Genomic DNA, 72,089 nt, shown 5'->3' on the forward strand with positions numbered 1-72,089 from the left:
TGAGCACTATATACCACTTGGCCATCTGGGGCCCTTTTGGCAAAAAGAACAGTACAGGAGACTTAACCTAAGTCATTCAAGTGTGAAATATGGGCTTGTGATCTAAATGGGATGGAGACATCTCCATCATTATTTTAGAAGGATTTAGGTAAAACAATATAATCACGTAGGTAATAAACTCAGCCAATCAAATGCAACCGTGTCATAATTATTTATGGATCTTGCTCACGTCTGAAACCATGCAAGATGCCGACGATGCAAGTTTATGTTTAAAGTTGGATCAAATTCATATCAGAATACGATTTCCAGAGGGGCTACAAGCCTAGCGAGTCAAATGCAGATGCAAATCTTGCTCATTATTGTACTTGCTCGAGATTTAACAATACATGTATATATTCCCAATCTGGAAACAAAAAAGTGGATCAGAACATTACCCAAGGCATAACAAGTTCAGTCCAGCTGATGCAGGATCACCCTTTACCAGTGTAGATCTTACTCATTATCTGACTTGTCCATGATCTTGATGGTATAAGCTAATATTCCAAGTTCATTTCGAATCAGATCAGAATTACAGCCTTTCAAGTAGTAACAAGGTCAGCCAATCAGATTTAAGTTTGCTTCATTAGTATGTGTGGATATTGCTCATCATAAAACCCATGCCAGATATTGATATAATCCCACCCTTCAAGTGTAATCAAAATAAGACCAGAAATATAGCCTCCAGAAAAGCAATAAGCATGACAAATCAGATGCATGAGCACACCATTGGTATATGATGTGGATTTTTAATGTAGCTTTAACACTTTTTCAGTCATATCGCTATGATGTCTGCAGTGTTCCAGTTTATAGATGTCTAGCACTGGGGCATCATGCCGCAGACAGACAGCATCATGTCCCACCCGGTCACGTTATCCTGACACCTGGCCAAACAGTCTTAACACTAACCTCTTATGTTCAGCACCTATTGAAACAGCTGTCAGTACTATTTTTTTAAAAAGTCTTGGTATGACTCAGCTGGGGTTTGAACCCGTGTCCTCCTGCAGCTGAGGTGGACGTTCTAACCACTAGGCCGCTGGATCAGTCACACACCATTGGTAGATGTGATCGTACTCATTATCGTACTAGACCAAGATCTTAATGATACAATATATATATATATATATATATATATATATATATATATATATATATATATATATATATATTCCAAATTTGATTAAACTTGTATCAGAATATGGTTTCTGTGTTCGAAAGGCATTCAGTCAATCAGATGCAAAATCACCTCAATACTACGGACGGATTTAGGATCATTATCAAACTTGTCCAAGAGTTTGAGAATACAAACCCATTTTCCATGTTCGTTTTAAATCATCTCAGAAACATGGACTTCAGAGTGGTAAGAAGCAAGTGCTGATGGAAGGAAATACTATAAGCTGACCTGGCATCACGGCCAGGTGAGCTAACAAATGCAACAGGAACAAGTAAAATACTTCAAATATAATCATTTTATGCGGTGTAATTCAATTAAAACCACCAGTATGAAGTCTTTCACCAGTTGTATCTGTCCAATTATTAAAATTGGGAAATACAAGTCATCAACCTACAGACATCAAGATACTCACAAACTTGCACATTAAAAGTCTTATTTGCTTCATTGATCTAATGCAGTTTTAGTATGGTATGGTCAGGAAAGCACAAAGTTATGCCACTTATCTTCATCTGATGTTTTTCTGTGTCAAGTTTATAAGCTTGCACATGTACATACCTCACATAGTTTGAAATGTAAACCTCTCACTCTCCTATGACTGGCCAGGGAATTCAATAAAAAAAGTGAACAACCACGCTGTTTATTTCTTTCATTTATGCAGACATGCCAACATGGGCCATTGATGTTTCATTAGCCTTTCAGATTTTTTCCACTGGACAGATGTTAAAATAGATTAAATAAACGTCTTTTTTGATGTCTCAGATGCACAAATTGTAACTATGAGAGCACTTTTTTTTTTATCTGGCAGCCATGGAGACCTGCCAAACACGTATCATGTTGTCAGTGTAGCCAGCGAACAGAGTTTGTCCATCAGCAGACCATGCAAGACAGATGCACTGTGGTGGTTCAGCTTTACTACTGGTGCGGATAACTTCCTGACGTAGCTCATCAACGACCACCTTGCCTTCCAAGTCCTGAAATATTGATGCACAAGTTAAATGTATGAATTGAGGTAAGGAATTTTAGTGTAGATTTTAGTAGTCAATATTCTTTGCTGTAAGCTGTTTCTCCCAAACAGACTCTTTGACAAGCTAGCAACTGACTGATCATCATGTACCAGGCACTGGACCACATCTAGAGTAAATCATAATACCCAAGCAAAAGTAATGACACCAAAACTTTCTGCTAACTAGTTTGAAGAACATTATTAGAATTGTGTTGTTAAAACATGAAAACTTAGCTTTAAATTGAAAAACACTAAAATGGGATAACTGAGAACAGCAAGCACATCGGACTTGACTTGTTTTAATGATTTAATTTGAGTAATGCTGTATTTCGATGTTATATAGACATCAACACGATACTTTCATCATTATTTAAATGACTTAAGATACCTACTTTCCTCAAAAGTATCTTCTCGAGGTAAGCCTAATGCAAACCTCTCCCATGTTAAATTCACAATGTATTTTTGGGGGACTAGTTTTTATTTAATGTACATAGCATTAGCATTTTTTATTTTTCCTGCCATGGTGTAACACAGCCATACTGGAATCAAGATAACAAAAACTGACTACTGAGAAATACAGTGTTGTTCAGCTGAAGTTAGCATTGACTCCACTTGCTACAAAGTAAAAATGGTATTTTAGCCACTACGACATCCTGCACAGATTATCAAATAGTCTTGAAACGTTACCCAACTCAAGCTGACCACATGATAAACTCGCTTAGTAAACACTGAGCGTTTCTTGCAACAAGCGTAAACTATCAATGCAGAATCAAGTTGTTGCAAAAGGTGGAAAATAAGATATCAGCTTAGAAGGAAAAGCAAAAACAAATCAATGACACAAAAAAGGAGTCCTTTGATTGCTGCTAAGAAATTTGAAGTCAGAAATATTCAATCATCACTTACACAGGTAGAAAAAGATGTGAAAATCAAATTATCAACGGGTAACTAGTATATTTTTGTCTTCTTGTAAATTATTGCAACCTTCTCTAAGACTGCCGTAATTGAACTTGTTTGACAACCTGTGTCGCGTATATAGGTTGTACTAACTGAACAATACTCACCCTCACTCCTGCTAATAATGGAAAGTGTAGCACACATTTAATCCGAGATGAGCAAATAAAAAATTATCAAACAATTTCCTTTTTTCTTTCCCAACATCAAATGAGGCCTCAAACGAACAGCATGTAGCATGCACTCCATTCTTTCAATTTTTATACTCAGTCACAACAACAATTAACAATTTTAACATCACAATATAGTATGGTCATTCATGTAGCAAGGTTACCTCTATATAAACATTTACTTCTACTTCCACCTGCATTGGCGAGAAAGGCAGGTTTGATCATAAATATAAATACTTCAAATATTTATATTAGTTTAATATATCTGTATATTAACATATACATATGTTAGAAAAGCATAAAATATAGTTTACAGTAACCTCATTTTGTTAAAAGGGTGAAGTGGAAAACTATGCATCCAACTGTCACAGAACTGTGCATACAAAAACAGCTTTTGTATTACATCTGAACACAGAAGTAGACTGGATTTCAATGTCACATACAGTGTTAATCTGGGTGTGAGATTTTAGCTTTGCTGCCAATTTTAAAATGAATTCTATTAACGTGGTGTAGCACGACAATGTGCAAGCAGTAGGATGAAAATTTTTCAAAACTTGTGAATCACTGGTTTAATGGCATATCAGCACAGTGCCAACAAAGTTTAAGTATCCCCAAAAAGGCATACAAAATGAAGCTAAAGGCAAAACATGGGAAAAATTCAATAAATATAAGTAAATTATTCAAAAAAATATACCGTACTCTAAAAAACAAGCTCCAAGGCTCTCTCAACTGTGACATCGTTATGGGATGAATTGCATTGTAAAAAGGTTGCCTACATTAGTCACATCTTTTAAGATGTGCAGAAGTGTGCATTGTGCCTGTTCTTTGGCCACAAGACAGGAGGAAGATGTTACAGCCTCATAATTTGGATATATTTTCATGATCAGTCAATAGCTAATACATGTTAATTTTAGTAATCATTGGCTGCAAATAAGACTATAGTAATAAGCCTTAATTATCTTCAAAAATATTATTCTGTATGCCATATAAAAGTTGGAACATTAAACTATTGCAATTTTTTCAGGTATGGCAAGTCTTGGGACCCCCTGGATTTTTTTTTCTCAATTGATTGCTCTGTAATTTACTGATCACAACATTTTTTTTATAAATAAGAAAATCCTTCCTGGCCATTAGGGGGCTATCATTATAATCTGTTAGATGGATTATAATTTGTTGAATGGAGCCGCTACAATTTTGAAAAATCTGTAAATATTTTTAATTTTCATGTTTTAATCTCATTTCTGCTATTACAAAGAGATATATTTTCTGATGATGATGACAAACATTCAACATCAGCACAACATTGTAACCATGCTAATATTAACTTCACCTTTTTTTGCCCTTGTTCACACCAGTCAGCTTATGTATTATTGCATTAAAACTGTCAAAGTCACCAGTAATTACATTTTCTGCCTTAAAGATGAAAATTTTAACTCTTTAAAATGTCATGCCAGTATTAAAAAAAGAAAAGAAAATAGAGTTCATTGCTCGCATTCATAGTAACATTTGCATTATTGCATCATTGCATGTACAATAAAGATTTAAATTGCACTCCCTGTGTGCAAGTAATGTACACTGTGGTACAATCTCCAGTTAAACTCCGAGTGACCCTTGAGTATTACATTTTATTTCATGTTTTAGAAATCAGAAAATAAGCACATGCAAAATAAATAACATAAATACAATCATAGTTGTCTGAAATAGTTTACTGAGATGGTAATTGAACTGGAGCTGGTCAGTGGTGTGACGTACTGTGATTTTGCCTATTCTGTCTTGACAAATTTGTTTTTTACAAGCATTAGGGCATGAAAAATATTTTTTATATGCAGAAAAGTGTTAGGATACAAATAATGATAAATCTCCCTGTCAAAAGACTTACCATCATTAAAGTAACTTTGACTAAATACAAGAACCTTTAAGTCATGTTAATGGAGGGAAAGGGGAGTGCTATTGCCTACAAACATACAATTTCTAAGCAACTCGGCAAAGAAAGTGTTACTATAAATGATCATCATGTCATGCATGATGGTTCACGTTAATTTAATTATGGCCAAATTGTTATGTCATTATGGCCAAATTATGATGTAAGGACCCAATATTCACATGTGACAATTTACTTATCAGAATGGATACTATTCCAAATACCCTTGTCACGAGATAGATTGCATGATCCAGTGCATAAGCAAAACTTTAAACAGATAAGGGTGCGATATGTGCAGGGATTTACAAATCATTTGCCCAACTTCCTTCAGCCCAAACGAGAGAGAGAGAGAGAGAGAGAGAGAGATGAAAGGGACTGTATTCCATTCATAATGCTTTATATTCTGCAAGCTTACACCCTGCTATCTCTCCACAGTACATGTACATGTATTAGCTCTTTTATTTAGTCCTTGATTGTACTGCATTCCTCTGTTACACAACTGGGCCACAGCTTCTTTCATATATCGTTTCCATTTTATAGAAAATGTCAAGTTTAGTCTTGTATTTACTTGCACAGACATGATGTTGCAAGTATTTACTATTTAAAGCAAGTTTTGACAAATCAGGAATAAATATTTTAATTTTAATTCATCAGTTACATTTTAATCACAAAATTTGCACACATCTGGGATTTGCTGACTTTCAGGTCCTGGGCAAGCTGGATTTTATCAAATCTGTTAATCCCAGACATATTTCCAACTAAGCACGCTATGAATTAGTGAAAAATCAACAGTATACTGTTGTAACAACTAAAACAATTGGTTACTTTAATGAATAGTGACATGCTATTGTGTACACATACCCAGATCTTGATGCTAGGTCCTGTGGCAGCACAGAGCCAATATCTGTTGGGGCTGAAGCACAGAGCATTGATAATGTCACCACCATCTAATGTGTAGAGATGCTTAGCCTCATTCAAGTCCCACAGCATAGCCTGTCCATCCTGTAACAAATAAGTAAAACAAGTGTTTAGGAGAACACTCGGTTGTAGTTTTACCTCCTTTACGGCATGTAGGACTTTTCAACTACTACTTTCTATTACAACAGGAAACAAATTACTGTAAAATATAAATGAACACATTTTAATGCAACAAGCGTATACCTGAAATTAATGCAATCTGGGGTTCCTCAGCAAAAACCTCACATCTTATGGGGAAAAATGATACAAAAATATGGCCTGTTATATTTGTATTCATTATTCTTCCCTAATTAACCCACTTTAAACCAGACACCCAAATTTACCTGACAAGTGTAATTATCTAAACTTTGTAATACATTTCCCTCTTAATATGGACATAAAAAACACAAGCACATACAATCATCACCAACTTAAAAATCAGTACTGTGTACAGCAGTCTTGAAACAAACACCTCGTTGTGCAGAAACCATAATTTTATTGGACTTGCCCTGAATGTGACAACTGACATTTTAGATTCCAGAATCTAAAGATTCAATATTAGCATATCTGCAAGCCAGCCACAAAATTTGGTCAAAGAATATACTCTAGTGCAAATGTCAATCAGCAAAACACATTTTCTTCGAAATGCAATGACCTTTCGGACAGCTATATAAATAGCCATTACATATACCTTCAGTGCAAAATCACCACAAACTCTGGTCAAGGTACATGGTCTAAAACTAAGCTATGCATTAGAAGAAAAGAAAAAAAAATACAATTTTTCCTTTAGTGTTCTTGACCAAAGAATGAACAAGTCATTCATCTCTGAGAGAAACTTTGAAAAATCTCAAACATTATCTGTTAGTCAAGATCTCTTTAAATCTGGTTAGAGGTTACTGAAATGTTGAGCTACATTTTCTCAATGTTGGCAAAATTGTACAACATGTACTCCCTTTTTGGTGGGCATGTGCAAATTATATTCTTGTATTATCTATTTAAAATACTCTGGTTTCCAATTCTTTTGTAATCAATCAACTTGTATCAAAAAGAAAACATGACAGCCTCATAATTGCAGGACCTTATCTTTTCATTTCTGAATCAGCTAGTAAATGTGTTGGTCTTTTAATCATTGGCTGCCATAGTTTACTTCAAGAATCCCTTTACGGGGCCATGTCTACTGGCTAAAAAGAATGTCTACGAATAAAAAAATTCACAACTTCTATCATTTTATTACTCTTAACTGCTAGGTATCAAAACTACTTCTGAACATTGTCAGACTCCAACATACCAAATTTGGTACACAAAACTTATTTTTTTAAAAATTGCCCCAATTAACATGTTCACAAGAAACAGGTAGATTTAATAAAATATTCTTTGTCATGGCCTTTAACCCATGAACCTGCCATCTTCATCAATGAACTTGTTTGTCCCAGACAATGTCACAATATACCCATATGCCATGGTCAAATCTATAATATCAATGTTGCATCTAGGAATGTACGAGTAAAGGGGAACCCCTTCAGTCTCCTCTCCCAAACTCGGGGAGAGTGGCAAAACTTATTAGGTGGTGGGGAGGCGAGCCAGTAATTGTAACGCTCATACCAACACCTGTTTTACAGGTAGGCAACTATTTACACTTCTGGGATCTTCCTCTCAACATGAATGGTTGCTCAACTAAATTTGATTGTCACATTGTGACTTGGAAAAAGCATTATGTCATGGTTTGAAAATTGCATCAATTAAGTTTTACAAATGTGCATTTATACAGGCTACCTAGAAAACTTAAAATGACTGACTCCAGTGTGGTTCTTCTTCAGATGATAATTACGTTCGGCAAATACTTGCTGATGATAGTTGTGATGACAATAATTAAAGTTATGACATCTGATTAATGGAGCTGGGAAAGCGTTAATGGAGATACCCGAGGGCGATTTTGAGCCCCAAAATGGAGCTGAATATGAATCTGATGTACGTGCTGAGTGGAAAAAGAGAGACAGCATGCCAGTCAAGCATTCTTTCAGCAAAAGTATAAAAGGCAGACTACCAATCCAAATTAGAATATTGACAATTCAAAAGCAGAATGCAATTTTCATTTCTTTCTCAATTCAGGCCTGCGGTATCATGTGCTACAAAACCATATACTCCTATCAGGATTAAGATAAATAAGAATTTTTAAAAAAATGAAAGGAATAAGATATTTATTTTACCAAAATAGTTCTGTCTGGTGGCAAGTATTTTTGCAATTTTGTCGTTGATTGCATATAAATAGAAGCTAAGTACATGCCTGTCTGTACTCTGCATACTGTAAGTACAACTAGTAAATCATATAAAAGGGCACCATCTACCAATCACATACCTTTTAATGATCGGAAGACCATAAAGCCATATTGATATTTGGCACAAGTGTATCATTTCACCACAACTCAAAACAATCACCACTACACAGCTGCTGGCACAAAAAATGTTGCAGAAAAGCACTTTTAAGGTGAATGGTTGTGTACTGCACAATCAATAAAGAAATCTGGACAAGTGTAGTTAATAAATGCTGAGTAAAGTACTTGATAATAGATGTGGTATACATCTGAAACATCTCCTTTATGCTGTACAAGCCGCTGGGATTAAATAATGCATGTAATTGATGAGATGGGGGGGGGGAGGGAGGTAGGTGTTACGAATCACATCACTTTGTGTTAATTTGTAGCAGGTGAGAATAGCAAGGCAAATGACTAATAATTCTTGACTACTGCTGGAGATTAAAATAACTTGCAAATGGTATCAATTTGTATAGATTATCCACCTCTTGTACTGATATGTGTATTATTACAGCAAAAGTAACAATTCATTGATATATCAATGAATCATTTCACCCCTACATGGTGGACAGTACAATTGGTGGCAGAAGAACCAGGGAAAGTCCACTTAAGAACCACCAACCCACAGGATGCAACCAGCCAACTTCTGACATAATCATAGTGGCCAAGCTGAGACTCGAATCCACATGGACATAGGTGAGTCAGCAGTGATCGGTAAATGTAAGTGCTTTAGACCACTCTGCCACCCAGGGTCCATGTGTCAAATAATATAAAAAATTATTGTGTGTTAAAAAACCTAAGAATATTATTAGAAGGGTTGTCTTTGTACCTTTCAATTATTGCAGAATGATCCGAGACAGATTGTTATTTAAAAAACAGATTGACAATGATAGAAATAAATAGACCTTATTGCAGAAAATGCAATTTTGGCCAGGAGAAAAGCAGAATTCCACTTTTAAAATGGAGGGAGAAAAAAAAATCGGTGACATTAGTGACAGTTGGTTTTGGCAATCTGTCAGCAAAATTACTTACCATTCGATAGTCCTGTATCACCAAGCAAACATATCAATTCATTTTCCAACATGTCAGCACAAAACTAGCAGCAGAGTAGTGTGCAAATTAAAATCCAAGGTCTGAAACTGAGGAGATAATGACCCTCAATCTCCATCTCAAGAAAAAACTCTTTCAAAAAAACATAATCATGTAATACAAAATAAAATGTAAAGATGTTAAAACTTTGTAAAATGTATATAAAAGGTACAAAATAAAAAATCTTTAAAATAAAGGGTGTAAAAGCACCATTTTCATTTTGTAAAAACTAGACACCATGGAAGATATTTTTAGTATTGGCAGTGACAAGATTTTCAAGATCCTGGATGTCTGCACAACACAAATTTTATTTAAGACCCATCAGCCACTGACAATCCTCCCTCAGTAAAGGGATAGTGGCGGTAAAGAACCTTTTAAAACAGATCGGCGGCAGTGAGCTGACAGACAACATACAACACGTTACTAAACAAGTTCCTCTGGACTGACCAGTTGAGCAAATAATATAATGACATAGTACAAATAAATCAGCCTAACCTTTCCACCAGAAGCACAAAGGGAACCATCTGGTGATACGGTGACACAGTTCAAATACCCAGTGTGGCCATAGTGGTTTGTCTTCAGTTTACAGTTGGTCAAATTCCAAACCTGAAATAGACTAAGTAACTTAGAATTTTTCATTGAACAATAAATAAAAAAATGGAAATAAAAATGTAACAATCTAAAGAAATATAGCTGTCATCCACGTACTGCATACACAGTTGAGATGCAATTCTCTTTTTAAGTTGCATGCACAACAACACACTCAACATGAATTTCCCTGCATAAATGTCATGAAACGACTCCAAAATCAAGAAACCAATTGCAGAAAGGACACAATGCCTTGTTCATTAATCCAAAACTGTGACTGGCACATTTCCATCGACGTCTGAAATTGTTTGATGCTGGTTGCATACATTAATTTGAACAGCATTTGTCACTTTATTGTATGTGTAATGCACAGTAAATAGTGCCATTTGCAATACGAGATAGATGAAACCTGGCTGTACTAGGCAGGTATCAAACCTGTGACTACTGCATTATGAGTTTGATAATCTAACAAAAGAGCTACCACAGCCCTTGAATTTGTTATGTAGATGATATCAAAACTACTTTTAATTATGCAATATTTATCTGTCACAATTATTAAGCTTTACCTTTCTGCAAAGAAATAATTCATCTGTTCTAGATGTACCAGCACCTTGTTTAAGGTTTCATTGAATATGTGCATCAACTCAAGTCTGATATACGTCATCAACCGTCTGATCTACATCTTCAACTCCGTCTGATCTGCATCATCAACCCATCAACTCAGTCTGATCTACATCATCAACACATCAACTCAGTCTGATCTACGTCATCAACCCATGTGTTAAAGCATGTCCTCATTCTTTTCAAGGACATATGGCTAATGAAAGGCACAAAAGCAGACTGTGGGCTGGAGAGCATCCAGTTCTAAAATTAGCCTCCCCTACACTACCATGTAATCTAAGCAAGAACTATCGCTATTAAGCTAATTTGTCAGTAAGGACGATGACTTGGGGCTGGAGAGGAATACAATATGAAAAAAATTACCTTGTAACCCTGTCACTGAACTGCTGTTGTGCTGCAATAGTCTGGGTCACTTTAGTGATGGGAATCGGTCAGAAATTCATAATTGATAATCGGTTCCACTTAACCAACTGATAATCAATTATAACTGGTTACTAAGAGCAAATTTTAACTTTTGTTTGTTATTCAGTTATATCTTTGATCAAAAGTTCAAGATGTTAGTAAATGTACAGCAGTAATCTCTTTTAATGACGTATACTTTAACCTGATAATATTACATTTTTGTTTATTGTGTTGTGTGTTATTTTTGTTCTACATCTTTGTTAAATGAATGCAACTTTGTATGGCTGATAAGTCATATGCAACTGAAATACTGCTACAATCCCCCAAAATCCTTTCATTCATATGTGATGTGTCTATAATTTTAAGTGTAGAAGGACATGGTTTTCTTGTTTGTCATTGTTTACAAATACTACAAATAATGTTGCATTTAAAACTGAAACAAATCAACAAAATATGTTTAAATTTATTAACTCAACTATTTAACAACTTGATCCTGTAATAATGGCTATATGTTCCTAATTATGAAATTTTGCACCTATGAAATATATGGTTTTATATTTGTAGTTGTGAAGGGAATTAATAAATTTCAGGTCAACTTCAGTGGCTGGGAGTTTGACTAACCTTTGTGCTTTGCATACAACTAAAAAGCAGCCTCCCTTTACACATAATCGATTATGGAGTTTCACAATCGATTATCTTATTGGTTCGCTCAACCAACTGATGATCGATTATAATCGATAATCGGAACAACACTAGTCACTTTATCTGTGACAACTATAGGAAATGGATGATTACCATATGTTTTGAACAGACTGTAAGCATGATCTTTCCTTAAATGTTACTAGTGTACTCCCTAATGTAGAAGGTTCCAGACTTTCATGCAGAGAAAAGGAGCAGGAATAAAATTGTCGAGGATATTCAACCACTGAGGAGACCATGATGCAATGCCCTTGATGTGCCCTTTTAGGGTGAAGAACACTGCTTTAATTTTTGGTGCGTGTGATTTGGATTTTTAACATAGCTTTAACAATTTTTCAGTCATATTGCTATGATGTCTGCAGTGTGACAATTTATAGTGATGTCTAGCACTGGGGCATCATGCTGCAGACATGAAGCATGATGTCCCCCACAGTCACATTATCCTGACACCAGGCTGACCAGTCCTAACACTAACCTCTAAATGCTGAGCGCCAAGCAAGGCAGCTGTTAGTACCGTTTTTGTAAGTCTTTGGTATGACTCGGCCGGGGATGCTTTAATTTCTGGATTGTTAATATAGAGAAGAGCGTCTTTCTGTTACCAATGACCATGAAGAAGTACTCTTGTCGGTTCTAAATGAGCCTGCCAACCCGAATCAGTGTACAGACTCGAGTCGGATACTGGGGCATGAGAGTAACTCCCTTAAGAAACTTCTTTTTTGACTATATGGTCTTAAACTAAGTAACAAAAAAAGCAAAGCCAACAAATTTTGTAAAATTCAACAAATAATTTATTTCCCAAGAAGAAAAAGTAAAAATTTAAAAGGAACTTAAAGTATTGTTATTAATCCCAAATAGTCCTAAATGTTCTATCAAAAGTCCAAATGTAGTGATGTGCTAGTGAGATGAAGTGATATCCAGTATAACCTCTTATCTCAACTCCTTAGAAGAAATGAGAACAGAGATAAATATAAGGAGTTATTACTTCCAGAACCTCCAGCTCTTAGTCCAGGACTGAACTTTTCAGACAAGTGTGGCCCTGGCTCCCTATATCAAAATCTATCTGTGAGCTAGATGTTTCTATGACATTCACGTTGTTCAAATAAATTGATTATCTGGATAACTTGGTTTTGGATAAATAAGGGTACAGTACATTATAAACCTGATTCTACTTACCTTCACCATTTTGTCCCAGCCACTGGACACTATGATGGGATTCTGTGTATTCGGGGAGAAGCGGACACAGGAGACCCAGTCAGAATGGCCCTCATCCTTGTAGATGGAAAACAAAATACATGTACTCAATACCTGTACTAAAACCTTTCTCTCGTAATTAAGCTCAGACAAGAACAAGACAAGTAATTCGATCAGAGCATACCATGGTTTGTAATCAATCAAGTGATCAAAACTTTAAAAATTAAAACAATTTTAGCAGGCAAAGCATACAAAAAACAACTTTATTAGGTTGCAATACTTTGCAGTTCAAAAATACAGATGGATGCAGACAAAATGTGCAGAGAATAGGCATTCTGAAGAGCATGGCAGGAAAGTGAATGGTTGGGTGCATCCCAATTTCTTTTTTTTTATTCACAGCACTGCCAGAATTCTATCAACTATAAGTACAAGTCATATAGGTCATGTAGACATTAATCAGTAACTGGTGACATTGTGTAGAATTTGATTCTACATACCTTTAAGTGGCTCAAGTATTCACTTTATTTAGATCCTTACACATCCACATTCCTTTGGAAGGTCATTATTTAGACACCTCGAGAAGTGCATATAGCAAAGTCAATGTTAAAGTATATCGACATTTTTGGACAAAAGGAACCTAAAAGTGTGATCCAGTACAATCTGGATTGAATGTCGCACGCTGTGATGTCACAATGAAAGCTACACACTGATAAACAAATTCATACTACCCTATATCGTGATGATTCCACCTAAGTGCTCTTTTCTTGACCCAAGTTTAATACATGGCTACCAATTTAAAAGACCAGAGAGACTGATAATGTTTGTCTGGAAGTTTCTTGATGACAGATAAGATGCGGAGCATTCAATAATCAGGATTGAATAGACTTTGGCTAAAGAAAACTAGTGTTAAATTTTAAAAGAACAATTTATATTTCATATAAAATGAGAAAATGCGCATACATGATCTTTGTGACTTTTACTCTAGTACACAACAGGCCTCTACAAAGATTTTAATACTTTTCCGAAGCCATTAACATTCCTTTAAACAAGTTGAAAAAATAGACTAAAGTGATCTTGGCATATGAAAATGTTACCCTAAATCAAGGCATAAAAAACACAAAATAATAACTTTCTTTCTATTATATCAAAGTAGAAAATAGAGCTGATAAAACCCCGATATTAATTTTTATCTCAGTGTTCTAAAAATCTACTTCAGATGTTGTTGTCGGTATTCCAACCTAGCAAAAAGATTATACTAGTTGAACATCCGAGACCTTGAGTAACAGTCATTATACTAGTATTAAAAAGCAGCTTGTCATTACTTTGATTAGTCACTATAGAAGATGAATTACAGGAAATGCACTTGTCTGCTTCCTACACTCATTCACAGGAACAATACACACTAACCAGCTTAAGGTAACTGATTGCAATATAAAGTAATTATTATGTCAAGTTGAATAACCACTTTCTGGCAAAGTTTTTCTGTTGCTACATATCATGTCTCCTTGGGTTAAATTTGTAGGCTGCGATTCCAGTGAAATATGTTCAATTCTAAATGTTGGTTGTTTATTTCAGTCCTGAGTAAACAACAGTCACCAATCAGAACTTAATGTAGCGTATTTCTTGTGCAATACACAGGAAGTACTGACATCTAATCTCATCCAAGTAGATACAGAGCAACAGAGAAGCTTCACACAAAAGTGTTTATGGAATGGTCTGTAAAGGACTTATTTTGTACACAAAGAAGAAGTTTGGAACGTCTCTCACTGACTGAACACGGCAATAGGGTACAAATTAGCACAGAACTGGTGAGGGGGCCGATTTCAAGCCACAAAAGTCTGTTACCTTATGTAAATTTGTTCATTGTTTATAAATGGAGTTGGTGTTGTCAATAGTTTTTATTTTTGCACTGACAAAATGAGCATCTGTGACTGTGGCAGTTGCTTTACATCTATATGAATTACAATGCGATAGATTCTGTTGATAATTCCTTCCCACTTTCTTCTCCAAGATGTTTTCCTTACAGGAGAAAATAGCACTACTTCTTTTGTCTTAATGTCTTCCAAAGTTTAAGACACAAAATATAAAATGAGATGTTTTAAAGCATTCATGTAGTGCAAAAACAAAGGGTAAACTGGCCAAAACATGTCCTTCATCTGATCAAATTCACCATTTCAGAAATGATCTAAAGAGTTTAATTAAAATCGCTTCTTTTCCACCACTTTGTTGGGTATGGTGATTATACAGTGCTACAAATGATGTGACAGTTACAGGTCACATAAGGTCAGCTTCTGGCTCCAGTTGAAACCCTATGTGTTATGATAGCATTAGCGTAAGAAACTGATGTAGATCTAGAAATTGACAGAATTCTCTACTGCAACTGCAGGCCATACACAAGGTTTGGTAGCTGCATGTGGTGTAGACCTACACATTTTACATAAACCATTTTTCTTCTTTCGCTAATGATAACCATGACCTTTGACCTTTAAATGAATAGGTGTCTTCCTAACCACAAGTACATCCAAAAAAAGATTCATAACTGTGGATGAAGAAGTTAGTTTTTCTGCTTTCAGCGAATATCTATGACCTTTGAATTTTTTTTTAACCAAGAAGTCAACTGGATTCCTCCTTAAGTTCAAACCACCAAAAAAATGTTGTCAAGACCAATAAATCACCCCCACCCCCAATCTGTGTTTAATCTGATGGATGATATGTAGGCCTGCTGTCACCTGTTCATTAAAATGTGCAATTTTGCTGCATGCAAATCATTCTGGAACACTCCTGCGTACCTTTAGACACATACCGGTAACTGGTAACAGCCATATTAATCATGAAATTCAAAATGGACATAAGACAGATGGTTGTGCTATTCTAGGTGAATTTACAAGTCATCAAACATATGATTTATTCTGGAACTATAATGTACATGTCACCAAAAGAACTTTTCTGCCGACGGTAGCTGGAAAGCCACAAGAAATACTGGTAAGTGTATAAAATGTACATCAACGAGTGCAGCCATATTTGGATGCAGATAATTGCCTACCGTACATTGAAAAACTTGAGTTATTCTGGAAAAACAAAAATGGCAACAGACTTGTGAATGGATGGACAACTTCATAACATAAAATGCATCGTAATATGGTGGACATGTAAAACCTGTGGGAGCACAGCTATTTGTCACTAGGATCACCATATTTAACCAGCTTTATGACAATTCATCAATATTGTAACACTAGCTGTGCAAATGAGATTGTGTTCAGGATAGATGGACACAATTCCAATACATCCCCACTCTTATTTAAACCACTTTCTCTATAGAGGCTAAAGTCAAAATGCAGCTACTTCTAGTTATTTTGCGAACCTGGATAGTGTATTTGCATACACCAAGTGTGTTCCACAATTTGATTGACTTGTCCCTGGCACCGGACACAATCTGTCGGTTGTCAGCAGAGAAAGCAACACTCATGACATCTTTGGTGTGGCCCACAAACATCCTAGTTGTCCTTGATCTGAAATGGAAGAATGCACAGCCTTACAACATTAGGATCAGCAATCACCTTACGTGTGTGCACATGTATTTCTGTTAGCTGTACACATTAAAACTCAAAAAATATGCAATAATTTCACTATAATTGAAATTTTTGTACAATAATTTTTCCCTCCCAGGGACCATTGCCATGAAAGCCAGAATGACACTCCCTCTTGCTGATAGGTACCATAGCAACAACACAGCTTCATGAAGTTCTGGTCTACTATGAGATGTTGGAATGGAATGATAAACAGACTATCAGATCCCAAAGCCTGACAATGAAACAGGGTTAAAATCTATTTTTTTCCACAAGCAACATTATACTGCTCAATTAAACAAGAGACCCATCTGGCCCAATATCACTCACTTCCAAACAAAACAGCTGAGCATCTCACTAAGCTGATTCATGTTGTATTTAAAAACCAATACCTATGTCAACTATCTCCACAACTTAATATTGTATCAGTTTTATCTATTTTAATACTTGAGCAAAAATTTGTGTGTGTGATTTGGAATTTTAATGTAGCTTTAACATAGTGTATGTATGCACAATCTCAATCTTATGTATGAAAAGAACAGGTAGGCTTCTGACAGTTTGTAGTTGCACCAGAGAACTTTCAAGACAATGTACATTTAAGTTTCTTTGTACACAAATTTTGACAGTTATTTTTTCCCTGTACAGGGAACATTTTACAGGTAAAAAGCAGTATACACAGATATTTTTACAACTGATAAATTTTCATGGTTTTGTTAACAATAACAATTTATCAAAACTTAAATCTGTGGATTGGGGATTATACAGTCCTTGATATATCACCATCGGGCACTGAAATTTGTGTTTTGTAGCAAAAACTGGCACCACACATCAATTCATAGTAGTACAAAAAATTTCTCCTAAGGTGTTTTCTTATTGCATCATATCTGAAGTATCAATTAAGAGTAATTATTGGAATCCATTACAATTCCAAGAGCCCAACCCAACATCAACAAATTCTAATCCAAAAATAGGGAGATGTGCAACTATCAGATCTGAGAAAATATTGAAATAGATAAAGTGCAAAGTTTTTATCATAACTGGGACATGGTAAATGGTCCGAAAAGAACATTTTGTATACAAACGTGCTAAGATCCCATAGACGCAGGGTTGAATCCCAAGAGCCAGAGAGTGCAAACTGTCCATCAGAAGACATCACAACATCAGACACAAAATGTCCATGGCCCTTCAGTAGCATATGTGCAACACCAAAGTTGGTTTCATCTCGTGTAAGGCGCCACTGAATCAATGTTTTGTCTGAAATAAATAGTAAGAAAAAATTCCGGTTACAGTCTGGTTTTAAAGTGATTATACAATTTCAAGTCTAGTGCCATTTCCGTATCACATTTTCAACAACTGGAGCACCAAGATCTCAACATCTGGTTCACATAAGCACTGACAAACCCAAGGTTGTCAAGTGCAACTGGCCACACTGTTTATGCAATTTTGGCTGAAATGGGGGTGAAAATACATTTATCACTATCCAAGTAAACCAAAAGAATTTCCTTAGGTTTTTTTATATAAACATTATTGTATCATGGCATTGTGTTTTAGGTTGAATGACAGGAATTTCCCCATCATACATAGTGTGACCCCACTATAGCGCACTTGGTTATAACATGAATTTGGATAAAATGTGGTCGTGGTGTGGCTCCAGAAATTTCATATACATGTATTTTTCTTGTACACAAAAAAAATCTTTCTTAAAAGTACAAAAAAACGTAAAAACTTTATTATCATTTTGGAGAAGAGATCTCATATGCATAATACAAGACAATCGTGGCATGGCTCCTGAAATTTTGTTAAAAGTACGAAAAATAACGCAAAGTTTATTCTGTGATCGCATAGGTCTTCGTCAATGTCGCAAATTTGGATTGTTTTTCCTTACTGGCGGCTAAACATACCATGTGGCGATTTTTTTATATTGGCAACGTTGGCTGCTTAAACTTCTATATACAACCATTGGTTTAGAGTGCAGAAATTCAGAGGCCACACGAAAGGAAGCCGCAAACTGGATATAAAATGCACTGAAATTTATATATTGTTACATAAACAAATTCTTTGTCCATACTGATAAACCATCTAAACGTGCATCGTTATATTTTAAAGACATCTAGGAAGAGTTCTGTATGTTGCGAAATATCTTGTTTTTTTGTTGACGACAATTCTGGTAATGGAGATCAACCGGACGAGGTATTATCTTGTAATCTATCTTTCATCAGATTTTCGGCCACTTGCTAGGATTTATTATATTTACAACGATTGACATTTTTATGCGGATGGTAAGTAAAATTCCTTTCATTTCACTCAGAATTAAATCCTCCAGAATATTCATGTTTTCTGTAAAGATCTCTGTCATCAGAACACCTGCGTCTCTAGTCCATTTGACCCTTTGTTAATTTTCAGATGCATGCATGGAAGGCAGCATCACGCTGTTACCACAAATGAAAAAAAATATTAAAAAATACATCTTACTTATTGGTTTATTCAATAGGAAAGGAGGGACAGTAACTATAATAGTCTAAATGACGGCCAATTCCTTTTTAAAAATGTACCCAATTAAAGTAGTTAGCTGAAATTTTAAAGGAAACATTAACTCTGAAGCACCAACTTATGAAAAACGTACTCAGCAAATGGAAAAATACCCGTCTCAATCATGCAATACATTTGATGTTGCTGCCACAATAAGAAATGGGCATTCGTTTGGTTCTTCATGCACCCTTCATCAAAGAAAGCCGACTACAATCTTTCAATAACAGCAATGAACTTTTCGTCAAAGGAAGTCAGTACCAAACTTAATTAAAAGTCATGGAATCTGATGGATTTTTGCATTTTCCAACATGACTGGAACACGGTAACTGTGCTGTGAAAGTTTCCTTTATGTAGGGAAAATGTTTATGTTTACGAACGCTACCAAAGGCGGCTTAAAATGCAAACTAACTTTTACCTACTTGGAACGTACTGAAAAGCAAATGTGCTTCGTCTTTCTTTACGTGACTGTGCTATGTTTTTCCAATGAATTCAGACCAATATGACCTGTTACAAAATTATTGAACATTTTAAAGCTGTGTGAATATTTCTGATGGAATCACTTGTATTGTGGATTCAATGTATATGATGAGGTTCGCAGGTAAGTACATGGTGTTGATAATTCATGCTATACATTAATCTTTTATATATAAACAGGATTCATGTAAATGAACCAATTCATGGTTCTCTAAATAAAGTAAACTATTATATTATGTCTTCTCTGTTTTCACTACAGGTGTATTTCTCATTTAATATGCATAAATTTAAGATGGTAACTGTGCTGATGAAGCACAGATTTTACCATCTGCATTTATTACCTACACCCCCTCCCTGCAATTTTTTTTGAGTACATGCATAATTTTCTTCAGCTAAACGACTTGGTGCTTATAACACGGTTCAGTATATAACGCGGTCGGGTTCTATGGCTCCCAACTACCCTATTATAGCGGGGCTCACACTGTATATATGTCTTCTCCGTTTTCATTACAGGTGTATTTCTCATTAAATATGCATCGATTTAAGATGGTAACTGTGCCCATAAAGCACGTAGTTTACTGCCTGCATCTATTACCTACACCCCTTCCCCGCAATTTCTTTTGGGTACATGCATAATTTTCTTCAGCTAAATGACTTGGTTGCTTATAACACGGTTCGGTCTATAATGTGGTCGGGTTCTATGGCTCCCAACTACCGTGTTATAGCGGGGTCACACTGTACCAGGCTGACTTCTAACACTGCAGTACTTAAAAGATTGGTCTTCAGCAGCTATGAACAACAAAATACAACAGAAATTATAAATGAAGACATGCTTCAGATGCTATTGACCATAAATCTGTTGATCCACTGAGTAATGTCATTGTTAGAGCAATCATGACAAAAGCTGACCTCAGGACCTGAAAGAAAATGTTTTCTCATGATTTTTTTAAATAGATCCTAATAAAGACTCAAGTCAATTTAATATGATTTTGCTTTTATCATTTCAAATCTAAATGTAGCAATCATCACATTTTGTGACAAATACCAATATAAAATAGGGCAATTTCAGACATCTGAAATTTGGAGTCCAGGATTGTGGAATTTAAATCAGGGCTTGTGATTTTTTGCATAGTCGCCAGCTCTGGGCCTTTGTCTAAAAATTTTTTTTTTTTCAGCACTGCACATTATTTATACAACATTCACTCTCCAACCATTTGCAGATCACAAATTCCTTGCACACTTATAACCAATCAATTCGAAACAATACAGGCAGTCACATGAAATTTGTACAAAAGAGACCTTTGAAATGCAGATCTAACAACGAAGGCAGCCATCTTCAATACTATAAAGCAACTTCCAGATGTGCAGTGTTATTAAATAGTAATCAGAAGTATACAAAAAAATCTGGAGTGAAAAGTTACAGAATCAACAACCCTGACTAGAACACCAGAAATCTGCAATAGTACTAAGACCATCAATAAATGTATCATGCCAATCAAAATTGAACAAAAAAATTGGTCGAAAATAATTGTTGATGGTGCAAATGAATTTAAAAAGCCAATGTTCAAGGCCCTGAAAAGTTGCAGAATTAAGAAGGTACAGTGTACTTTGTTCAGTTCTGCTGGATGTTACAATTGTCACTAATCTTGAATGTTAAATTAAGTATAGCGCAATATCCTTAGATGTTGTGTGTGTGTGATTTGGGTTTTAAATGTAGCTTTAACAATTTTTCAGTCATATCACTACGATGTCTGCAGTGATATCTAGCACTGGGGCATCATGCTGCAGACATGTAGCATGATGTCCCACCCAGTCACTTTATCTTGACACCAGGCTGACCAGTCCTAACACCAGATATGATTTTGGTATTCCACAAAAAAAGCTGAAAATCTGAACAGGGGGTTTGGGGGTCCTCCCATAATGGGGTCTTGAGGGCAGCGACTCTTATCCGGGAGTCCAAGGTCGCCCCAACGCCTGAAATGCATTTTACAGCATAAAAAACTGCTCATGGTGCAACTTATGATCATAATATATGACAAAATAATCATCTGAAAAACTAACAAACTTACCAAAAAGTTTCAACTTGATTTGAATAATTTCACAATATTTATTGTGACACAAATTTGTTCTTCAATACTATTGGTGCTTTAGTTATTTCATGTACATGTCAGTGTTCACACTGTAATTAAGTCACAATAATTTCTTAATTTTTGTAGCAAATAAATTATACTTCTCTTTGCATAACAAATCTGTAAAATAAACACCCAAGGACATCAACTATATACAAATAATCCCATACATTCATTGGTCTTTTTCTCCAATAAACACAGCCTGTTGAGATGCCAGTCGAGCTCTTTGTGCGGCTTTGGCAAAGATTTAGGCTTCATTTTTGACACAATGTGCAATTGTTTCTAATCCTTCTCAATGACAGCCTTATTCTTTTCAAGCTGGTGCGTGCATTGGCGACATGCAGGGCACATATTCTGACAGAGCTACATCTGTTCTCTCATGCAAGAAATCTTCTTACAATAATTAAATGCACTTTTTCCAGATGCTTTCTGAGCTTCAATTCTTTCGTATGTAGCTTATTTTGTAGGTGCCATTCCTAACTCTTCTAGCTGCGATTAATGTACAGCAGAGGTCACAAAACACCAGTTATCTAGCGTTCAGTTTTCTTAAAAAAACGGACCAACTAAATTACCGTGGACTTTTGCTCCAGTCATTCCAATACGTTTTTAAAACTTTTATCTAAACTTATCGTTTCATGGTCTCTCTCAACAAATCGGGACGCCATTTTTTGCAAGCATGCTTCTTCTTTCCATTGCCATTAGTTTCTATTACAAGAAGATTCATTGGATGAATTCAAACCTTTGACCAATATGAGTACCCTTTAGGAGAATCGTGGGCTAACTAATATATGGAACGAATACGTTACAAGGGTTGTTGCAGAATGGGACCGAACAGACTGTTTAAAAAAAAAAACTGGATCGGAGATGATAAAAAAAGGACTACATTAAGAAAAAGCATTCAAGTCAGAAGAAAAGCGGAATTTTGCTTTAAAACAGAAAAATCAGGCCTGTAATGCTAATCTCTTAAGGCTGAGTGCCAAGTGAGGCAGCTGTTCATACCATTTTTGTAAGTCTATGATATGACTTGGCCGGGGATCGAACCCACAACCTCCAGCATTCGAGGCATATTCTCTAACCACTTGGCCACCAGAGCGGTATCCTTAGATGTTGACTTTTCTACAAATTAAATTCATTTTGCTATAGATCATTTTCAGATACTATTTTTAGCTGACCAAACCTATACCATAGCCAGATCCGGTACAGTCATGCACATTTGACGTAGGACAACTCGAGTGACCTACACTTCTTACACAAATAGAACATGTCATTATAGATTGCCGCAGATAGTAGTATACAGTAATATGACAGTCCACAAGTACAAGAGTTGAACTGTACGTTTTCATAAAGTATTTTTAGCAATAAATGAGCATCTATTGCTTTATGTTAGTGCATCCTGACTCATTTTACCCCTAACCCCCCCCCCCCATGATTGCATGGTAATGAATGATCCAAAAATAAATAAGTTAACTTGTGTGTGTTTGTGATTTTGAATGTATCGCTACGCACTGGGGCATCATGCCACAGATATGTAGAATGATGTCCCACCCAGTCACATTATCCTGACACCAGGCCGACCAGTCCTAACACTAACCTCTTAATGCTGAGCGCCAAGCGAGGCAGCTGTTGGTACCATTTTTGTAAGTCTTTGGTATGACTCTGCTAGGGATCGAACCCATGACCTTCTGCATCCGAGGCGGATGCTTTAACTGCTAGGCCACAAAGCGGTCAACTTGTCTAATTAGCAGCAAACAATGAACACCAAAGGTGGCACATCATATATTAATCAGATTCCTCAAAGGTTTGCCAGTTAGTAAACTAAATGGAAATGATTGTGAATCCCAAAACTGCCCATGATACATTAGATTGGCTAAGTAATGTACTCTCTATCTCTCTTTAGTTTACCAACTCCTTGAACAAATATGGATAATAATAATGAGTTTACTCATCCTGTGATACATTTGCAACAGTACTACCAGCAATGTGTAACTTGTGTGGCTTCTTGGATTGGGCTTGGGATCTGATTATGCTGGCATGGATAATGCTGTGCTCACCTGTATGCATCAATCCACTATTAAATTTATTATATGCAACAAAGAGATTTTTAAGTCCTCGTGTTTTCGTGAGTATATAATCTTGAAGAGTCATCTAAATACACATAGATTTGTACAAATTGTAATTCTGGTCACAAAGGAAAATCATCCACCCACCACATTCCTTTCAAAAATGGATCAAACTTTGTAATTCACAGGACCGTGGATAGGGTAGGACAAATTACGGGGGACCACAATGGTCAGGGGGTCCACCGTTGTTTTAATTTGTGATTCATTGGGGCCTACTGGATAATTGTTCTTAGGGCCCACAAATCCTGTTCGCTGTTCTGGTCCTCTGATGCTTTTTGTGCTCATATCTACTTTTCTCTTTTAGGCAGATTACACTATTCACTCAAGATTTTTAAAAACACTATTTCTGTGAAGGATGTACAGATGTCAAACCTTTACAAATTTGTTTGAAACTTTCTTCACGAACATACCCTATGTTAATGACAATCGCTTAAAAGTTGCCCTATGTTGATTGCGCATGCATTAAATATTGGAGTGGAAAAACTCAAATTTGACTTCCTAAAAAAGGTCTATAGTCAGACTTTATTTACTGATTTCTTTTTTCTAATAAATTCAAATTCTGACAGAAGCAAATGGATGTGTTTTCAAGTTCTACCGACTTACCTTTCAGTTGGGTGGAATGCCAAAATTGGATTAAGAATATTCTTTAACAAAACGAACACAAATATATTAAGATTGAAGAAAGTGTTTAGTTAGCTGTTTTGTTCAAGCTACTTATTATTCTTTTAACTGATTTCACAACACCATTATTTGGGCAGTAAGATGGCCACCCCACCCCCAAAAACAAACATCAGTCTTACATTGTAGGACAAGAACATGAGCTGCATGTGTGTCACAGCACTTGGTGCCAGTGATGTCGTAAAAACAGGAGCAGTAGCACAAACTGAATGTTTATTCCACATAAATCAAATTGGCCTAAATCAAGCATCACCTTTATTCATATGCATCAGCAGCATTTCATTTTCACTATACTCCATATTGCAGTACACATCAAAGTTCATGGATAAAAAGATATGGAATTTTTAAAACATACAAGTCAGTTATTCTTACACTCACTGCTACATGTTGGAGGATACTTTATTGCAAAAAATGAGACATCACTATTACCATAAGTTGTAGCCATTTCTTTACAATGTTCCATTCCCCATCCACTTTTACTGAATTGTGCATAACTAGTCATGCCCAAGCACGAAAAACAATATGTTATTTCAGTCTTAAATGGATATATATTTCCAAAATCTTCATAAAAGTACGTGCTCATCTTCTTTAATATTAATGTAAACCTCGAAAACAGAAGGGGCTGGTTACAAACCATCACAGCTGACCTAGTAACTACTAGAAAATGACTATCAAACTTATCAAAGTGAACAAAAGAAACAACAAAAAAAGCAAAAAATATAGTATACATAATATACCAAAATTTTAACACAGTGACTGTTATATCACTAGGCCCATTGTGCTGAGAACTGACAAAAACAATCCCAAAAAGCATGGATACCTCTGGAAGCCGACAAAATCATATCCGGATATTGAGGTGTTGTTGCAATCTGTGTCACCCAGCCACCATGTCCCTGTAGAGTGGCCCTTAAAGTCATCTGTTCTGTCGCCATCTTTTCGGTTTTATTTGTTTCAAACAACGATGAATGTGGATTATAGACCGCTAGTAATTTTCAGGCGGCCATCAATATCCGGCACCCACGAAAAAGAGGTAGAGTTGTCACTTCCGGTAATCGAGTTCGATTATGGACTACACGATGGCGCCACAAGCAACTTTTCACCCGGTGAAAAAGAATAAATTATTGGCAATAGAAGCATAGTATATCACATTTTGCATTCTCGCTCATTGTTTCATATCATATATTTTGTTGCGAATATTCTCCTACAATTGTCTTACCTGCAAAAAACAGTATCTGTGTCTTGCTAATTGAAAACAAATTTAGGACTGTAACCTGTATGTACGGATATTTCCGATGACGTCACGTTGCATTTTCTGAATATAGTCGGCCATTTTGTCCGTCAGTCATTTGAACGACGACCTAGTTACTCAGACTTGGTCGTGAAAAACTGATTTCCATCAAAGTTGGCGAAGCAAAAAGGAAAAGCAGAGGTTAATAATCAAGTAAAGAGAAAAATGACTGAAGACAGGGCGGCGGCGAAAGAACTTGACCAATGGATAGAGCAGTTGAATGAATGCAAGCAACTGACAGAAAATCAAGTGAAAACGTTATGCGACAAGGTTTGTAATGGTTTAAAGAATAGTTGATGTATTAACACAGGCATTGAAGAACATGAATTTCGTCATAAGTATATTCATACTATACATATAAAACAAAAGATTGTTGCTAACTTTTGTGTCCACTGCCCCCAAAACGGTGAACACCATTTGGTGCCCCCCCCCCCCTTTCCCAACTTGAGTATCTATCTGTATATAATACTGGATAGCCATAGAAATCGAGAGTCGCATTGTGGGTGGGGTGGGGACTAATGCATTTATTGGTCACTGTGTGGTTTTCAGTTTCTCAAGTGTGCTGGTAGAACACATCTTTCTGGCAGCATGCTCCAAATTTGGATAGTTCTTGGGGGGAAAAAATGAATGGCAGATCATGATAAATTCACTTTTCACTCATATGTCCAGAACCAGTAGGACCCTACACTGCCCAGATCTATATAAGCCAGGACCAGTCCGGCAGCTAAATTTGACGTGCATGATTACTGCAGCTTATCGACAGTAACAGTACCATAGGGTGAAAAAAGAAAAAATGCAAACTGAAAATTCAGTCATCTGCTTTCTTTTATAGTCTGAATATACCTCCCTGTTTGTTTGTACCCCCCTACTGATTTAAAAAACAAAAGCAAGAAGGACATAAAAGATGCACATAACTTAATTTCTTTGTAATTTCAAACCTAATTATGCCCAGGTGGGACCCTAGACAGAAGTTTTCAGTGTAAAAGATGACCCTGTTTGCTAGTCATTTTCAGTTCCTGAACAAGTCCATTTGCCTTTCACATGGGTTTATCAAGGGTTGTAATTTCTATTTACATGTGTGCAAATGGATTGTAATGTCACCCTCTAAAAAAAAAATGGATTTGGCTGGCATTATCTGGGGGGATGACCTCCCTCGATTTTATGGCCCGGTGTGAGTGGATAGATAGAACATCAACAGAGAACTGAGCAAGACTATTGGGAAGAAATAATGCAATATGAGACCCCTTACACAAGAAAAATAACAATATTGGTGTCTAATTTTGGATTTATTTCATCATAATGAGTGTTGTTGTTATAGGGTTTAACACCATTTTTCAGCATAAGATAGCCTATACATTGTGGCCAGTATTAATGGTGGAAGAAGAACCTTGGAAAGAACCACCGTCCCACAAGAAGCTACCGGCAAGCTTTCTCACATATTCACATTGGCCAAGCCAGAGGCTCGAACACACACACAGGTGAGATGGCAGTGATCCGTAACAGTGAGTGCTTTAGAACACCCGGTCACTCTGGGCCCCAATGAGTGGTGAAGAAAAGGAGAGTTCCCATGGCTGATTGCATCACCTTCCCTTCTTGACCGTGTATCACATGTCTATTCTCTCTAGTCTTCCTGATCTGAATGCTCCATCTCTTTTTGGACTTCTACTCTTTTATTCTAAACACGTCATCTCTTTCTGGACTGTCCTGTCTCTCCCAGAAAGCTGTTTCCATAATGCTGTTCTGTTTCAGAAATTGTGTGTCTTAGCTCTAAAACCTGTCTTTTCTTACAAGACAGCCACCTAGTCCCCGTTTCTTGTTTAACGCGGAAATCACAATTCTTTTTAGGCTTCCTCTGAGCCTAACTTCTCTCTCAGGAATTTCAGACTAAAGAATTTTGCCCAAGATCATAACTTAAATTCACATTTCTTCCAAAGTGTACACCTTAATTTACTCTGACCAATTGTATACAGTGGCTCCTACATTTTTTCCCCATGATAATCATTTCTTTTGTTAGATTTTTGGACTGCCTAGAATCTCTGGGCTATGTTGCATCTCAACTTTCCTTTGAAAATGACTATTTGACATGGGTTCCTATCAAGTGGTTATGGTTGACAGCTTAAATGTATCCTTTCTTAGGACAGTGTTGCAATGCCTCGGTCAAATCTCAATGAGTTGTATAGTTTAACACTGACTTCGGGGGTAGAAAAAAAGAAAGGTCAAAGTGGCCCTTCACAAAGACTTTTCTGGCTGAAATGTGATAAAAAATTGTTATGTTCAGTGCATTTAACTTTAAGGTTCAATACTTATTCAGAATTTGACATTTCACATGGATATAACTATCAACATTGGTAATTTACACAATTATCCAGCAGTTGCCAAATAGGATGAGCTGTGTCACAATGTTGTCTGAGGAAATGAACTCGCCCATAGTGTACACAACATGGCCCCATGTTAGTATTGAAAGTCTGTTAAGCATGAAAGGTGCAGAGAATGCCAGTGTTAGGGCCCCTCTAGTCACATTCAGGTTAGAAATTATAAAACAGTGAATAGACTAAGTTCTGTGCACTTTAATCACAATAAAGTTTTCCATCATTGAAGTTGGTAGGGGGGTACAAACAAACGGGTCTATATATTCAGTTGAAATTTAAAAGTAGCATGTAGTAACATATTTCTGATGTTTGGAGATCAGCATTTTTGTGGTCAAAGAAGAGGAATTTCTAAATATGTTAATAAGTTAAACATTTTTTACAGTACCTCTCCTTAATAAGTGTTGCCATATTCCTACATTTCTTCAAGTACATTAGAAAGACAGCAAGAACATGTAACCCCATATTTGCATTACATCATCCCTGATAGTACATAAGTATTCACCTAGCAAATCAAAAGAATAGAAATGTGTTATTACTGTTTCAATTGCATGCATTGTTGTACCTGAAAACTGGTAAATTAAAAGTTAAGACAATATTTAACAATATTCCTGAAGGGGTTAACATGTCTTCACAAACCCAAAAGTTTATTTTTCTTAATCTGGTGATCAGTCCTATTGAAACTAGATATCTTTTGATTGAAAAGTTATGAATTGTTATACAGTGTGTCTTTTAGTACAAAAGTTGACCTACTTTTGCAGTGTAACATCTGAGTCCTTACAATGACATTACTGACTATATGCACTAGTGTTGTTCCAATTATCGATTATAATCGATCATCAGTTGTTTGAGTGAACCAATAAGATAATCAATTGTGAAACTCCATAATTGATTATGTGTGAAGGGAGACTACTTTTTAGTTGTATGCAAAGCACAAAAGTTAGAAAAACTCCCAGCCACTAAAGTTGACCTGAAGTTTATTAATTCCCTTCACCAACTACAAATATAAAACCATGTGATATTTCATAGGTGCACAATTTCATAATTAGGAACATATAGCCATTATTACATGATCAAGTTGTTAAATAGTTGAGTTAATAAATTTAAACACATTTTGATATGTTTCAGTTTTAAATGCAACATTATTTGCAGTATTTGTAAAAAATGACAAGCAAGAAAACCATGTCCTACACTTAACATTATAGACACATCACATATGAATAAAGGGATTTTGGGGGTTTCTAGTAGTATCTTAGTTGCATATGACTTATCAGCCATAAAAAGTTGTGTTCATTTAACAGAGATGTAGAACAAAAATAACACAACACAATAGACAAAAATGTAATATTATTATCAGGTTAAAGTATATATGTCATTAAAAGAGATTACTCCTGTACATTTACTAACATCTTGATCAAAGATATAACTGAATAACAAACAAAAATTAAAATTTCCTCTTAGTAACCGATTATAATCGATTATCAGTTGGTTAAGTGGAACTGATTATCGATTATGAATTTCTGACCAATTCCCATCACTAATATGCACTACTTCTGCCATATTGGTAATGCACCTTATGGTTTGGATTAGTTGCCTGACCCACTGAAGTCAAAACTTAAGTTCTGGCAAGGCGCATTGTTAAAAATATCTTTAAAAGGGTAAACTGTTGCTCTTTCTAAATGTGTATGCATGGAGTTTTTTATTTAGCAAAATAAGAGTATCAAATGCACTTGGAGCATATAGTGTGCCTTTATTGACCATAAAATGCATGCTAAAATTATAAAAAGAAACACTTATAAGTTACTAATGCTCCGTCTTAGCTTAATTGTCAGATAATTGCAAAAAGTACTGCTTGATACGAAATTGCCAAGTTTCCAATTTTTTTCTTGTTTTTATCCCATATTTTTGGACCTGAATAATGGTGTACTATTTTTTGCCCCAAAAAAGCATTTTTTGATTTTTTAAAAAATATATAATTACCTTGCAAATTTCAGTTTAGAATGGGCACTTGGTTCCATTCTGATAGCAGTGTATCACATGTATATAGGCATACAGTTCTACAATATGATTGATTCATTCAAAATCGAAGCTGCCATGCCCGTCTTTATCCACCATATTGTTTTTTGCAAACAGTTACCGCTGTCACTGTATCTCAACCTTCTAATATTCAACTTGTAATCAAGTTGAACAGGAAAGCAGAATATTTAGAATTTTCTCCAGGAAAGACAAGAAAACAGAACTGGAAAGGACAATTGTGCCATCTTGTTTAGATTTGTGAAACCCTCTAGTAAAGGAGAAAGCATTATGTTTTGCAAATTGTATAATGTGATTTCGCTGTTGGGCATGGAGGTGGCTATGAAATACAAGAGCACAAAAAAGCTCGTAAACTTTAGCTTGCTGCTTCATCATACACAACTCAGCCTGAACTTGTGACGTATATAAATACCAGAGAATCTTGATGTAATTAGATCGAAATTTGGTTTATTAAATTTCTTTTAGAAATGAACCTTCTTCTTTCATTTGCTAGTGTTGCTGGCAAATATTTTTCGCACACATTTTCCAGACAGTAAAATTGCAAAGGATTACTTGTATGCTAGAATGAAAACAGTTCAGTAAGAAAATCACACAGAATTGAGATGATCAAAGAAAGTTGGTACATTAGAATTGATAATGATTGAAAAGAAAACAAGGTGTGGAAAAGGCTCCTATAAACAGCCAATATCGGAGTGTGCTGCACTCTTGCACCTTCTGAATGGGCACCCGAATGGAACATGGTGCCCATCCAGAATGTACAAGTGTGCAACGCATGCCTCTTTGACATTAAATAATTATGTAAGGCACTGTCCTACTTTACTGATGGTTGTATATGTTGTAAATGGTTACATATGCATTACAGTTTTAAAAATCATTATTTGTTTCTGAAAATCAGTATTGTTGTCACAAGCAGTCAGAATTTTTGTACTCGGGAGTTGGCAGCTATGTTGATATATTTAATCTGCAGTGCATTACTAACTCATCATGATCAAAGGACATTTTCTTTGTTATTTCTACTGTTAAATACTATTTGTGGGTATCCACTGTAATGTGGAGAACAGAAATAGTATTGTTTTGCATTCATTGATCATGTGTTTCACTTTATCCCCACAAAGTTTATAGTTTTGAATACAGCTGTAGATAATCTTCATTATAAGGTACCCCATCAGGATGTTGAATATTAATAACTTACAGTGTCTATCAAAAACTTCAAATTAAGAATGCCACATTTAGATGGACGAGCAAGGTTTATTTAATAAATTTTAGGTAAAATATTTTTTTGGGTCCGATGGCAACTCAGAATGAAAGATGAATCTGTTTAAAATTTTGCGGGGCATCGTGCTGTTAGATATTTTTGAGCTCTGGTTCCAGACCTTGGACCACCCTAATTTTCAGGCCATGAGTAGCAAGTAATTGGTTTCAAAATGTTGTTTTGATAGGTCCTGGTAAAGTGCCAATTCTGTTTATTTTAATCTTTATTTTGGAGCATGGAATGTGAGATAGGAAAAAATCATCTGGGTTGGTTTGGAAGACAGAAATCACAAGCATAGGTTCATTCCAGGTTAAAAATTCCACAGCAACTCAATCAAACAGTGTACACCACTCCCTCGATAACTCATGCCCTGATCACTTGCGAACACAATTACAGGCATGATTTTTCTCTGTTTTAAAGGCGGATCTCAGATTTTTCTTGATAGAGTCCATTTTTTTTATATAATCTCCAATCCATTTTTTCAAATAAAAATGGTCTGTTTGCTCCCATTCCACAATATTTTAGTTAGCACATGACTCATAAAGAGTATTCTGATTGGTCGAAAGTTTAAATTTATCCAATGAATCTTTGTGTAATGGCAACTGATGGCAATGGAAAGAACAAGCACGCTTGATAAACATGGCATCCCAAGTTTTTGAGAGAAACCATGACAAGAAAAGTTTAGATAAAGGTTAAAAAACATATGGAAATGGGAATGGCTGGAGCAAAAAGTTGACGGAAATTTAGTTGGTCAGTTATAAGAAAATGGAATGCTAGAGGACTGGCATTTTGTGACCTCTGCAATAAAGATATGAATTATGGTAATCGCGGTTGGAAGAGTTTGGAACAGCACCTACAAAAGAAGCTGCATACGGAAAAATTGGAGCTCAGAAGGCATCTGGAAAAAATGCAGTTAATTACTATAAGAAGAAAGATTTCTTGCATGAGAGAACAGAATATGCACATTGCATGTCGCCAAGCACCAGCTTGAAAGGAAAATGGCGCTTATTGAAAAGGAAAAGAAACGATTGTACATTGAGCCAGAAAAGTCAGTGGTGACAAAAGGGAAGGCTAAAGAAATCTTTGCCAAGTCTCAAAAAGAGCTAGACTGGCATATCAACAGGTTGTGTCATTGGAGGAAACACGAGTGAATGTGTGGGATTATTTGTATATGGTTGATTACTTGGGTGTTTATTGTACAGATTTGTTTTGAAAAGAGAGAAGTATAATACATTTGCTGCAAAAAATGAGAAATTATTGTGACTTAATTATGATGTGTACACAGACATGTACATGAAATAAATTCAGCATCAATAGTATTGGAGAACAAATTCATGTCACTATAAATATTGTGAAATTATTGAACTCAAGTTGAACTTTTTTGGTAAGTTTATTAGTTTTTCAGATGATTATTTTGGTTTATTTCATGATCATAAGTTGTACCAGGAGCAGTTTTTTATGAGTGTAAAATACATTTTTTGGACCCCAGATCAGAGCATTGCCCATCAAGACTCCAAAACCCCATTAAAATTTGTTCAGCTTTTTATATGGAAGACCAAAATCATGTCTGCACTTGCAATGCAGGATGAGGCCTGGATCCCAGAAAGAAAAAGGCAAAAATTATTCTTACTTATTGAACTTTAAGAAAACTGCTATCATAATTGGTAATGGAAAATGATATATCATCAATCAAGATTATGAAATATCAACTTTTTTTTAAAAAGTAATAAAATTTGTTACATTTTCTTTCCAACAACATTCTTAGTACACTGTAATTAACAATACTCGAGGATATTTTGATAATGAAAATGTCAAGCCGAGTGGAGGCAGTACTGTGATAATAATTACCAATTAAATAATTTTTCGTATCAATAGAAATTTGCTTTAGTGCTCTCTTTTAGTTCCTTTTAAGTATAATCGTTATAAATGCAATGAGTCCTTTTGTAATTAAACGTAAAATGTGTCAATCTACGGTAATAGCTATGTCTGCGAGTGTTACTGATATTTGACCAGTGGAAACATTTATTGTTGCACTAAATAAAGAGCAGGTCTACTTTTCTCTTATTAAGTTAATTACATCTTTTGAATCAAATAAAGGAGATGGAATAAACAAAACAGTTTAAAGGCATACAAATCTACATGCCTAAGAACCAGTGGCTCTGGTCATATGTCTGGTAACTCATTTTAGCTGGTAAAAACTTTTGTTGCTGTACTGATAATATATGCGATGGTCATTCATCTGTAATCCACAGCAAGAGTTTATTATTGCCATTCTAAACTACTGAGAAGATTGCATCAACATTTTACAGACACATTCATCCCAGTATGACAGCCATTTTGAAAGTCCTGTTATCACTGCAACTGCTCAATGAAAGGGTCATATCATCAAGTGGTTTTCTCAAAAGCCTTCGTAGATGTTGTTGGTTCTAAATGAAAATGATACTCCTGACATCCATTATGGATGCCATGGGGGCCATTTTGAAATTTAGGGGTCACTACTACTTTTGAATGGATGATTGTTTTGACATGGGGTTTCCACTTTTAATGATACGTGTTTGGTAATGAATGAAAATGGTGCCGATCTGACAAACGATATGGCTGCCACAGTCGCTGTATATAAAATCTTGTTATTTTCTCTGTCCAGTATAGGTGGTAATGCTTTATCAACACATATCAACTGTGCAAGAAGCAAGCATGTGCTTATTATTGTCAAGCTATCAATTTGTTTCATGGCTAAAATCATACTGAAAAGCATTGGTCAATTAATTAATTGGAATGTTCATTTGAGCATGTCAGATATGTTACATACAGGTGGTCTCCTATTTTTACAGACAGAAATGCTGTATGTCAATATGTTTGCTGTATGTGCCAAGAAATAAATGCCCACCCCTTTTTTTTTTTTGCTGACGTGCTTTAACCAAGTAAAACTCCATCAACCAAGAGTTCTGAATTTTTGTTATTGCTTGCTTTGCTTCCTAAATCACCTTCAAAAATGAACCACTATTCCCACAACTGAAATAATTGTGCTTTCCCTTTTATATATATGGGGTACAATCCGACTTCACAGAAACATTGCAGCTGTTCACAGACTTGTCAAGAATTAATCACGATGGCTTAAACACTCTCATTCAAGGCAATGACAGGTAATAACTTTTCTCCGCCCACAGCCATCTACCATCTGTTTGATTTATCTATATTGGGTTGTTCCACTTAGTGATCTTTTTGCTTATGCAAAGCGCACACCCACTGCAATCTTATATTCGCATTTCATAAGTGGGATCAAAGCTTTCTCAGGTAAATTAGATTTTTTTGACAAGCTCCTCACTTAGAATACTGGCGGGGCTTGATCAGATTTTTTTTAACACTGCCAGTTTCAACACTTGGCATCAACCAGTAAAGCATCGGTCCTCTCAAAGGACTTCTGTTTAGATTAAGCTCAACACTATTCATTGTTAAAGTTTTAGGCTTGGTTTTCTATTTGTTGTTGTTTTATGTACATCTTTTTATCAAAATAATGGTTGCGCATAAATGAAAGGAGTTTCTTGTGATATCCATTTTTGTTTTAATTGACTATTGTATGGAGTAACTTCTGAAACTTACAATTTCATGATATTTTAAAAATTTATAATAAATCTTGTACCTCTGTTCTTATTTTACTTGACAGGCAAAAGAAATTCTCACAAAAGAATCCAATGTCCAAGAGGTGAAATGTCCTGTTACTGTGTGTGGAGATGTCCATGGTCAGTTTCATGATTTGATGGAGCTATTCAAAATTGGTGGAAAGTCTCCAGATACCAACTACCTTTTCATGGGTGACTATGTAGACAGAGGATACTACTCAGTGGAAACAGTCACTCTTCTAGTTGCTTTAAAGGTTGGTATATACTTAAGACCTTTGCAGAAATTAAAGCTTGTTTTGTATCAATAGTGAGTTATGCATTGTGTCTTGTCTGGGAGTTTTACTAATCGGATTTGTTTGGACATTGGCATATTAATATGTCGCTTTCATATTAGACAACATTTCTGTGATGGAAATCTACACTATATTGGGGCAAGATGACAAATTTACAGCTCAGCAGGGGAGCCCTGTCCTAAGAGGGAGCTCATAACAGCAGGAGCACTGTATTTTACTTATTCTGCTCAGGTCAACAGGAATGATATGTCAATTTGCCCTTTCGGTTAAATATTCTGGAAGGTCATGCGCATAACAAAAATAGATTCTGTTGTTTCTTCATGCTTTATTGGACATTATCTCGTGTGCATCCAGCATACACTATGTAGCTGCTCCAGATGATCAAGATCATCATTGGCAATTAAATTTTTTGTGTTAAAATGAGAAACAAGTAACTTTGTGAGGGGATACATCTTGAGGAATACTATACCCTCATCACAAAAGTAGATCTATATTGTATGCATCACTGAGTTTGGTTAAATTCTGTGTTTTAAGGTCTATTGATAATACACAATTCAGTACAGGTGGGTGGAGGTTGGTACACTTAGTGCAAATAAATGACAAACAAAGAGATGGCCATAATAACTTGTCAGGAAAAAATTCCATACCTATTCGAACACATCGTTTGATGCATTGTACTGCAGTATGGAGTCTGTACATAGTGAAAAACAAATGTCAGTAACATTTGTGAACAATACATTTTGTGGCAAGGATAAATAGATTTGGTATAAAACTAGGAGAAATTGAATATGAGCTGTTTTTCTGCACATAATATTTGCAAATAAAATGCAATTTTGTCCAAATGCTTTGCTGTAAGGATGCACCATAAGCAACATTTTATGATGAAAATAATCACACAATTTTTACGTATTTTGGTGATAATGACACATTTTCAGTGATAAACATTATGATAAATCCCAGAATGAATGGTCTGGAATATATTCATCTTTATGTATATCTATCTATTGTACCATAATTGGTAATTTAGTTTTTTTGTACTGTATTCATTAATGAGTCTTCAGTTTAAACCTCTGATCAAATGTAACATGACAGTTACAGTGCAGTAGCTCAATTCTTTCTCAGTGTCATAGCTACTGTGTGTAAAATTTAAAAGTTATAATTTTCCACTTGTCATGAACTTTGTGTGATATTTAGGTATACCATACCCACCCACCCTATTACCAATAGCTTTCAGGTTTATTTCTCAGTGTTATATTTATCACCATTAGTAACACAACAAGAGTAACTAACCTGTAATTTATTGAATACGGTTATTTGTTTATTTTACTTGTGTCCAATTAGTTATTTTACCACCAGTATACATACCATCATATGTAGGGGCCCCAAGTGGCCGAGTGGTCTAAAGCGCTCTCCGTTACGGATCACTGCCATCTCACCTCTGTCTGCGTGGGTTCGAGTCTCGGATTCGGCTAATGTGGGTATGTGAGAAAGCCTGCCAGTAGCTTCTCGTGGGTCGGTGGTTCTTTCCGGGGTTTTCCCGGGTTCTTCCTCCACCATTAATACTGGCCGCCATGTATAGCCAATCGCGTGCTGAAAAATGGCGTTAAGCCCTGCAACAACAACAACAACCATCATATGTAGAATCTTGCAAATGGGTGAGAGGATGCATCCAGGACTCATCACAAATGTAGGACACTGGCCCTTCCATGGCAATAGGATATTTATTTTACCCATAAATGTTTTTAAAAAAGTCATTGTGACCCTCATTTGATACCTCACTGACTGGTTTGGTCTTGAGCATTGTTTATATGAAGATACTCCGAATAGATGATTGTTTGCATCATTATTATTTCAACACCTTACAACCAAAGATCATAGTGATCTGCATTCACATTTTACTGACATAGATCTAGTTTCATCAATGCAAGCCAGAGACTAATCTGCTACACCGTTACCTGTGCTGATATTTGCTCATTTTTCATGTTTGCATATCAACCAAAATACATCCTCAGCAACACAATGTTACAATCTTCTACACCTGGCAAAAGTACCCATTTTATCGAACGATAAGTTATGTGCTTGGAAGAGAAACTGTTTTTAGCTGCTTAAACAGCATGAAAGATGTTGGATCACAATGGCAGGAAAAAATTGCTTGCATTTGCAGTGATTGCTTTAGTAGTTGTTTGCACATTAATCAGAAATGGGTGCATCACAAGGGTGAAAAGAGTGTAGCAGGTTATTGAACATGGCATGCAGTGATGGTTAACTTTGTGTATTTATATATTCTTTGTTGTACATTGTAAGTGAATTTTGTGTTGAAAATTGAATTTATCACGTGAATAAATACATTGTAATACATTATAACTTTATTTTAATAATCAAAATGGTAGTAAGGATCCGATCAAAATGAGAAATATCTTTTATTATATAATTGTAAAATATAGAGACCTATTGGTAAAAGAATTTTCATATTTTTTTCATTGTGATATTTTCATATGTGAAAAATATGTCCTTGTCTTTTTCACCTGCGAAAATGATTTCCCATCCTGCCATGTGATGCTTGATTGTGTATGCCTACTCAAGTTGTACTGGCAGCAACAAAAAGGAGTACTTTGTGAGCTAGAGCAAATAAATAAAAGCAGCCTCACATTTCTGACATGGAAATTAATCTTTGATTAAAAAAAAAATTGACTATAAACCATTTGCAACTCTAAGAATTTGTTTCCCTCTATTTCCTTGACAGTGATAAACCCACTGTGCATTGCTGAATCAGACTTGCATTATTTTCAATTAGAGTCAAATGGTTTAGAAAATGACAAAAATGTAATTTACTGTAACAGATTAGGTCAACCCAATTCTGCCACTTAAGTCATGTATATTTATATGGCTATGAATGTTAGTTGAACTTAAAAAAGGGGGTGGGATGAGTGTATTGTGCCAAAGAGTGAGCTTAATCTTCTCAACTTTGATTATTTTGGAGCTTGTTTAGTATATACAGTGGAAAACCGCTAAAACGCGATAATTTGGGTCTGAAAAATTGGATCAAGTTAATATCAGGATCATGTTAATGCGGGGTTTTACAGTATTTTACTTTTTCAGAGAACTACTCATTGGCAAAGATGAAGTATGTGTATGGTTCATTATGTTAAAGAGTCTATGAACGGTGTCTGTAAAAGTTTCATATGGCTAAAATTGTCTCATAAGCATTCCGTGTACATTTATCCATTGCAAATTTCCAATAATTAATGCTTGTGTGCCTATTCGTTTGAACAACTACAGCAAGAATAATTAACAATCAACACATGCTTTCAGCATGCATATAACTTTTACTTCAGATTTTGTGAGTATTGAAAGAAATGTGTGAACACTACTATACTAATCATTGCGCAAAGTGCAGAGAATGACTTGCATTTGTGAACTTGCTTTTTCATAATGGTAACATTTTTATTAAAAAAATAGGAAATTAATAATGAGTTCATAAACAAACACCATACACATGTAAAGTCAGAGAACTAAGTGCAGTAGGCCTGCAATGGTCATGAGTCACTTTTTAAAAAAATTTAAAAGCTGAACGTATGTACAATTTCATACCCTTTCAATTTCCAGCTAATAAAGTGGTCATTATTTGCTGGTCATCTGATTGTGTCTAATAACGTTGCCAAGCCCAGCAAACATGTTAGCGCCTTTTTTTTATTTTTATGTTCATTAAACTGAGAATCTTTTATCAACCACCACATTGTCTGCTGCTTGGTTGTGTATGCAGTTAAAGAAGAAACACATGTTGGCTATTGTTTGAGCAATGATTGTACATGTATACAGAATTAATTGAAGACAATCACAAAGATGACTTACTGGCTTTACTCATATCCGATAATGTTTATTTTGGCATGACACTTCAAGAACCTGGTGATATTGTTAAATCTCAGAAGCTACACCACGATTGTATTATATTAAAATTCATACGTGAACATTTCCTCAAAATGATAATAAACGTTGTACACACTATTTCTCATACTAAATTTTTTTCTTCTTCTGGTATGAGAAAAATGCACATACATATATTTAAAATTTCAGGAACCAAGCCACGATCATATTAAAATCGGAACTCATACTCGATCTCTTCCCCATAATGATAACATATTTTTTCGACACTATTTCATTGTTTGCAGTTGGACTCCTAAGCGAGTCTATATGGTACTTTTCCTCTGGCATGTAAAACTGTTCACGTGTAGACACAATTCTATGAGCAGTTTAAATAATTACTGCCATTACACTTCATCAGATGGTGTTAATCCATTTTGAGCACAAGAGGCAATGCCACCTATGATCATAGAAATTAGATAAAGCCCATAAATGACTTGTTTCTGTTAGTGAGGCTCAAAAAGGACAATTCAGAGGATAATACTATTCATCATATATGCTCACAGGCATGTAAAAGCTGTGCTGTCACATTAAGTTCAAATAAATAAAGACATCATATAAATCATATGGAGCACATACACGACTTTCTGTTAGTGAGACGTGAAAAGGGGCATTTTGCAGCTGAGAAATGGGCAGTTAGTTAGAAGGCCCGTTGCGATAAAATCAAAATGGCCAGGCTTGGTAAAACTTGGTCAGAAACAGGAATAAAATATTGTGGCATGACACCATCCTAAAATGGTTTGTGTGAAATACTACTGCAGCTTGTCTTGAAATTTAATGTAAATTATGTGCATCTTAAGTTTGAGTGCACTCTTTCTTAAGAATATATTTCACACAAATTTTTCTGTACTCTCCAGGTTAGATTTAAGGAAAGAATAACAATTCTTAGAGGAAACCATGAAAGTCGACAAATCACACAAGTGTATGGGTTTTATGATGAGTGCTTGAGGAAATATGGAAATGCCAATGTATGGAAATACTTCACAGATCTGTTTGACTATCTTCCCTTAACCGCCCTAGTAGATGGACAGGTAAGGACAGAATTTCTTCTGATTTCTTTTTTTTTATTATCTTACAGTTCACTTTTGATATTCATCTACAAACTCCCAAGTGCAGGTTGTAGGAATGTGTTAGCTCTTACTGTTCTTTGTCTCCAAAAAATCCATTGCACATATATCCACAGTGCTGGCATCACTTATATTCCAACACTTCTGGAGATCATTTTGAAGATATTACGAAATTCTGTGTTTGGCAGTTCATTTGTTTCTCATATTTTCTTATGCATGTTGCAGAATTGCACTAAACATTATTGTTGACTGAGAAATAATATGGTGCAGAACAAATACTTGCATTTTGGTCCTGCCTTGAGGTGTCCTTGAACTTGGGGAAATTGTTTGTTGATTGTTTTACATTAAAGTTACCAACAGATCAGATCTGTTGAGAAATTTAACAGGTATTTGTATACGGAAATAAATTATAAAGTTTCCAAATCAGGGCTGGTCAAATCCCATGGTCCAGAATCCCGAACTATTAATTTTTCAAGTTGGGCAAGTGTTCAAGTCACTAGTCCAGGACAAGTGTTTTTTTTCTATTTAAAAAAGCTGGGCAAATCAGTTTTTCCTTTAATTTTGTCTACTTGTATCTGGTCACTCGTGCCCTCTGGGTATACTGAACACTTGATTTTAGCCTTTTCCATGTATACATTTACGTACTATATCACACCATTTTTCTTTGATAACTGTTCCATGTGTGCATGTTCTATTACCACTTGACTGCATTTTGGGCTAATCCACCAAATTATCTACAACTCACAATATGCCGAACAAAACAAGGCTGCTGTGATTAATTAAGTGTTTTAAGCAGCTTTGTTGTATTATTTTTACTCAAACCATATTACATGTGGCTCATTCTAGTTTTAATCCAGTGAGTCAGTGTAATTAAATTAAAGAAAGAAACTTTACTGACATTAGTGCTGGTTTTCTTTATGAACTGCAGACATGATTTTTCACTGTTTTAAAGCGGATTACACTTTTCTCCTGACTTGAATCCGATTTTATTTGATATGGTCTGGTTGTTTTTTTTATCTGGGTTTTTTAAAAAAACGGTTTGTTCTGTCCCATTCTGCAATGACCCTTGTAACATATTTGTTCCATATATTAGTTAGCCCACGACTCTCATAAAGAATATTCTGATTGGTCAAAAGTTTAAATTCATCCAATGAATCTTCATGTAATGGAAACTGATGGCAATGGAAAGAAAAAGCATGCTTGCAAAAAATGGCATCCTGAGTTGTTGAGAGAGACCATGACACTATAAGTTTAGATAAAGGTTTTAAATAAATGTATGGGAATGGCTGGAGCAAAAGGTCGACAGAAATTTAGTTGGTCAGTTTATAAGAAAACTGAACACTGGAGGACTGGCATTTTGTGACCTCTGCTCTATGGTTGGAAGTGTTTTGAACAGAACTTGCAAAAGAAGCTGCATACGGAAAAATTGAAGCTCAGAAGGCATATGGAAAATGCAATTAATTACTATAAGAAGAAAGATTTCTTGCATGAGAGAACAGATGCATCTCTCTGTCAGAATATGCTCACTGCATGTTGCCAGTACAAACACCAGCTTGAAAGGAAAACGGCTTTCATTGAGAAGGAAAAGATGCGATTGCACATTGAGCCAAAAAAAGGAAGGTTAAAGAAATCTTTGCCAAAGCCGCAAAAAGAGCTTGACTGGCATATCAACAGGTTTTGTCCATTGGAGTAAAACACAAGTGAATGTATGGGATTGTTTGTATATAGTTGATGTTCTTGGGTGTTTATTTTACAGATTTGTTATGAAAAGACGGAAAAAAATTGCTGCAAACATTGAGAAGTTATTATGACTTAATTACGATATGAACACTGACATGCACGTGAAATAACTTAAGCACCAATAGTATTGGAGAACATATTGATGTGACAATAAATATTCAAGTTGAAATTTTTTGGTAAGTTTGTTAGTTTTTCAAATGATTATTTTGTTATATGTTATGATCTTCAGTTGCACCATGAGCAGTTTTTTATGATTGTGAAATGCATTTTTGGTCAGGGGCCTTTGGACCCCCAGAGTGGGGGCATTGCCTCTTGAGACATCACTGAGACCCCAAAATCCCCCTTTCAAATTTTCATCTTTTTTGTGTAATACCAAAATCATGTCTGGAACTGAGTAAATGACAGTAATGATTCTTTAATTTTTAATTGTTTATACCGAAAATTAACTTCCACATGCAATATTGTGTTTGAAGTGAAACAATTGCGGCATGTAATGAGCAGTGTCTTTATATGAAAGACCAGCTGTTATTTACTCTGGATAAAAGGAGGTTTCTAAATTATTTCACAGTGATGGCAATGAGAAAGATAGGGAGAGAGATAATTTATGTGAAAATGGAGGGATAAAATGTGAACTGCAACTGAGCATGAAGTAACTATTTCTCCCAAGAGACATAAGCCAGAATCAGTGGCAGCAAGAAATACCAAATATGACACAATAAAGACAGCAATTTTCAGCTGCATTGGGTTGTTTGTTATTTCTGGCATGATTTTCTTGACTTGGAAAGAAAGATGTTTTGCAGTTATTGTAACTATCCCAAACTGGCACATGTTGGAAATTTCACAATTTTGTCACATGTGAAAATTAGGTGGAACAAATGAATTTTCAGAAAACACCTTTCATGGACAAAGGGTGAAAACAAAACTTGATCAGTACATAGAGGGACAGTCACACTTGCATGTAGAAACAGTGCATGGTACTCCTTAAAAGCTTTTAATCCTGATTTTGTGATTGTTGTTGTTGGTAACTGAAATTTAAATATTGACATGTAAGGTATGTATGACTTAGCAACTATGAAAAGCTATGCTCCAAAAAGAGAATAAAACCATCTTGCAACATAACGGTCCCACTTCAGTTTGATAGGTATGGGGATTTTACCTCTTGTGGCCTTTGGGTAGTCAAGACTGAGGTCATTGTGAGGGGATTAGAACTTAATAATGTGTCTCAAACAAAACATTGCTGTTTAAGTGCTTTTAAGTTGTGTCCTGGGGAAATGTATATTTCAAATCCTAAATGGTAAATGATGATTTAATTCATAGCTGTATATATTTTGAAAACTATATATTTAAAAAATTCTTTCTTTTCTTTTTCAGATATTCTGTTTACATGGTGGGTTATCCCCATCAATAGATACATTAGATCATATCCGAGCTTTAGATAGAATTCAAGAAGTTCCTCATGAGGTGAGTTGTATTGCCAATTATATTTGGACTTTAATGTACTGGATATGACTGAAATTTCTATGAGGAGTTTGAGTACTAAGAAGAAGGTTTATCTTAAGGTTCCAGTACTGAGAGACCCATCAAAAGTCCCAATGCTTTATTGGAGGTGCTGTGTGTCGGTGGTCAGCATGAAATTTGAATCGTATTGTCAGATCAGCGCAGTTTGGGAACAGTGATGTGTCCTTAAGCGGGTCATTGTACTCAATTTGCCTTGACAGTTAATTAACATACATGTTACCCAGGAAGGCAGTTTTAAAATAATATATGCTAGGGTACTTTGATTTCAGAGTTCAGATTAAAATGATAAGAAAATTCTTAATTGCATCTATTGGTGAGTACCCCACATTAAAGAGTGCCTTCCCTTGGTCCCATGTATGTTTTAATGGAACAGTCCAAAATCACTATACTCAATGCAGTTTACATAAGACTTGTAAAGAAATGGAAAGTCCCAATGTGATGAGCACCTTTTCTTGGTTTTCTCTTTGATAGTCCAGGAGAGCTTATGTTATTGTGTTGTCTGTTGTCCGTCTGTCATCTCTTTGCCTGTTAGCACACATTTGTTATTGCTACTCCTTCTAAAGTGCGTGGAGGATTGCCGTGAAACTTTACACTCACAATTAACCCATTGTCTAGTTGGACCTGAAAGAAAAGTGCCACATGGACATCCAGTATGGTTACTACAGTGGCCATCTTGAAAATCTTATCCTTACTTCTCCTAGATGGAAGGTCACATCAACACCATAGACTTCTTTTGCCTATTTGGTCCTAAATGATAATAGTGCTGATCTAACATCTAATATGGTCACCATGGTGGCAGTCTTGAAGATCAATGTGTGTGCACAGGCATGCATGCTCCAGAAAACCACAAAGACCAAGACTTGTTGCATAATGTACCGGCAAATTTGGATCTTTAATCAGTAGAACATATTTTTTGATAGTAGATCAAACTCTGTGTTGATTGTAGTTGTACTCAAACTTACAATAGAGTATATATGATAATACTTCAAATACCACAGTGGCCGAGTGGTCTAATGCACTGTCAGTTACGGATCACTGCCATCTCACCTCTGTCTGTGTGGGTTCGAGAGTCGGATTCAACCAATGTCAGAAAGCTTGCCAGTAGCTTCTCGTGGGTCGGTGGTTCTTTCCGGGGGTTTTCCCGGGTTCTTCCTCCACCATTAATACTGGCCGCCATGTATAGCCTATCGTGTGCTGAAAAATGGCATTAAACCCTACTACAACAACAACATCAACTACCACATAACAAATGATGTAATCCTAATTTTTGTAAATTGGTGACAACTTATAAAAGTACTCACTTCTTACTTTTCCTGTGTGGCGATTCATTTGATTTTAATTTATGGCCTTCAAGGCCTGTTTAGCCATTCATATTGTTTTTATTCTGCCATCTTGCGACACTATGTTAATTAATGATGCTTACATACTATATAGTATGCAGTACAATTTATATGCAAAACATTAATATCAGAAGGAAGCACAAATAACCTTAAGTTTTGAAATAATAATTTTACAGATTTTATGGTGACACTAGTATGTAATGTTTTACGCAGATTTTTTTTCAGTGGCATCTTTATTTATTATTATATTGTCCAGATTGAACAGTACCTTAGGATATAAACTTTGTTTAAATGCAAGTGTTTAATTTCATTTTATGCAGCCAGTTTGCAGAAAGGTCAACATGATTGAATAATTTCTTGTTCTCCAGCTTACCTAGATATGAATTTTGACATAGCAATCACTTTGGCCTCCATTGGTCTCCTTTCATCCATCCATACCCAGATTAACCTCAGTATTTTAGCTTTTGTTTCTTTCATTTCATTGCAGTAGAACTTGATCCCACATTTGTAAGATTTGGAATAAAGTTCAGGGATGGGAACAACATGCAGGCAGTGTCTATCTTCTACTTTTTAGCAGATTGTTGTCTTTGATGGAGTAAATTTTTTTTCATACGATTTCAACTGTCATTTACTTTAACATAAAAACAATTATGAAAATTTTCTCAGATTGCTCTGTATATGATTTTGTTTTCCAGTGCAGAACACCAGTATGGGATAGTTCTATCTTACTTGATACATGACCTCTTTGCTGACTCTCAAACTGTATGACCTACCGCAAGCATAGAAGCAAAACCATTACAATTTCCGTCATCATTGTAATTAAGATAAAGATTCACTAAAACAAGCAGTGGTGAAGTTGAGTGTCCTAAAAACTGTCTGTATCTAAATGATTGACCTAGCCTGCGTTACAGTGTCTTTTGCCAAACTTAAGTAAAAATGACAATTGACATCACACACACACACACACACACATATATATATATATATATATATATATATATATATATATATATATATATATATATATATATATATATATAAAAGTGTGTATTCATGTGTCCTTGTTAATACATCTTCAGGAAAAATACATTATGCATCAAAATTGAATCCAGGACTATTTTAATTATGTTTTTTTTATTATTAATCTTTGGATAAGAATGGACTTCAGTTTTTTTATTCTGTACACCTGAATCATTGCACAAGCTGTATGAAGTACACACATTTCAGATGCTGCATATTCCCATTACCATAGCGATTTCAGCCACAGTCCTTTGAACACTAAAGTATATTTAAACATCAATTAAGCCTCGTGTCTGATGAAGACTTCTGACCTTTGTGTGGAATTTACCTATCGTACAATAATGTACATAAAGAATTGTATGATTAGCTCTATTGTTAATAGAACAAGAGCGTTTGGGATAGTCTTTTGTCTGTCATCCATTTGGTATCACATCTCCTCTTAAACTACTTGGAAGAGTACCTTGAAACACATGCACACTGTCTAGTTGTTCCTAAATGAAAAGGGTGCTGCTCGCACATCCAATATAGGCACCACAGCAACTCTCTTGAAAATCTTCTTACTGCTATTACTCCTGAATGGATGGATGTATTAGCATGGAGTTTTTGCTTAAGGTGGCGCTATACAGTTTCGCATTTTGCATAGGGTTAGGATTTTAAAGAAAAAGAATGTCCCCGGCTTTCCTCACTGGTTATACTGGCTATTTAAAAAAGACCTTGTATATCTTAGGTATAATGCAAAAAACCTTTAATTCCCTTTATTTTGGTGTATGATTGATGGGTGTACTATGGGTTATAGAGTATACAGCTTGGCCTTACTTCAAATGTGCACCTTTCAAAAAAATGCTAGCTCTACTTGGTCATTTTCACTTCCTGAACTTCAGAGGTCACTTGTATAAAAGAGAGCCGATAATTTTTACATTTTATATATTTGGTAATTCATTCATTGCACTTTCAGAAGCTGGTATTGTCTTGTCTGGCAAAATTCATTTTCCCTATTTTAATAGCTGCTATGTATAGTGTACTTTAGACTAATTCAGACTGATTTTTTAACACAAGGGAGCAGTCATTTTAGTTAGCAGTGTGCTTAAATCATGTAAAAGTTCCAAAAGTACAATATCCAAAAGAAATATCATCCACATTACATTAATGTAGCATAGAGGTATGCAAGCATTCTCTCCACTGTGCATGTTTTAAATGCGAACTACTTCACCTTACATACGTCACTCTCTCAAAAGTACATATTATCTGGTGAGTGCCACCTAAACACTTCTTATGATCTCTTTGGTCCTAAATGAATATGGCAGCCATCTTGAAAATCCTGTTATTGCTGCCACTCCTGAATGGATGGTGATATCAACATGGAGTTTGCTAAAAGACTTCTTATGATCTCTATTTGGTCCTAAGTGAAAATGTTTTAGATTTTAAATCCAGTATGTCACCACGTTGGCCATCTTGAAAATCATGCTATTGCTGCCTACCGATTTGGCAAGATACTATTAAGTACCACTACGGGAACCAGACTCATCAAGAAAACATAAAGCAGTGATGTAATACACATATTTTTCGCGTACACGTGATGGTTGTTCAAACCAGTTGGAATGATCTTTCATATGTTGGATATGTTGAGAGAAAAAAATGTTATTTAAACAGAATAATGAACAACTTCATTAGGAAAAGTGCATTATTAAAAATTATTATCGACGTGATTGTAAAATGAGGATTCAGTCATTAAACAGCCCACTTCCGTAACGCCGCTCCCCACCCACCCACCCAACCCTTACGGTTTTCTCGATGTCAGAGCGATTTTTTTTTTCAATTTTTGGAGGTCCCTTGGTAACTCGCGCCTCGCTTATAGTGCGGTCTATGTTTATGGACCCCGTTGTGCGTGAGTTATCGAGGGAGAGGTGTAGTGCCAATCATACATCCAATATTGATGCCACATTTTAAAAATCCTGTTGTTACTAATGCTTCTTGAATGGATAATCGTTATGACATGAGGGTTTTCACAAAAAAACCTCAAAATGATGTCATGGATAAGTAAACTATAAACTATATTAATTTCTCATTTGTGCCAAACAATTTCAAAACGGACTTCATTGATGGTGATCAAATTTGGTATACCTCTGTCTTTAATTTTGAACTTGTGCTTTCCATGCTCTATTCTTCATCTGTGACATGATATTTGATTCCAATTCTTTTTGTTAACTTCAAAATGGCCGATGGAATTGAGCTTAAAATATTGCATATATAAATGCCAGAATTAACTTGGGTCAGTAAAATATTCAGCATTTCTAAAACTATTTTAGAAAACTTTAACTTTTAAATATTTTTTGAGTTTTAGGATTGTACATCTGTCATCTATCAATTAGTGTCATACCTAATATATCATTGTAGTCATTTTTCAAAAGTTGTAATGATTTTTTGTTCACCTGCAGGGTCCAATGTGTGACTTGTTATGGTCAGACCCTGATGACAGAGGAGGCTGGGGCATTTCTCCACGTGGAGCAGGCTACACATTTGGTCAGGACATTTCAGAGACCTTTAACCACAGCAATGGTCTGACACTTGTATCAAGAGCCCATCAGCTGGTCATGGAGGTAGTGCACCAATTTATCTTAATAATCTGGATGGTGGACTGATATTTTAAATATTACCACAAAATTGTGTCATAAAGCTGATGAATGAAATGAAAAGATAAACTGTTTTTGTTGACAAGTTGAGAAAGCGAAACATTTTTATATGTATAATTGGTTTGGTTTGGAAGTATGTGTATGTCTTGTGTGTGACATGCTTAGTGGCTAGTGACATGTTCATTTAGAAAGAAAAAACTCGTTAAAGAAACAGAGGTGCAGCAAAGGGTTACTTCTAATCTCACATATAACAGATAATTAATGATAAATATCTGTTTTTACAGCATTTGTTTAAAAATGACGCTTTTGGGGGAAGTTTTAGTTGTAAAACAACTACAAGACTGAAATTATTAAAGCAGTTTTTCTTGTAGCAAATGAAATTATCTTCTGCTTTCAGGGCTACAATTGGTGTCATGATAGAAATGTAGTGACAATTTTCAGTGCTCCTAATTACTGCTATCGTTGTGGAAACCAAGCAGCCATCATGGAACTGGATGATGCTCTCAAGTACTCATTGTAAGTATTATGTAAACGAAATGTTTTTTTTAATTCTGTTGCTTATGTTATTTAAATAACAAAATGCCTTTCTAATTATTCTTCTTTCTTCAGTATGGCTTGCGCTTTTCTTTGGTATGGTCCTTCATCCATTGTCCATTCAGTTATTCACAACTTCTCAAAAGCTGATTGACCACATGAGTTTTGGGGGATCATTCTAGTATCAGGGCCTTACATATTTTGTGAGATGGATTCCAATCCATCAGTCAATATGGCTTGTTACTAAAAAAAATAAAATAATTTCAGATGACTTCTCAAAAACTGCTAATCAGAATTTGACCAAATCTTAAATGAAGCAGTCGGATGAAGTGAGCTTTCATTTATTTTGCACATGATGCTGGCCCTGCCAACTATATTACTGACACGCTCTATTGCAAAACCATACAATGGATGATAAACAACAGACTCCTTTATTCTGAAAGGATATGTATGTTCCTTGAGTCTACAACTTGTCATTTACCATTTTCAAAATGAAAATTGATTGCACAGAGAAGGGCTGTAATCCAAAAAGTGACTGCTCATTACATGTTGATTTTAGATTTACAAAGAGTATGCATACTGTTGAATACAAAACACAGCTATGTTTAAATAAAGATCAGATATAGTCAGAAAAAGGGTTTAAAATTTTCAGAATTTAAAGGCTTGGCAAGCAGTTCTGCAATCACATTGAATTTATGTCACTGAACTGTGTATCCTGCCAAAATATCATCTAATCTACCAAACCCTGCATATAAGCAGGTACAACTCCAGGTTTAGTGTAGTTGAATTGTTATTATTTAATAAGAACATTTCACTAAGAGCATTCTTAACTGTAGTGTTTATAGATTGCAATGAACACAAACCAGCTTTGAAATGCAAGGAACCATTTGGAGATTGTCTGTTGTTTTCATGTCATTCATGCATTTTACCACTGCTGTTTGGTAGTGCATAATACACAGTAGATACAAGTATTGTGCATCACCTCCTTGGTCCCAATATGATATACATATGCCACCATGTCGGCCAAATCTGCATGTCGGGTAATTCTGTACAGTGATATGTCCTTTCTGTAAACATTGGATCACATACTGTTCTGGGTAAAAAATCCATTTTATGTCAAGAAAGAACGATCATACTTTAAGAAAAGTGATATTCATAGAATGTACAAAATCCCACGTTTTGACTCGAAAGGCATATGAAAATATGATTTCTGAATGTCAGCATGAAGATCCACTCCATAAGCTTCTTAAACCTGTAACCCAGAAAATCCTATTTACTATATATCTCTTAGAATCATACATATAAATACATTATATAAATGATGGAAATGTATACCTTAAAAAATTCTGCATCTTAATCCAAGTTTCCAGTTTTGCAAGTTGTCCCACACATACAATATCATCAGCTACCCAGTGTGTCAACTTGCCGCTAGAACAGTTTTCTCAAGAAATTCCCCGGCATATAGTTTGTTTCTACATTCTTTTGTAATTCTTCCCCATAAACAAGATGTAAACATATCTGTTCATTATTGTTTCTCTTCCACACAGTAGCTTTAAAAAAAAATGTTGAAATTTACTAATTTACTAAGATCGGTTTAGTTTGCTTAATATCTCTTGTCATTTATTGGCATTGTTACGTTGAATTTTGTAGAACTAGCTATAAACCTGACATAGACTGAAATGCTGACAGAAACAGTTGAAAGTAATGTATTTCATTTCTCTAGCCCAATGAATACACATTACATCTTTTCAAAGCAGTGCACAGAATAGGCCAACATATTGCAAGTCATGAAAACACGGGGGGTGGGGGGGTGCAGGGGGGGTATCCTGTGTGGCCAAAATTAATATAATTTTGAACAAAATATTCTGATGACAATTGTCTCTTTTCAAATGGTAAGCATTGCAGTATTTTATTTTCATCAATCAGTTGGATTCCTTAAGCGTTTTGCCTCAGTATGGGAGAGATCGCTCCAGTGGCTTAGTGGTTAGAGCGTCCGTCTCGGATGAGGGAGGTCATGGGTTCGATCCCCGGCCGAGTCATATCAGAGACTTAGAAAAAGGGTACTTACAGCTACCTCACTTGGTGCTCACATTAAGAGGTTAGTGTTAAGACTGGTCAGCTTGGTGTCAGGATAATGTGACTGGGTGGGATGTCATGCTACATGTCTGGGCATGATGCCCCAGTGCTAGACATCACTATAAACTGCCACACTGCAGACATCATAGCAGTATGACTAAAAACATTTAAAGCTACATTAAAAATCTAAATCACACACACACACTTAATATGGGAGATGTAAAACTTATGTGCACAGAAATGCCAGACAGCATTGTATTTGTGTGTGTGTGTGTGTGTATATATATATATATATATATATATATATATAAATAATGTGAATGAGATGCTTGATTGCAGACAATATTCATGCCACAGGAGTGAACAAAATAAACATAAACATACAAATGACCTGATTAGATTCCATGCCATTACATCAGCTTTTTAATATTTACTGAAAGGCACAAAGTACAAAAGGTAGAAAAATAAAATTTAGGTGACATATTGGTATTCAAAAATAAATGATCTGATTAGATTTTCAGTCTATGGGCATTGTATTTTCAAGTGCTATCTTTATTTCTTCATTAAATCCCTCCTGTATTCATTTTCCCTTTCTTAACTTGCTGACCTTCACTTTAAGGAAGAAAGAAGTCAATTAATTTTAGGGTAAGACAGATAAAGGTTAAGGGCACTGATTAAAAGAAAAAGTTTTTGCATAAAAATGTTTTTGACCTTGAAATATGACCCTGACCTTTTTTTAAATTGAAAATAGCAACATTGTTCTTGAGATAATCTTTCAAGTAATAAAAAAAATTAAGACGTAAAATTTAAGCTTGGGTCAAAGTTTTTGCACACTAATTAGGTCATTTCTTACCAGAGCATTGCAATCTCTTATCCACATAGAGCTGCTAAAGTGATAATATTGGAAATGAGAGGGTAAGGTTTAAATGCAAAGAAATCCCCCCCCCCCCCCCGAAGTAATTGCAGTGTTGTGTGGTATTTTGATACCATTGAATTAACAGATAAATTTGAATATCTAATAGATAAAATTTTAATACCTCTTTATTGCAGTTTTGCAACATTTAAATTGCACACAAATCTGAAATAAATTGATACTTTTTGAACCAAGCATAAATCATAGAGTTTGAGTCAAATGAGAAATCACTGAATTTGGGGCTGTCACCAGAGATCTACAGTTATCATTAATCTCCTTTGCCACTTGAAGAAAAAAAGTATGGTTCCTCTAACCTCATTATATTTTCATTTACAGCTTACAGTTTGATCCTGCACCCAGAAGAGGAGAGCCTCATGTGACAAGACGAACACCAGACTATTTCCTATAAAGAACTAGAAATGTAGGAATTGCATCCATCTTGTCATATGGAATCAATCCAAATGATATAGTTATATCAATCTTTTAATGGACACAATGGAAATACAATTTATTATCTTCATTTTTACTTTATCTTTGCAATACAAACATAATTATGCCAAGACAATGGAGATGAAACTTCCACGGAGTGATACATGTTTTTATGTGAAACCAGTTAAATCAGTACTTGTCACATCTTTGATAAATTGTCTGTAACCTGTTGAACATTTTGTCATGATTTTGTTACCATTATATCCTAAACTAATGTACACTTGTGCACTATATTTTTTTGAAAGGATGTCAAACATAACTATATTTACCGTTTACTATTTCACTGTCTAATGAATAAATAGTACATGAAAAAATTCACTTGTAATATCTACCAAAGAGAAAAATATTTTTTGTATGTTATGCTGATTGTAAATTAATGCTAATTTTTCTTTTTCTACCACTGAGACATGAACAAAAAAATACATCATATTTCTTGAATCAGCATACCATTAAGTGAATTCATTTTGTTTACTAGTGTTAGACCGACTTGTCCCTTGCCAGAGGTAATGAATCATTTACAGATGTGAACTTTAGTAAAAGATGTTAATAAGTAATGCTGTGTAATTTTCAGACAAATTGTATGACAGTCCTGTTTATATTTACAATGGTTTTCGAGTCTGAAAAGTAGCCTGCCTTAACAATGCTAGTTAAGAATTAAAGCATGTCTGAACAGTAAGCCTGATTTCATATTCGTGTTTTCCCTGCTTAGGAACTGTACTTTGAGTTGTGATATATGACAGATCTATTGAGATCAATTATTTTGATTTGGTGTGTTATGGCACAGCAATATAGTGAAGATTATATCTAACATGGCAAGTGGAGTAAAGAGCCTTGCCCAAGGTGACACCATGACAGCAAATACAGGGCTGTTCTATTGGTTGGAATCATACATAGCCCCTTATGAGTTTGATCCTATAACTACTGAGCCACCACAACACCTCCTTGATATTGTAGATAAGGGTAGGGATTTCATGTAAAATCTTTCAAGTGCTGCAACTCTAGTACTAGTAGCTATATTTAAAGCCCATTCACTTTTTGTTCGTGCTGTCACTTACCACAAAGAGTAGGAAAAAATCATTTTCTCCATATTGATTTTTTCAGTTACAGTGTACAGTTTCTTTTTTTATTTCTTTTTTTTAATTGTTAATTTAAAGCAGATTAGACCCAATCTACTGTTTAATAAATTATAAGATCTTGATTTTCAAATTGTCACTATCTGGGGTTTTGATGCTGTGTACAAAGTGTATGTATTGTGCAAATTGTTTGGAAGGTCAGGTGTTAATTATTTTATTACATACCCATTTAATGTTACTTGGTTGATCTGGCAGTTGATACAAATGTTCAATCCGTAGTTATGTATTGCAGACTCAGATTGCAACTGTTTAGGTGCATGGATAGTTTTTGACACACCAAATGGAACTTTAATAAATCACAATTTGTTTTGTATTGGATTCACACTGTTAAGCAGAAGGGGTGTTAAGTGTGAAAGAGGGGTTATGTATTAAATGTAAAACAACATTTTTGTTCATGGTCACAGAAAGAATTAATTTGATATTGATTGCCAATATGTATGGATATACCCTAGAGCATATCAGATTAATTCTTTCAATCAGCTCTGAACAAACCACATAATGTAGTTTTGTTTGTTAACAATTTAGTGCCCCCAAAAAACTTAATGTAGAATATTGAATAGCATGTTTTGGTTTCATGTGGCTGCTCACTGAACATGCATGCCACTTTTCAACATTTTTCCCTATAGCAAGTTTTGTTTATTAGTATTTATTTTAAATGTCTCGTGTAAAGGTTCAAGGAGGAATTGTAGATTTCTCCTTTTCTTATTTCATATGAATATATCTGGCCAATCAGAAAACTTTCATCATCTTAATACTTGTGTTGGTATATTTAAATTATGAAAGTTTGGATTTAGATACGTTTTTAGGGGTGGGGGGGTGGCAGTATGTCAACAGATCAAGGTAAGTGGTGTATATACTTGTTAATATCGAGGAAAGAACGTGAAACATGACATGAAGATGAGGATAAATATTTTTGATGGCAGAAATATACAGATTTCTAAGCAATAATATACAGCCCTGGATACTTGATTTCATGCAATTCTGTCATTGACGAAAGGGTTTAATGATCTATTGCTGATGAGAGGATGTCAGTGATCAAAGTTTTAAAAAAAATGGCATTCATAAGCTCTCCTATTTTGTAACTAACAACAGTATAAAATATTATAGTTTTGTGGCCATATAAATACATGCCCAACTTAGTAGAGGAGATGGAAAGGGTTTAATTTATCATACACACAAGTTCAACTCTTAAGAACTTCTACATTCTAAGTCCAGATTTCATAAAATGTTCACCATATACTTAGGAGTCTTATTTCAATAGAAAACTTTTAAAATGAAAAATGCCAATTCTAAAGGTATATATTTACAAATGAACAGCAAGGCAGGAACTTTTTACCAAGGTCTCATTTGTTAACAACACATTTAAAAGTGTATATCTGCTGGGTATTCATGTAAGCAGATCAATCCTGATTATATCTAATGATTATTCTACTTTTGTACATGTATGTTCTTCAAGGCTTAGAAACTTGAAAAAGCACGAATCAGTTCACTTGTATTTCTTCTAAGCACATGCCATATTGCATATCCATCGAAGGAAATCTCCAACAATGGTGGGACTTTTCCACTTAGATATTGCTTTGGATAATATATTCTTCCATTGTGGAGGGTCTGGGCATATGATAAAGCTTTATATGGTATGGCGGGGTTTGATAAGGCAGAGTGTAATTAGTATAGCATATGATTCAAGAGGAATACTTTTAGAGACATTAATAAATTTTGTGATAAAGCATCTGTCTTCTCTCGTTTGTACACCTGCCTTTTTGTGGAGTGTTATATGCTATAGTCCTGTCTATTCATCTGTTCATTAAAGTTGTTTCCACACAACTACCTAATTTCCATTGGACACACCTTTGCCAAACTTTGTGGATGGCTTATATTTAGGTTAAGAAATAAACCACTTTTTTTTTTTTGCTGTAGTGGTCAAGGTCAGTGGAATAGAACTGTTTAAAATTTCTGCAAATTGACATTAGGTCTACATTACAGACCTGGACAGAGCTTTATGGATAGATTCCATCTAGGTTAATGAAAAGTGTTGATTTGCATATAAAAGGTTCAAGGTCAAGGAAACTGACAAAAATAGTTTCTGCACAGTAACTTTGGTTGTTCATCTCAGATCTGATCAAACTTTATGGATACAGTATCATGTATCTGTGGTAAGAATGAAGCCTTTCAATTTGGGGGTCTAAGGTATTTGCTATTTAAAGGAGAAAAATGATTTCTTTTTGCACAAATTCCAGTTCGATAATGTTATCTTCACCAAAGTGTGTGAATGACTTGCACAGTGGGTAAGAAAGAAATATTGATTTGGGGATTTAAAGGTCAAGGCCACTGAAAGAAGAAAAGTGGATTTTGTATAATAACTTTTGTTCTAGACCACATACCTTAACCAAAATTTCTAGAGAGCATACCCTCCCCCCTGTCAATAGTCACTTGTTATCATTCTTTCAATCAAAGTTATTGGATGTTGTGCAAATTACAATACAGAAAATGCATGTTGCATGATTATATTTTAAAGCCTGCTACCCTTATCTTGGGTTGGAATCTAATTTTCTGTGAAGCTTCTTTACAGCAAGATATGAGATGATCATCAGACTTTGGCCATTTTTATTATTATTAGCCATTAAGAATAATGAATAAACATTCTTAGGATATTTATTAACTTGAATTATAAGGAGAATCATAAAAAAAAGTTACGATTTGCTGGTGTATCTCAAGCATGAAAGTTTCATTGTAGACCTTTTTCATTTCTGCAGTTACTATTTCAGTTTATCTCAGAAATTGCCAGACCAGTTTCAGTCAAACATATCACAGGGCATCTTTGGGTAAAGGCCTTCCGAGTTATGCAGTTGATTCAGATCCATCACCAATACATAAAAATAGGAACACCATCAAATAACATCTCAAAAACTGCTGCAAAGTAATTGAGGAAACATTCTCAGAATTTATTTTGTACTTGAAGACGTTTTACAAAATCTGACTGGTCCCAACTAAATATGTTGTACATCAGACATCCAGTGTCCTCCAAGTGGTCCACATGAAAATCCTTTCATTACTACACCTGCTTAATACATTCATATCGACATGGGGTTTTCACTGAAAGAGATCTGTTTGGTACTGAATGAAAATGATACAGATCTGACCTTCAACATGGTCACCAAATCTTCTTATCACTACTTTTGATGAAGTGATGACCACAGCTAGATGGGGATGGAGTTAATTATGTTATCTTGTTGCTCCTGAATGACAATGGTGCTGATCTGACCTCAGATTTGACTGCCACAATGAATAATATTGACAATATTTTCACTGACTCTTCAAAATGATGGTCATGGCAACATGAGGTTTCACCAAGATTTAAAGGTATTTACTCATAAAAGAAAAATTATGCCTATCTTGCATCTGTTTGGTTGCCACAAAGAGTTAGTTTGAAGATTGATTGTTACAAAAATATTGTTTCAACACTCAGCAGTCTGAAAGACGTGGTCTTCTTGAAATACTGGAAAGTCATTTTGGACAGTTGTGACACTTTCTTTGAGTGAGCCTTGTTTGTACTTCACTGTGTTTTGGAGCACATTTATATGTACATGTACGAATAGCCGAAAAGTTCTGATATATATATTTTAAACATTTAATCTAAAACATAATTTTATCAAAGTGTTTATGACCTGTGCATCCATAATTATCTGTGAATCAATCATGAACGGCGTTTGTGGGTGGCAAGTGGGGCGACCGCCCCAGGCCCCGCTCTTGCGGGGGCCCCGCGCTTCAGGCCTAAGGTCGTCCTTATGAGTTTGTCAAGCTATATTCTCCGGTAAATTAGAAACGCTGATACAGGCCGCACGTAATGCATGCAAACTATTGTTCTTAATTCGTGTCTTCGTGTTATTTGAAAAATGACAATAATAATCAGTTTATTAGGCCAAAGACATTGTCGTCATATTATTTCGATTAAAAAACCCGTTGTCCACAAACGGGATTTTTTTAAATGAATAATTAAAAAAGTACATTCGTGCGCCGAATCGCAAAAGTTGATCTAGTCTAGACATAATCAGTGTTTGCAGTAGCATACCAATCGAGATACCGATACTCTGTCCCCGCGTGGTCATGGTCGGCCCTAGGCCCCGCGTACTTCTAACGCCGCCTCTGGAATCAATATAAAAAGCAAATCCTCAGTATAAAAAACAAGCATAGATACTACCTTTAAATAACGCAGTGATATCTAATAGCCTAGGTACTATCTCGTAATAACACAATGCTATCCAATAGCCTAGGTACTCGTAATAACACAATGTTATCTAACCTAGGTACTCTCTCATAATAACGCAGTGTTATCTAATAATCTAAGTACTATCTCGTAATAACACAATGTTATCTAATAGCCTAGGTACTATTTTGCAACATGTCTATTAATTAAGAGTGAAAAATCGTGTCTTATATGGACTCATCCACTACCCTATGGTCTGAGCAAGACTACATTTTAATCGCATGCATCAATTTTGACAAACACTCGATCATTTAAGCAAAAATGTAATTCAAAATTAAATTCATTTTCGTTTATATATTGGACCATTTAAAAAAGCACACATGCACTTAAAACGTCACAAAAATGACATTTTAATTTTGATTTAAAATAGTTTAAATTTCATTTTGTATACGATAGACGGGGTATTGTTGCTTTTGAAGTAATGGTACTGACAACGTATCAGTATTTAAAGAAAATCTTAAATGTTCATGAACTAACTTTTAAGCACAACCATTGATTTGCCAGTATATCCATGTAATTTACGAGTATCTCTCTCTCTCTCTCTCTCTCTCTCTCTCTCTCTATATATATATATATATATATATATATATATATAAAGAAAGAGAGAGAGAGAGAGACACGCACGCGAGAAGAAAAAAATGACAGTCATCTAGGAGATCTCCATCGTACATCATGGCTGACATTTCCTTAACTGTAATTAGTTAGTGTTAAGTGGACCAAATATTGAACTTAAATATAGAACTGGTATCTCAGCTTGCGTCACGTGCTATTGGGGAAATTCAAATGTCAATGAACATAAACTAGAGCTTGCAGATTTTGTAAGTTCTTTGATGTAATTCCAGTCGTTTTTGCATCCATTTTGAATTTTAAAACGTTTTGCCGGACAGTATTGAAATCAGAGAGTTTAGTTTAAGGTAGTCGTATTTCTTTTTATTGTTCAAGTTAGGTAAATAATTGATGCATAGAGTGCCAAATTTTTGTTACTGTTTAAGACAAGGATCTATTTTGCATGCGTTGTGCACCGGTGTCCACGATTCATACGGACACGGTTATTTAGCCATGTTCATATACTTCGTGATTAACTTATAGATTACATGATCTTGTCCCACAAATGTAAATTTAAATTGAATTGTACATTTCATGTACTTGTTTGAAATGCGGGTTTGCTAAGTGTATTACATCAAAACATGCCATAAACAAGTGTATGCAACATGTAATTGTCAGCAATGCAGACATTAGTTAAGTGTCTTGCATCAAAACATACTTTATATATTTATATGAATCATGTACTTGTTTTTAACGTAGGTATTTGTTAGAACCTTGTATAAAAATACCTTCAATGATAATATACACCAGTTAAACCCTCATTTATTTCCCGATGCATAATTAGCATTCTTTATTTGAAGTTCTGCTATGTTGAGAAATTGTATGTTTTATATCCAATAATCACGAACATTACTCTAGAAATCAATATTATTAATTATTAGTAGAATGCTTGAACAGAAGGAATTGAAGAAACCTTGATCAAGTATAAATATATCTCCTAGGAAGAATTCGGTACCAGCAGAGATGCTGTAGAAACACGATCAAAGGCAGTCATAAACGGTTAAAAAGAACGATGCAGTGCACTCACTGTAAAGTGTTAAAAATGGGCAAGTGACTACAGATCCAGATCTTGCGTTTGGGGCAGCTGTTTTAGAAGTGAATAATCTTTTAATCCGTAATCCTCGTGTCTATAATGTAAACCATTATAAACTATTCGGTAGATCTTGCATCTAGCAAACAATGAAAATGTTGCACAGCAACACAGTTCAATTAATAAACTTGTTCCAGCATCTTGTGACCAGAGTTTGACATCCCGTAGTACGCATCAGCCTGTGAAACCTAACCCTGATAATTTTATTGTAGCTTTGTATGAAGGTAAAGGAGAAAAAAAACAAAGACTGTCAAGGTTATAGAAACGGAAGAAGAAAGAAACAAAAAAGAGATGACGAAGTCTTTATTTCTTTCATGGAAGATCGTGGAAAGGTTAATGGAAAAATTAAATAACTTCAAAGATCAGATTAGCCATGGGTGTCGACGGAAGATATAATTTGCTCTATTGCAGAGCATCAATCCACTGGAAAATCGAAAAGGATGTACAAATTGTCGGAGGTGACATTAGAAACCATCAAGTTCAAACTTGAGCGTAAATTGGTGGACCCATTTTACGGGACAATAACAAAGTTACAATAGTTAAGTGAACTGCACTGGGAAGAAATGTTTCTTTTTAAGTTTCTGTTGTTTTACTTTTGGTACATTAATGAATGAAAAAGTAAATGCAAACAATATTTATTTTTCTGTTGATTTACTTTTAATGATAAAGCATTTGTTGGCTGCAAGAGTAATTTATCAGTTCATCTGCTGATTCGCACAAAATTATTCTATCCAGTAGTAATTTACGAGTTCTTGAAAATCAGTCCTATCCTGACAGTGCAGAGTGTTACTTAAGTCTATAAAACATTTTTGAGAAAAAAAATCATGAATGATTCTTTTCCTTATGTTATATTGCATTTGCAGAAATTATAAACTAAACATTTAAATATTTTTCTAAATAAAAAGAGGCAAAGTAAGAAATACCAGATGAAAACAACGAAATCAATTGAATTCGATGCAGAGTTTGAATTTATCAGCTTAATAGGTTATCTTTTAACAAAGAAGCCGTATTTGTATACAATTTAATGATTAAGACTATTTGTGTATTACAATATCTTATTAAAATGAATTTCTCATAAATTATAAGTTACCTTTTCATACATTTAATGATTCTACCATTAACAAAACACACTACTGTCTGAAGCTGGCCAAATTTTACCCGTGTTATCTTCAAATAATAAAACATAAAAATAAGTTTAAATGTATAGCTTTAAGTCAGTTTTCTGAAGCTGAAATTTCGCAGCTAACGGAGAATGAGCCAGTAACGCGATGTTACCTCCTAATAAGGCAATATTATCTTGTAATAACTGAATGGTATCTAAAATAAAAACATCTTAATTTTTAATTTGGCTCCAACGGGTCTATATGCTATCATGATCTCAGAAATAGGATATTTTTTGTTAACTAGTGAATGAAAGAAGCCAATGTGGCTCAGAGGTTATGGTTCCGGACTCAAGACCGAAAGAGTGCGGGTTCGAATTTAATCATCGGACCAGCCTGGGACAGCTACCGTGGTGTGTCCTTGGGAAAAGCAGTTACTCCAATTGCCTCGGCACTAAATAACCTTCTTGTGTTGCTGTGACGTAAAACACCAAACCTAACCTAATCATTAGTGAATGTATTTCTGCTAGCGCTCCAGTGACTGTAAATTGCTGTTTGACACGTAGATTATGAAATTAACCGCATTTACATAGATCTGCGGGCGCATTTATAGTTTCTTAATGTAACTGTTTTCTCTACATTAATATGCATTGAGGTTAACATTTTAGTTCACTTTTTGTCAGCCGAGTAAAGGTCACGATATTACAAGAAACATAATAAAACATTTTATATGCATCAGTCTTACGCTCGACAGAAAAAGTTGCCAATTTTTTGCATGTCCCTAATCAATTTAAGAAGTTGGTTGACACATTTTATAATTGTCGAATGCAAAGTGTGCGCCACTCATATCACTATTACCCACTCCACCTACCTGCCCCTATTTTCATGTTTAGCGCCATGTAAATGCCAGTGTACATGAACTATACAATCATCATCGAGTGTAAACTCTTCAAACATGCGTTTCAATGGTACGCGTATTTCCTTTCCTACATGTTGGAAGCCCCACCCCACCCCCAAAAACAATAACAAAAATAAAAAAAAAAAACACAAATACTCGTGACATTCAAAACAAGCAAATTTATTTTTTTTAGATCAGTTTCCAACGTATGAACATTGCCATGGTACAGATGCATATGATATGACAAACATACATTCTCGGAAGCTCATTGGCGAAAGCAGACATACAGTCATAACTCTGTCTGAGCACAAAATTTAAAACTCTTGTATTAAAAATCTAACTTTTCAGTTACTCAGTCTTCTAGACGCTTTAGACATACAGCGATACAAGCAATTATGTAATTACGAAATGTTCCTAATTCCAAGTTTCTCAGAGCGAAGCGATAAAGATTGCACGTTTTTAAGTTGATCATGAATTAAAATCTGGAAATTCTGTGCTCAGTTTGGTTATTACAGGGCATTGGAATCGTGAGCTCAAAAATGGCTGTAAACCACGTGGAAGGACGAGCATAATAAAGTTTTTTAAATTTTTTATAGGGTACTTGAACAAAAAAAGTTAAATTAAAACATTATATGATAGATCAAGCTTAAAATTCTGACGCCGGATTGGTTAATGACAAAGTACATACTAGTCTGTCTCTTATATGATAAACATTTGGTTTCGAAACAATATCATTCCAAAACTAAATCGGTACTTTCGGATCGGGTTCAGCTTTTGGTTCTATTGGACTCGCGGTACTAATGACACGGAAGAATGGGAACCAGTCTATAAATGAGTGATATAATATATCATATATGGATTTTGGCCGGCCAGAACTGGTTGATAATGAAAGTAAGATTTTAGTAGAAAGACTCTTTCGAGACTTTATCTTAGTTATACCTGTAACAAACAGACACTATTTTATTAATGGAATTTCAGTACTTTTACATATCTGAATTAGGAAAACTAACACCCGTCTCTTTGGTGCGGAATTGAAAACACATGTTTAAACATATGTAGATCCAGAAAGTGTTGCGGATCATATATTTTTTTCTACATCAAGAATATGTACATACTGATACATATATGTTTGATCACCAGCAATCAGAAATTTAAAGTTATTGCATTTTTAATATTATGTTGTTTGCTTAGGTTTACTTCGAGAGTTTAATTAGTACCTCGAGTTCTATAGTGTCGCTGCCATCGTACCTTATACTGTCGTCCGAGTTTACTCTGACCCTTCCCACCATACTTTTATAATTATGTTAGAGTCTAAGGTCAGAGTAATTACTTATCGAAAAGTTGGAATTCGCCGACACAATGCGGTGGCGGCATAGGGTAGCCGCTTACCAGTGGGACTAGCAAATTCAGAGTCGAGTTATATCTGCATGAAATCGACAGGATAAGTGTTTATTTTCTGAGACAATGCGAATATTCTACGCGTTATGTCTTTAATCCGCTGACAAACGAGACGAAATTACAGCATTTATTAAACTGTACCTGGTACTCGCCATTTGCATGCCAGTCAAATGACTGCACACATTTCGCAACCTACTTTTCCATGACATCAAAGGTCCAATATTTACCTAATCTAAACAATAAATACCTATTCAATGTTGTTATACAAAAATTCGAAAGTATTAAACGAAAGTCACATACTGTAGGTAAAAGAACGAAAGGACACACAATTCTCAACAACGAATCGATCCGGTAGCCTAGCGCTTAGAGTGTCCGCAACGGATGTGGGAGGTCGCTAGCTACGATGTCGTAGCCTCAACTTGATATTGTTGTGGTTGAGGCTACGAACTGATCCCATATCATGTAATGGAGCAAAAAATATCATCACTAAAGTCAGAAAAACAAACAGTGTAGAAATCAACTACATAAGTATAATCATGTTGTGAAAGAAGTTTGGCTTATTTTGAATTTATTAAGCCCTTACACGATAAAATAAATTGGCATGGTTACTCTAACCTTATACTGTCCGCCATGACAGATAACGCGAGACTCTCACCGTGACCCCTTTTCTACGTAAGGCTTGCCAGATCATATTTTGGATATTCTACGCTATATTATTATCAATCAAGTGCGAATAATCGCTTCTTGGTGAATTTCAAAGTTGCCGATAAACCGTATTTATTTTTAATGCGCAGAATTTCTTACCCAAACGGCGCCGAATTTTTACTACGATTTGTTTACATTTCCAAATAAGGCGTCAATGTCCTTATATGGCACACAAACAAACGAGGCTGAGAACGGAAGTAATCATTATTGAAATAATATGGCGGACGATCTAAAAGAAAATATCGGCTAGAAAAGGTAAACGAGATTTTACAACTATTTCTACAATGATTTTCGATACTTCCGGTATTAAATAAGAGGACTACTCAATTGATTGGATTATATGCAAGGAATATGTTTAAAGTGTTATTATTAGGCTAAAAGAGCGCCGGGTGTGAATCACACCCGGCTTGCTCCATTAATACGTATATGCTCATGTTAGTACCCTGTCCACGAGGTACGAGTAAGGGTACTAATATTAGTACTAGGAGGTCGCGGGTTCGAACCCCGAACGAGTCATACAAAAGACTTACAAAATGGTACAAACAGCTGCCTCACTAGGCGCTCAGCATTAAGAGGTTAGTGTTAGGACTGGTCGGCCTGGTATCAGTATAATGTAACTGGGTGGAACATGATGCTTTATGTCTGCGGCATGATGCTCCAGTGTTAGACATCACTATAAACTGCCGTACTGCAGACATCGTAGCGACATGAATGATTTTTTTTAAAACGGTACGTTAAAAATCTGAATCACATAGGTGGCGCTCTACAGTTTCGTATTTTGCATAGGTTAGAATTTTAAGGAAAAAGAATTTCCCCTGATTTCTTCACTGGTTATACTGGCTATATAATAAAGACTTTGTATATCTTAGGTGCTGTTAAAGGAACTTTTAATTCCCTTTATTTTGATATATGATTGATGGGTGTACTATGGGTTCTAGAGTATACAGCTTGGGCTCACTTAAGATGTGTTCGTTTAAAAAAACTGCTAGCTCCAGTCATTTTCACTTCCTGGACTTCAGAGGTAAATTGTAGAAAAAAGAGCCGATAACATTTTTTACTTTTCAGATATTTTGTACTTGATTCATTGCACTTTCAGTAAATGCTATTGTCTACTTCAGCAAAATTCGTTTTCCCTATTTTAATAATTGCTAAAGTTAGTGTACTTTTGATTAATTCTGGTTAATTTGTCAAGCACAGGGGAGCATCCATTTTGTTGTACCGTGTGCTTAGATCATGTACAATTTCCACAAGTACAGTATCCAAAGAAATGTCAGCCACATTACATAAAAGTAAGATAGAGGTATGCCAACATTATCTACATTGTGCATCTTACAAATGCAAACAACTTCACCTTACCTATGTCACTCTCTCAAAAGTTCAAATTAATTGGTGAGCGCCACCATACACACTCAGCTACGATAAGAAACATGTCGCTGTAGCGACAACTTGGCGAAAGTCAGACTCATCAAGAACAGAAGTAGTAAAGGGGGACGATATACGGACAATGTGAAAATACATTACAACCCCCCACCCCCACCCCGACGATATACGGACAAAAACATTTTGGGACTATATACAGACAAAAGTATTGGGACTGTATAAGGACAAGATGAATGGAACAGGGAAGGTGACGTCACGGTACTAACGATTAGCAACAATGTTGCAAGGAGGTGACCTCAATTGACCAAACAGCGGGGAATAAAAACCTAGAACGCTTGGCGGGAACGGAACTGGCGAGACAGAGACAGGGTTAACACAGACAACAGACGATAGACAACAGACAAACAACTAGACAACTAACTTTAAAAAAATTGAGGCAAGAAAGCAAATCTTTTCGAGGCATATGAGTGGCCCTGAAAAGGGCCTTTGGGTTTATCTTAACATCATTCCGTTAGCATGGAGGGCAACGCACAGGTCTTCTTCTCTTCCTCAAACTTCTTACTTCTGGGCCGTAGATGAAAGCTCTCAATATAATTCTTCTTTTCCAAACGCTCGTATCAGTGATCTTTATAATTGTTCATGATGATTTCACATATATGGGCAAGTCCGTACGGAACAGCATTGGCGATACGAGAGTAGATGATTCTACTATGTTGTCACCTCTTAGTCTCATCCCAACACATTTAATTGGTTAATACTTAGAAGTGACACCCTGGTTTTCTAATGATGTTTTATGTTTTGTGTATCCCTGTCCACCCATAAGGTGTTATACGTTTGTTTGTCTCCAAGAAGAATAAAGATAAAAATGTAGTCAGGGTTAGTCTAAGTTTTGTTCATCATATGATAGAGTTTAAATTATCCCATTAAAGTTTGGTCGGTTGTACTCCCTTCCCTATGCCTGAGTTGACATTTGGCCTGGTTTCTATCCTTTCTTACTTGGAACCTAGGGGAGTACTATCCACCCTGGGGACTATTTAAGTCCCAGGGTAGTTTTTCTTCCCATTCCCCTGTTGTTTTAATACTGAGTAGTGACTCTGCTAGAGTCATTTTAGTCCAATGTGTTTTGTGCTTATATGTGTTCTGTTGTATTGTGTCCCTTTTTTCGTCTCTATCCAGGTCAAATCTTCTATGGTTTGTTTTCTTATCTAATCCTGTCTGTGTATACTTTTGAATCTTATACAAAAATATGTGTTGAAAGCAATAAAGTGTATATATGCCTAGTATCTTTGTACCATGAGTGTATGAGTTGCATTTTGTTATTTGTGATCTAGTTTTTCTATATGCCATGGCATATTGTTGTCCAATTATTTTTGTGTTGTTGCACTTAAGTGCCTGTAAAGGGATTGAATCTTCCATCACACTGACGTGATGGAAAACAATGTTTTGTGCTTCAAGTTTTTACTTGAAAGTGCCTTAGCACTTGATATAGGGATTGAAGTTTTCTGTGTTAGTCCTTAATCTCTCTCTTGTAATTTCTCTTTAGAGTGCACATTTATGATGGCATAATTATCCAGAGAGAGTTATTCTTTTGTTAATTACAGTTATGATTTAGTAACGTTGTAAAATTTTCTGGTGTATATTTCAAGTAATTTGATAGTTACTTTTGAAATATCTTAGCATCCCAAAACGAATCGAAAATCTCTATCACACGGACGCGATAGAAAACATGTAGGCAGTATATTTAAGTCTTTAGTTCTATTGTGGAAGTACCTAAGCACTTCTGTGGGGATTGAAAATCAACATCACGCGAACGTGATTAAAACATAATAATTTATTCATTGAATAATATCATATCTATATATGACGTTATATAGAGGGCTTATTAATTTTAGTAAGGAAGTTGTTCTTTTAAATTATTTGGAAGTAGAGCTTCATTCAATGCTGTTATGCGCAGAGTTTGGATAATATTGTTTTCTTCGGCAAATTGAAAGTTATACTTGGCTATAGTGAATTGAAAGGAAGTGTTGTTCTTTTAAGCGACTAATAATTTCAAAATCTTGTATTCTTGAGATCAAAGAAAAGGATTTGTTGGTATAGTTTCGGCAAATAGAAAGCCACACCACAAGTTATATTTTAAATTATTTGGATATTTGGAAGTAGAGCTTCATTCAGTGTTGTTATGCGCAGAGCTTGGATACAATTTGTTTGTTTCGGCAAACTGAAAGTTATACTTGGCTATAGTTAATTGAAAGGAAGTAAGTAAGTAAGTTGGATTAGCGTGGTCTTCGTACTGATGTATACATGTACCACGTGTTTATGGCTGCACAGCAGCCTGATATTTGATCCTGGATGAAGGAATTAGAGCCTCATCCCCCAGGCATTTATGCGCATACAGTGCACTGTTAATTAGCCTCAACCGTGGGTCCAAGTTGGACCCTAACGGTCTGAATGTAGGGCTTACATGAGTGGGGCTGGACCCACGCACTCATATTCTTAAGTAAATTCTAGTTTACCAATCAGTGTGGTGTCAACCAAAGCAGTATGTAACGTCATTCGCGATTGGCCGGCGACTGTGACGTCACACTGGGACACCCAATTTTAGTGGGTGGAAATTGTTCCTATCCCCGCCTGTATAACAATGGAACGCAACATAATGTCCGGACGGGCAAGGGAGGACAAAATTGTGAATAGTCAGATTTATGTCCAGTTATTTTATTAGACATTCCCTAATACCAGTATTGTGTACGCCACCTGTGCAATTAGCTAAATCGATAAGTTGTTAATTTTCCTACTAATAATAGTTTGAATTCAATATACAAAGTGTACTTTGTTTTCTAAATTATTAATACCAATCGGTGTAAGTCAGAATGACTCAAAAAGTTTGTATCACGCATAGAGAGATGTTTCAGTATATATATAATAAAATTGACGGCCGTTCGAAAAGATCAAATTAGGTCACACCACGATAAAGATTTTAACCAAAACAGTTATCAAACCAAAATGATAACTGTATAATAAATTAAATAGGCCATTTGTGAGCCCTAAGAAGGGCTGTTATGTCAGCCGTCCGAAGGTGTTCCGTCAGTTTTCATAGTTCCAGGTTTGAGCTGCTGTATGTTGCTCTTCATAGGTCTCCGTGGCTTGTTGTTGTTGTGGGGTTTAACGCCATTTTTCAGCACACGATAGGCTATACATGGCGGCCAGTATTAGTGGTGGAGGAAGAACCCGGGAAAACCCCGGAAAGAACCACCGACCCACGAGAAGCTACTGGCAAGCTTTCTCACATACCCACATTGGCGTCTCCGTGGGTATTGCCTCGAACCCATGCCTTTCAGCCATTAATTTGGCGTAGTCCACCAGAACAGTGAGCGGGGTTTCTTCATATGCCGCTGGGTAGAACTGTGACATTATCCGTTGTGCGAACAGCCATTGCTGCGGGGGAGGGGGGGGGGGAGGGAGGTTTCTTCTTCTTTCTAAGTGACAGCCATGCCATATACTTTACAGAGCTTATAAAGTTATTGGCTTTTTTGGGGTCACTTAGAGTTATCTGCGTACCTAGATTTTCTGTTTGTTCCTCAACTGTGACTATCTTGTATTCGCCTGACATTTCTTCTTCTGCTGTTTCTTTTTCTTCTGCTGCTATATCTTCTGAGTGCTCTTCTCTTTCATATCTAGCGGTGTATCAGTGATAGTAGTTGCATATGTGATGGTAATTTCCATTTGCGTTGATACATCCTTTCGTTTATTTTTCTTTTCCTGCTGATTTTTTGTCTGGGTAGCTGTAACAGGTGTACTAGTCATTATGGGCGTCTATATCGGGTGTAGGTAACCTTGTCTCCCGCGTGGTATAGCAGCCGGTGTGGCAGAGTGGTTTGCCGCCTTGTTAAGGTCACATTTCGTTCTCTGCGCACGTGTCCTGTTTCTACTTTTATTTCCCTTTGGCTAGACATAAATCGTCATCTCCTCCAATTACGTCTTCTCCCTCAATGTTTGTATCCTAGACAAGTAATAGAGTTGTTCTTTTAGTTCTTGCTCTCAGGCTCCAGTTGGAGACTTTTTTTTTTTTTTTTTTTTTTTTTTTTACCAAGAGCCTTAATGGCTCTTAGTGCTGGAGCAGGGATAACTGCTATCGCTGGCAGCCATTTTGGTGCCTCGCCTTGCATGCTTTGTGTGCATTGTTTACCAGTTCAGTTCCATCACTGTTATGCGTTGCTTGTTCAACGTGAATTGTGAAAGGAAGTGTTGTTCTTTTAAGCAACTAATAATTTCAAAGTCTTGTATTCTTGAGATCAAAGAAAAGGATCTGTTGGTATAGTTTCGGCAAAATGAAAGCTACAGAAGTTATACTACTTTGTTTTTGGTTTAAGAGTTGTAGTGTTATAGCATCATAATGCTTTTATAGTACCTTGCTTGATAAGACAAACGGATTAAAATTTGTAAAGGCGCGGACGTGATTGAAAACATCCTTATAGTGGAAGTTTCAATATTGAGGTACCTTAGCACCTCCTATATGTTTGTGATTTCAAACATGATGGAAAACATGTCTATTCAGTCAGGCGCCTTTTTCTTGTTCTTATTATTAAGAATTTTTTGAGGACAAGTTTTCTTTTATTGTGTTTCGGATTTTGTGTTGTACTTGTTGGATCCTTCAGATAAGTTCTAAAATACAGTTTCAAGGCTCTTCCTGTGATTTATTTTTAAAATGCGCATCTTATCAATGGCTTAATCACCAAAAGAGCCATGCTTCTGTTTCTTTGTGATCATTTCCATTTTGGATAAATTAAATTTGGAATAGAGTACATTAGGAAAGTTCTATTACAGTAGCTAAGGTGGCAAAGGTGTTTATTCATGGGTTCTTTTTAGATAGCCTAAGCTTTCCCATGAGTATGGCTATGAAATTTCTGTTATAGGTTCTTTTTAGATAGCTCGTCTTTCAACGGCTTTCCCATAATCTAGTTGTGAATATACTGTTACGGGTTCTTTTTAGATAAGCTGATCTTTCGACGGCTTTCCCTTATTCTGTTATTTTGTATATATTTATTTATTCATTGTCAGTAAGCCATATTTTCATTTTCCTGGTTTCGATTGATAAAATTATGAAGTTGGTTTCTTCCTTATATAAATCATTATCATTAATTAAGTTTGTGTATAGTAAGATGGAATCTTCAAAAAAAACTATTTTCTTTATTATTTTTTGTTTTATATTTTCTCTCTGTATTTCTGTGTTTTTTTTTACAGAATAATATAATAAGTCTTTTATTATCAAATTGTGTTTTGCATATTGGACATGGTGGATTATTTCTGATTATTTTTCTTAAAAAGGCTTTTTCTCCAGTCCACCATGCATCATGAATATATTCAAATATTTTGGCTTTATTCTTTGGGCCTTTAATGTTTTCGAAATGTTTCCAAACATCTTTCCATATTATATGGGGTTTCTGTATTTCTATTTTGTTTGGTGGCAATTCTATATCTCTTATAAGATTGTAAATTTCCTCCTTATTCTTTTTTACCCATATTTCCTTATTATTTCTATATTCTTTTAATGCATTTGCTTGTCTATATGCATTAATTGGTGGGTTGATGATTTTGGTTAGTTTATTATTTTGGTATATATATTGTCTGTGGGACATTAAGAAACCAAACCAATATAAATAAATAGCTTGCCAGTAATATTTTGGTTCATTAGTTAAATTTTTAAATATGTCTATATAGTTTGTTGTTTGTTTTATTTTTAGGTTAGGGACATTTAGTCCCCCTTGGTGTTTTCCTTTCAGGAGTGTATTTTTAGATAATTTTTGTATTCCATTATTCCATATAAAGTTGTATATTAACTTTTCTATTTTTAATGTAGTATAATTCAAAGTCAATTACATCGAACTCATACCATATATAATTATATAGGTATGTTTTAGCAATATGTGTTTTATTTCTACTATATTGAAGTATCTGTTTTTCCAGGTGTCTATGTGCCTTATAATCCTTTTTTTTTAATTTGTTCTAAATTTATGCTTTTATTGTTTTCCCTAAATATACTCCTAAAACTTTAGCATGTTTACTTTTTTCTGGTGGAATTCCTGGATGATTATCTTTCCATTTTCCTATGAGTAAAATTTCTTTTTTGCATGATTTATTTTAGATCCTGAAGCAAGTCCAAAAAGGTCATATTGTTTTATTAGATATTGATAGGACTGTTGTAATAAAATTAGTGCAGTCATCTGCATTCTTTTATTATATTGGGTATGTTTATTGCTTTTATATTTTCATCTTTTTTTATTGCTAATTGAAGTACTTCAATACCAAGTACATATAACAACATAGACATAGGACAGCCCTGTTTTACTGATCTGCTTATTGGGAAGGGCTTTGTTCTAGCACCATTTGTTTGTACAATAGATTCAATGTTGTTGTATAATGTTTGAACCCACTGTATAAAAACTGGTCCAAATCCATAATTTCGAAGTATGTTCTATTATAAAATTTATTTCTATCCTGTCAAATGCTTTCTCTTGATAAAAGAGAATCAATGCAGCTGACAGATCATTTGACTCCATATATTCTATTATGGTTTTAATAGACAAAATATTATTCTGAATATTCCTACCTTTTTCTCCACATGTTTGATTTGTATTAACAAGTTCTTCTAGAGGTGCTTTTAATCTATTTCTTGATATTTTACTTAAAATTTTGTAATCAAGGTTTAATAAGGATATTGGGCGCCAGTTTTTCAAGTCTGTTATTTCCCCCTTGTTTTTATATTTTATTGTTATTATCCCAGTTTTCATACTTTTTTTGTCATTTCTT

General features: G+C 35.3%; 2 protein-coding genes across 2 annotated transcripts; one reads left to right on the top strand and one right to left on the bottom strand.

Annotated features, from left to right (window-relative positions):
• Positions 1 to 1,843: 1,843 nt before the first annotated feature.
• Positions 1,844 to 25,650, bottom strand: LOC149802590 (small ribosomal subunit protein RACK1). Its single transcript, XM_089951868.1, has 7 exons — positions 25,431 to 25,650; positions 17,763 to 17,934; positions 16,476 to 16,623; positions 13,097 to 13,192; positions 10,109 to 10,219; positions 6,117 to 6,257; positions 1,844 to 2,181 (listed from the first exon to the last, which is right to left on the bottom strand). Exons 1-7 carry the CDS (start codon positions 25,540 to 25,542, stop codon positions 2,005 to 2,007), a joined length of 957 nt encoding a protein of 318 aa, XP_089807994.1. The 5' UTR covers positions 25,543 to 25,650; the 3' UTR covers positions 1,844 to 2,004.
• Positions 25,651 to 25,903: 253 nt separating this feature from the next.
• On the top strand, positions 25,904 to 55,571 carry LOC149802591 (serine/threonine-protein phosphatase 2A catalytic subunit beta isoform). The gene is made up of 7 exons (XM_089951869.1): positions 25,904 to 26,168; positions 35,215 to 35,424; positions 40,242 to 40,415; positions 43,563 to 43,652; positions 48,505 to 48,666; positions 49,097 to 49,215; positions 52,559 to 55,571. The coding sequence occupies exons 1-7, from the start codon at positions 26,064 to 26,066 to the stop codon at positions 52,629 to 52,631; spliced, it is 933 nt and encodes a 310-aa protein (XP_089807995.1). The 5' UTR covers positions 25,904 to 26,063; the 3' UTR covers positions 52,632 to 55,571.
• The last annotated feature ends 16,518 nt before the right edge of the window (positions 55,572 to 72,089 follow it).

Source organism: Sinohyriopsis cumingii, chromosome 3 (assembly GCF_028554795.1).
Source record: "Sinohyriopsis cumingii isolate HCF-2022 chromosome 3, ASM2855479v2, whole genome shotgun sequence".
Lineage (NCBI taxonomy): Eukaryota > Metazoa > Mollusca > Bivalvia > Unionida > Unionidae > Sinohyriopsis > Sinohyriopsis cumingii.

What these genes read in the sequence shown, in the direction of transcription:
- LOC149802590 (XM_089951868.1), bottom strand. Translation starts at nt 25,542, where the DNA reads ATGGCGACAGAACAGATGACTTTAAGGGCCACTCTACAGGGACATGGT. An exon ending in CGTCTATGGGATCTTAGCAC is followed by an intron (nt 16,624 to 17,762) that starts GTTTGTATACAA and finishes CTTCCATTTCAG; the next exon opens with ATCAAGGACAACTAGGATGT. An exon ending in GCTGGGACAAAATGGTGAAG is followed by an intron (nt 10,220 to 13,096) that starts GTAAGTAGAATC and finishes AGTCTATTTCAG; the next exon opens with GTTTGGAATTTGACCAACTG.
- LOC149802591 (XM_089951869.1), top strand. Translation starts at nt 26,064, where the DNA reads ATGACTGAAGACAGGGCGGCGGCGAAAGAACTTGACCAATGGATAGAG. An exon ending in TGAAAACGTTATGCGACAAG is followed by an intron (nt 26,169 to 35,214) that starts GTTTGTAATGGT and finishes TTTACTTGACAG; the next exon opens with GCAAAAGAAATTCTCACAAA. An exon ending in GATGCTCTCAAGTACTCATT is followed by an intron (nt 49,216 to 52,558) that starts GTAAGTATTATG and finishes TTTCATTTACAG; the next exon opens with CTTACAGTTTGATCCTGCAC.